Source organism: Buteo buteo, chromosome 22 (genome assembly GCF_964188355.1).
Source record: "Buteo buteo chromosome 22, bButBut1.hap1.1, whole genome shotgun sequence".
NCBI classification, from domain to species: domain Eukaryota; kingdom Metazoa; phylum Chordata; class Aves; order Accipitriformes; family Accipitridae; genus Buteo; species Buteo buteo.
In genome coordinates this window covers 23,686,294-23,757,479 of record NC_134192.1, presented here as the reverse complement: position 1 = coordinate 23,757,479, position 71,186 = coordinate 23,686,294, and the positions used below count along the sequence as shown (strand labels likewise).

General features: G+C 46.5%; 3 protein-coding genes across 5 annotated transcripts; all 3 read left to right on the top strand.

The window, feature by feature from the left end:
• The first annotated feature begins 24,249 nt into the window (after positions 1-24,249).
• Positions 24,250-33,861, top strand: LOC142043153 (putative P2Y purinoceptor 10). Its single transcript, XM_075053965.1, has 2 exons — positions 24,250-25,282; positions 30,669-33,861. Exon 2 carries the CDS (start codon positions 30,671-30,673, stop codon positions 31,691-31,693), a length of 1,023 nt encoding a protein of 340 aa, XP_074910066.1. The 5' UTR covers positions 24,250-25,282; positions 30,669-30,670; the 3' UTR covers positions 31,694-33,861.
• A 4,445-nt stretch (positions 33,862-38,306) lies between these two features.
• LOC142043031 (putative P2Y purinoceptor 10) lies at positions 38,307-44,299 on the top strand. 3 transcript variants are annotated; one of them, XM_075053690.1, is made up of 3 exons: positions 38,307-38,483; positions 41,044-41,234; positions 42,061-44,299. In XM_075053690.1, the coding sequence occupies exon 3, from the start codon at positions 42,111-42,113 to the stop codon at positions 43,224-43,226; it is 1,116 nt and encodes a 371-aa protein (XP_074909791.1). In that variant the 5' UTR covers positions 38,307-38,483; positions 41,044-41,234; positions 42,061-42,110; the 3' UTR covers positions 43,227-44,299. The 3 variants fall into 3 exon arrangements, with proteins under 3 accessions (XP_074909791.1, XP_074909792.1, XP_074909793.1); XM_075053692.1 differs by having other exon boundaries at positions 38,451-38,483; positions 41,108-41,234; XM_075053691.1 differs by lacking the exon at positions 41,044-41,234 and having other exon boundaries at positions 38,316-38,483.
• Positions 44,300-50,502: 6,203 nt separating this feature from the next.
• GPR174 (G protein-coupled receptor 174) lies at positions 50,503-59,989 on the top strand. Its single transcript, XM_075053725.1, has 3 exons — positions 50,503-50,562; positions 52,856-52,925; positions 57,109-59,989. The coding sequence occupies exon 3, from the start codon at positions 57,516-57,518 to the stop codon at positions 58,494-58,496; it is 981 nt and encodes a 326-aa protein (XP_074909826.1). The 5' UTR covers positions 50,503-50,562; positions 52,856-52,925; positions 57,109-57,515; the 3' UTR covers positions 58,497-59,989.
• Positions 59,990-71,186: the final 11,197 nt, after the last annotated feature.

Below are 71,186 nucleotides of genomic sequence, written 5' to 3'. Positions count from 1 at the left end.
ATTCTTCCAAAATCTCCACCTCCCCAGTCATTTTTGTAATGATGAAGCTCAGTGTCGCAGCTTTTCACACAATTTCAGACCTCAAGAAGCAACTGGCTAAGAAGTGATCACAGAGACTGCCAGGTCACTGCTTAATTTCTCAGGGAAAAAACCTGGTGATAGGTAGCAGGTTTCTGATTCATGCTCTTCTGTTCACACTGGGAACATGAAAAGCAAGTGAGGAAGGAAGCTCCATGCCCATATGGAAAACAATGTTTTAACTAAGGAAACACAGGATAAATTGAAATACAAAGGGATGCAGATAATTCAGAAGTTGAATGACTGTGTGTTAGCTAGCAAGCGCCAGTGGTATTTTGGAGGCAGTCCTAAAAAAGGCTATTTATTCCTAGCACCATAGCGACAAAAAATAGGTTCATGTTAGCTCCTCTTGTACTGCAGCCAGGCTTGCAGTCTTGTGTCTCCAGCAGGAAATCAGGGAAGGAATTTTGATTACAAATGATCACTGCTGAAGATGTGTATTCAGATAAAAAGACTTTTCATCCAGTTCCTTTTGTTTCTTGATTCATAGTCAAACTCTAATCCTATGCATATGGCCTGGCAAGTTTGAATTTCCATAGCAACTCTTTTTAAGCTAGCTTCAGGGTAGCAGAGAAAGCTGGCAAAGGGGAAAGGTCATTATTTAAATACCTTATTCCTATTACTTCTACAGGAAATCTGATGCCAAACACACAAGAACAACTGGGCTTATTTTTAAGCTTGATCTATTTAAAAGTAAAAACTCCTCCAATGTGAAAATCCTTCATTTTAGGATCTGCAAATTCTTGGTCTGCTCTCACTGTGTGGCCTATATATCCACACATCACTTAAACCACTCTGTTTCCTAATGGAAGAAGCAAGCTTTCTGGTGAAGGTGTAGGGCAAGAGAGCAAAGGAGGCTTTATTTTCAGGGCTGTATACTTTGGAGAACTGTGCAGAAACATTTTTAGTCTTCTCTGCTGTAGCCCCTAATGTTGAACCAGTTATCTTTTATTAGTCACACTGATCGACAGAGGAAGAGGCAGGACAGATTGCTGACATGGAAACTAATCTCCCTTTAAATAGTCCAGATTTTCTCCATTAGCTGAAGGACTGGCATTTATACTGTTTATTTAGAAATATACAGAGAAGAAAACCTGCCCAGCATGCTGCACTCCTTCATTTGTTTCTGAACAAGCACCCCCCATCAGTGTGTGCTCAGCTCAGACAGAGCTGAGACACAGGTAGGACTGATGCAGATCCCAAACATAACCTTCTGTGCAGACCTTCCTGAAGCCACCCCCCAAAACCAAAGTGGAAAAAATTGGCCTCAGAGCTCTCTGTTGAGCTGGCCCTGAGCTATTACAGACTTGGAAGAAGTGAGCCCTAGCTCAAGGGTCATGCCAAGATGCCTGTTCCCTGCACCCTATATTTCTGTATCAGAGTTGGACCTGTTTGTATAGAGTGTTTTTCCCTAACCATGGAACTGAGAAAGACAGTTTTGACTTGAACAACAACAACAAAAAACCCAGACCCTGAATTGTGCAGTCAGACCAACAAAACAAGGCTTAATGCCCAGAGTCTGCAAACTCCTGCAGTTTGGCCACCTGAAGCAGCAAACCACTGCCTGTACCAGCACTGGCGCTTCACACACAAGTGCTTCCATGGCCTCCACTTTCAGACCTGAGTGCTGACAACATAGTTCTTCCCCTCCAAAAACTCAACACTTAAGTGAAATCTCGTAGTGGGAAGGAGGCAGCTGGGCATTACTCCACTGTGAATATCCAGGTGTGCTGGGTTTCTCTTCAGGTGGCCAGTCATCCTACCATGGCCATCAGTGTGCCTGGCCACGTGATGCTAAACCACAGCTAACACATTCGATTTCATGTTACAGCTCTTGAGATAACAGCTGTGCAATTGTTTCAAAACATCAAGAATTCAGTTTATAGGTAATGTCAGCAGTTCCCTTTGGTCTTTGAAGCTCTGGTGTACATTTCAAGTGAGAACTGAGGTTAGGATACCTGGCTGGTACAGGGTCCAGGGCCATTTCTGAGTACGCTCCCAGCTGCCTTCCCCAGTTCTCCTAAGTTTCACTGGGATGGCTCATCAGACACCATGACAAACAAAACCACAGAGTATACCATCTCAAAGTAAAACTTTAGAACATCAAACATCTTTTTCTTTCAGCTTTCATGAGCAATAAAAACATGGGATACATTGGTTAGTTGGCTTGAATGCTTCTATTTAATTAAAAAGTAGAGGAGGTAGAGCTTGAAGTCATAGAATCATAGAATCATTTAGGTTGGAAAAGGCCTCCAAGGTCATCGAGTCCAACCATTAACCAAGCCCACTAAACCATGTCCTGAAGTACCCTGTCCACTTGCTTTTTGAATATCTCCAGGGATGGTGACTCAACCACTTCCCTGGGCAGCCCATTCCAATGTTTGACAACCCTCTCAGTAAAAAAATCTTTCCTAATATCTAACCTAAATCTCCCTTGCCTCAACTTGAGGCCATTCCCTCTTGTCCTATCTCCAGCCACCTGACAGAAGAGACCAACACCCACCTCACTACAACCCCCTTTCAGGTAGTTGTAGAGAGCGATAAGGTCTCCCCTCAGCCTCCTTTTTTCTAGACTAAATAGCCCCAGTTCCCTCAGCTGCTCCTCATAAGACTTGTGCTCCAGGCCCCTCACCAACTTGGTTACCCTCCTCTGAACATGCTCCAGCAACTCAATGTCTTTCCTGTAGTGAGGGGCCCAAAACTGAACACAGAACTCAACGTGTGGCCTCACCAGTGCCAAGTACAGGGGAACAACCACCTCCCTGCTCCTGCTGGCCACACTATTTCTGATACAGGCCAGGATGCGATTGGCCTTCTTGGCCACCTGGGCACACTGCTCCCATGACCCCAGGGGAATGGAGGATGCAAGGAACATCAGAGATGAAAAGGGGACATGCAGACAACTGGAAGAAGGACATGACGGGGCAAGATGGGCTTGGACAAATAAAAAGAGGTAAAGCAGAAAGAAAGCTGTAAGGACTAGAGGGAAGGCGAGAGGTAGCTAGAGAGCAGACATAATGGGGCAGAAAAGGGAGGTAATATAGGACAGATAGGAAAGAAAAACCCAGAATGTAAAGCATGAAATAGGAAGATAAGTTAAACCAGCATGAGTCACTTTTTTATGGCTCCCCATCTATCATGTGCTGAAACTGTCTCTCTCAGGCACTACAAAGAAAAGGGTAGAGACTCCTAAGTCGAGCATCACTGATGTCATCAACCCCTACACCAAAGTTTCCCAGCCCAAAAAGGATCCACACCACCAGCTCATCCTGTTTTTTCTACAGAAATGAGTGTGTTAGTGTAAGCAGTCAGGAAGAACAAACACATCATTGCTACTGCCAAGAAAGCCTGCAAGGTACAACTGCTCTTGAGACCCCCCCATGCCATGATACTTCTGGGCTAAGAGGGCATGCAATTGCCTCCTCACCACTATATGCACATAAACAATAATTCCTTAATAATTACCAGGCACAAGACAGTGAGATCCCTTAACAGCTTTCTGTTGAGCAGAATTTGTTATTACTACAAGTTGACTTTATAACACCCCTTCCCATCAAACTGATCAAGGCCTCAGACTCCTTGTGGTGGGTGCTCCACAGAGCTTACAGATTACTCTGGAAGGCAACTATTATTAATTTACTATATGAGTTGCTCAGAAATCACCCAGGACCAAGGCACCTTCTTTGCTCAGCACCTGACACCAGTTTCTGCAGAATGCCTTTTTCTGGAGACTTGCTGGAACCCCTTTGCTGTGCAGCAGCACAAGCCCTATCCTAACTGCAAACAGATCTCCATCCTGGACCTGTTAGGAGAGCTCCGATAACCAAAGATGGGTGGGTGACTTGACACCCCCACTCAAACTGCATCCTCCTTGCAGCTCTCCAAGATCTCTGAAGCACCCAGAGGGTTGTTTGTATAGCGGGAGGGCTGCTCCCTAGCACCCAGCTCCTGCCGGTCCCTATCTCCAAGGTTTTCTTGCTGCCTTCTGCTCAGCAAAACTTCAGTAGGTGACAAGTCATAATTTCACTGGTACTGTTGGAAGACAGACCAGATTCCAATTTCACAAATCCCTCCCCACTGTGTGTGCTGCAGTCTTCTGATGAGATGTGCACCAATCCTAGATTTGGAAAAATAGGGATTTTCAGGGATATGTCTTGTGTTTTACTGCAAATCACATAAGATCCTGTTCTGTGTCCACTGTCATATTTAATTTGCAAATTATATAGTTACATGAAAAATTAACATCAGGACTTAGAAATCAGGAGGACTGTTTCTGAGACCCCTTTTAGCAATGCCAATAAGAAGTTTTTGGCGAGTTTCAATTAATACTTCGTTCCCACCAATGAGACCTGGAAGTGGGCCAAAGCTACGTGGGAGCACTGATGCTTTGTATAGCTATGTGGGAGCACTGATGCTTTGTTTGTCTTAATTCCCAGAACGCACAAGTGACTTGTCTCCTCTCCCGATCATCCTGTGCAGGAACGCTGTGTCAATACTCTCCACAGGAAACGTCTGGGAATGACTTGTAGTTTTGCACTTACTGCCATTAGGACTAGGGCCTCTTCAGTTAACCTCTTCAGGGTTGAAACTGCTTTGATAAGACTTGCTTCCAACATTCTTGGGTCTTCAGGACTTGGGCTGCCTCTCCCAAAGACAGTATAGACCATACACAAATTCCTGCCTTTTTTTTTCCCAAAGCATAGCCCTCAGAACTCTGCTGGCCTGTCCCTTTAAGGTAGTCTTTGTAAAAGTCTGACCCTTGAAGGTGGTAAAGGATGCTTCTCAATTTTACACATCTAATTATTTGGGTGCTGTGTACAAGGAGAGCATTCTCCAATGACAAATGATTGCATCCACATTGCCAGTTCTTCTCTGGCACTTAGAAAAGTGAGAGTATACTTTTGTATTCTCTGCCTTTGCACATGAGCAGCTATCCAAGGCACAAGCCCTGTGCAATAGATGGGTTCCCTCTGCATCTCTTTGAGCTTCCCTAATCCACAGAAGACATCCACAAGCTTCCTTTTCATGAATGGGCTCTTAATTAGACTAGGGTTTTGACATATTTTAAATCCAGTAACAGTTTGTTTTCCCACACTTCTGCTAGAAAGCATTATTTATTCATACAGTTAGGTACATATATGTATTCAGCAAGAAAATTCTCACACTTTTAAGCCTTGAATTCCACATGCTTGCTGCCTTCTGCCTCTTATTTCAGTCATCTTCACTTCTAGCTCCACATCTGGCTTATGCATTTATATCTCTTTACAGTAAGCAAGTGTTCTTTGACTTTCCTGAGGGCAGCGCAGCCACACCTTTGGAGTGCAGTCCAGTACTGCTCAGTTTTGTGGCTTGCTCAAGTTAAATAAGAGACTAATGAAGCTATTAAAGAGAGCAAGGGCCTGTGGAAATAGCAAGTTTCTCAAAATTTTCTTGTCCCTGTTCTCCACTGGTTAGAAACAGACTAATCCACAATTTAAGCCATCTATGTTCCAGACAGCAGCTCCTTTTTCTTTTCAAAAATTAAAAGAAGCCTATTTACAGCAGGTCTGTGTTGCTCAGATGTCTCTGAGATAAGCAGCGCAACAGGCCTGTTCTGCTCCATGTCAGGCTTTTACCCAGTCTCCAGTTAAACTTGAACCTCAGGTCAGCCCAGCAGCCTGCTCCAGAGCATCTCTTACAGACCAGAGCAGCCCTTACAGACTGCCCACACCATTAGTAGTTCCAGAAAGCTTGAAAGAATAAATACAAGGTGCTCCCAAATTACTTAAGTTGATTGCCTGGCCTGCCAGACCAAAAAAGTTGTCCCACATAAGGGAATAGGCATAGATGGTTTTGATTGCTACAAAAATAGAGAAAAGAACTATTTCTTGTGTTTTTCCTATGTTAAGTTCTCCTTGTATCACAGACAAAACTGTTATATATGTCAAACATAACAAGAGAGATCAAATCAGATGGCGCATCAAGGACAGAGAGGTGCAGAAACTGTGAAGCATTTAGTGAAGAACACAAATATAGTTGTAAGAAATTACCTTTTAGGGAAAAAACATCTAACAAAATTAGGGTAGTGTCTAATTAGTGTCTGTATTAGAGGTTGTTAATTTAAGCCTGGTCCTAGATCATACCCTGAAATGCAATAATGGTAAAAGATAAGCAACATGAAACAATCAAGGCTACAAAGTCTGTATGCAAATCTGCTTAATGACAACCAGAAACCTGATCTGGGCCAGTCCCGTTACAGAGCCCCAGCAACACCGGAGGGCAGCAGTGGGACACAAAAGGGAGGTGTAATTAGAAGCTCACAAGAATCGGTAAAACACATCAGCACGAGAGTTGCCTTCCATAAATTCATCTACTGACAGAGAAAATTGAGGGCATCTTTGGAAGAAAAACATTGTTGCCACCCACATGACCCCCGTAAGTAGAGGAAAGATAAGGAAAGAAGAAATTCATAAGCACCCTTCAAAAACAGCTAAAAAAAAATCTAAAAGCTGCTTATCCAAGCTAGCCTGAGACACTCCAAATCCTCATGCCATATATTCACAGCAAGAATTTCTCCCCCTACAACTGCTTCTGAAGGTCATCTTCCTCTGAGCTGCCTTTTTTATTCTGACAGATTCCTTTGATGAAACGTTTGTTACTCCAATGCCAGAAATTTATTTTCCCATTGCACTGACCTGAGCTAGAGATTGACTGATCAGTAAAATCCCCAAACTTGTGTTATCTGCACAAGGGAAGCACCATCTTCCACAAACCCCATTGTGATTCAAAGGAATAGGACACAGCACCACTAGAAAATTCAGCAATATTAGGAATAAGGGCAGAACTGAAAGGGGAAGAAAAAGGAATGGAGTGCATTTTTATAAAGGAAAGGAAGATGAGATATTTAGGCTTGGGGGAAATAAACACTTCTTTCATCTCTTACAAGCTACTGTAAAGGAAAGGATTAGAAGTTTGTATTCAGTCATTTTCAAAATTAAATATTGTAACTAGTGCTTAAAGCATGTACTGCCATCACGCGTTCAGAAAGAAAAACACAAGGTAAGAGAAGGAACCGACCTAAGCAGCTTGAAGGGGGGGGGGGGGGGGGGGGGGGGGGGGGCAGAACACCACTGCTTTGCAAGCCATCATATAATAACATCAGCTACTCCTAGGCATTACTGTTCGGTTCCGATTTACTGCTCCAAGCAGCTTAGCTCAGTTGCCCAAATAAGCTCTAAAATACCCCTGCAGAAATAAGGTTTCTTCCTGACAACACTGCATATACTTTTTTTTCAGTGTACTTACTGGCATACAACAAAACAGTCCCCTCAGATAGGTACCAAGATAATCAGGCAAAAGGATGGTGAAAGTAGGAGAAAAAAACCCCCACCATCAAAACAGAGCTAATATAAATCAAACTATTCAACCAGCTCATCACACAAACCTGCCCTCTCCTGCCTTCCCCGTCCTGGCTGAGACCTGGGGACAAGGCTCAGGTGGGGAGCAAACCCCAGCTGTGTGTGTTTTCTAGCTTTCCTCCCACTGCCCCCACCTTCCATCCTTGCCATGAGAAATTGCCATGGATTATCAAATCACTCTCTGAACTGCAGTTCAGAGTCACCCATTGGCAATAACACTCCTCAGTATTGTGATGGCAGAGCCACCGTTCTGCAGGCAGTGGTACGCAAATGCTGGGAATTAGCAGTGTGAGACTCTTGCAATACAGGTACCAAGTAAACATTTTGATGACTTTCCTTACTAATCCTGATCCAGAGTGTTGTCACCCTCAGAGGGAACTTGGTCATTATGGCAGATTTTTCAAACAGTTCTAAAAGGTTTATTGCAACAAGATGGACAACAGAGTATCTGTTACCCAAGAAGGCCAAACTACTGATATCTTCATAATTGCATAGTTGATCAGGAATATTGCTAGCAGAGACAATCTGAAAGACCCTCACCTTCCCATGAAAAGCTGATGTGAAACTGGCCGACCTTCAAAGCAGACACAGATGAAGTGGTTAAAAAAAAAATCCACCTGCTAAAGTGTAAACCTAAGCCAAGTAATTTCTCCTTTGAGGTTTACAAGAACAAAGCCCTTCTTGCTCCCCACTTTCACACCTCTTAGAAAGTTATTTAATTCCAAATTGAAAGCACTGGTACTTTACTTGGACCCACCATAATGTCACTCTGCCAGATGGCAGGTTTTCTTTTTCCTTTTCTAATGAAGCACAGACACAGTCCTGAGCACCTCTGAGCACTGACCCAGCTCAGTTCCATCCTGTTGCTCTACTCATGCACATGTTCAAGTGCTTTTGCAGTTTACTGGAAACTTAAAGGACAATATCAGCTGGCATGGCTCTTTCCAGGGAAGCAGGAGCTACATGTCAGCAACCAAAAATCTTTTTTTGTAACGAAGCTGGATGTTCAAGATAGAAGTCTGGGAGATGACTTGTGACAATGATGTTTGGAGAGAGGTCAAGTATTTATTAACATCAACTAATTGTTAAGGATTCTTTTGAGAAGGTGTCTCCATTCCTTAAACAACCCAACAGAAAAAAGCTGAAGCATACGAAAATCCTAATGAAGAGATGGCCATTGTTTACTGCTTTCCACACACATTAGGGTGTTGAGTCATGAATTTCCAACAAGTTTCTTAAGTGATGTGACAGCTTTAGAAATATCAGATGATAGATACAATCTCTATGCTATCTCCTGTGATTAAAAAGGATCAAGTGCCAAGCTTGGAAAAGTAGAGTAAGGACTACACTGAACTGGAGCAGGCATCTGACTGTCCTGAGGTTGTAACTCAGACAAAGGGAGGTGGGCCAGAAGCACCCGAGAGGATCACTTTGCACAAAGATTTTTTATTTATGAGATTATCCAGAGATGAGGTGTAAAGGGAGAACAGAAGAGAACGAAAGACAGAGTCTGATAGGAAACCTAAAAAAAAAAAGTCAGGGAGGAAGATATATCCTGAAAAAAAAGGACTAGAGACCTATCAGGAAAACCAGGAAACTATGGAGTTCTCGACAACAGACAGAACTCTGGATTTAGGATTAACACAAAGAAGCAGAATTGCCAAGTACACCACCACAATTTCTGAGAAAGACATCACATGTGCACTGGAGAAAGGCAATGGCATTCTTGCCAGCTATACATGTAACCAGAGGAAGGGTGTGGGATGAAAGGCAGAGCCTGGAGTTGTCAGGCTGGACCATGCAACACAATGAAGGAGCAAAAATGCAAGATGAATCATTGAAGTCACGAAGGGCAAGAGGAGGAGACTGCAAAGAGAAGAAACATGAGCTGACATTGGAGAATTTGGCCAAGTGAAGATCCCCATCAACAAGGAGGAGGTGGAGAAGAGGAGAAAGGGAGTGGGGTGCACAGAGGTGTGTGAAAGTGGGGTGGGAGGCAGAAGCAAGGGAGGTGAAAATGGACACTGTCAAAGGCAGGAGCAGTGCCTGGAGGACCGACATCTGAGGAGGCTGTGAGGGATGAAGACTTTTCTAGAGACAGAAAAGGAAAAGCTAGAGGAGAAGTAATGAAAATGAAGCAGGAAATTAATTAAATGACAGCCAGGTTGGCAGAAATAGTAGTGGAAACAAGCATAGGAGATGTAAAGGTAAAGAAGGTGATCTGCCTGCATAAGAAAAAGTCTCCAGAACTGAGAAGGACAAGGAGACAAAAGTACTGGTGAGAAAGAGAAAGCAATGAGAACAGAGAGGGGATTTTATGAGTGTTGATGAAGGGACGATAGGAGAAAAAGCCAGATGAGAGGAGGAAAGCAGAAAGTCAGGACATCTTTACTGTCAGGAGAGATGCACAGAGGGAGAACAGAGGGCAGAAGCGATGCCCAGGGCGGTTAGGCTTGTGCGGACAGATAAAAATCAGAAGCGTTTCTGGGTTCAGTTAACGGAAACCAGCACAGACGCGACGAGGGGTGCCAGAAGGGACAGGACCACCAGCAGCCCTCACCACAGACACCCAGCTGCTTCCTCTCCACCACGGGGCTCTGCCAAGGTGACGGCGCTGGCTCTGCCCCGACAGAGCTCCCCTCACGGGAGCAGGGTCGCTGCCAGCTTATGGCAGCGTGAAGCCGAAACGCTCCGCGCTGGTGCGTACAGCACCTGCAGGGAAGCATGGCTGGCTGCGGCCGGAGGGGACATGGCGCCTGCTTGCCCACCCCCGGCACCTCAGGGAGGGCGAGCGACACAGCTCTGTGCTTCTCTTATCGCTTCTTTTGGTCCATCCTACACAGGAGAAAAAACACACACCAAAAAAAAAAAAAACCAACAAAAAACCAGCGTAAACACCCTGAGGAGGATATCTGATGAAGACCAAGCGCTTGCCACAGCACCCACTCTGTGAGGCAACAACCCATGGGTTCCCTCACACATCCTGCACGGCCTCAAGGCCCCGGTGCTGTCACAACTCCCAGGGCCAAGAGATGCCCGAGAGCAAACCCTCCCGGGATGGCGTCCTGCTCCTGGATGTGCGCAGAGAGCGACGGCGATTCACCTCTCGCTGCTGGAGGCAGCCCCTCTGCCGCCATTTCCTCCGTCTCCACAGCTAACGGCACCGCGGGGCCTTCCTTGGCCGCCATTTCCTGTCAGGCATCCTCAGGGACAGGGGGATGCGCTGCGCCAGCAACAGGCGAGATTTTTTGTTATTGGTGCCCATCTAGCTATATATATATTTTTTTTTTTTTAAAAGTAAAAAAACCAGCAGCTGCACAGAGTAAGAAACAAGGGGGGAATGAAGCAACAGGAAGATGAGGCGCTTGCTGAGGTGAATCTTTGCTTAAAGCCTTCAGGCGCGTTATTTACTGCTAAAATAAAGTTTGGTTTGATGGAAGTGTCTGTCAGAGCAGAAGTGGTTGAAGTGCTTTTTATCAAAACTTCGTAAGGTTCTTTGAAACAAAGAAATATCTTTTCCTCATTTCAATTTTTCTCAGTAACAGGGAAATAATCTTCTGCTTTCCCAACACCTACAGAGTTTTTTTTCACTCTTGTTTTCATTTCAGCCAGAAAACATTTAAAGCTCATTTTAAATTACCTTAAGTGTTTTTTAGAAGTCAACATTTTCTTGTATTGCTCCACATACATTGTATTTCCAACTCCATATCCCTAGACTTCTGCACAAACAATTCAAGACAGGGTCCAGCCTTTAATAACACCACATTTTCAATGTTTTATATGTACAAATTCCTTCATCTCATTGTGTTTCAGTAGTAGATACCTTACAGCCTGGGGCAAATAAATGCTTACAGAAATTTTACTATCTAAAGTGGAACTGAAGCTTATTGTTACAAACAGTCACATAATTAGGTTAAAAGGGACATAAATCTTCACAAAGTCAAGTTCCTTCCTGCTCTGAAGGCACATTTTCAGCAAGGCAAAGTAAATTTAGCCAGATCTTGAAGCTGAAAAATAAACTTAAAATAGCAAGTAAGCCCCAGAAGCTAATAAGTCATAGTTATAAAATCATTTACCCTGTAAATACGGTTGTCTGAAATTGAAATGAACTCCAAGCCATGTCTGCCAGAGAGCAAGAAATGGGTCACAGAGCCTGGCAGGGAAGAAGGGGGACTACAAGGCCCCATTACCAGTGGTTTCACAGTTGAAAGGAAGAAAAAGCATTTCAGCAGCTGGAAAGGCACTGGGTTGAAGGAAGAGGGGCCTCGGCTCCTGCTTTGACCTTTGTGCCAGGTGTGCCAGGCTAGATCCAAAAAGGATTTTGGTAGCTCACGTAAGTGACATTTAGGAGCTTAAATCCCAAGCTGACACCCTGCAGTTTCTCATACTTTTGTCTGAACTCTGTAGGGTACGTCTGATCTCAACCTCTTCATAGCTCCAGATACTGGGCATGGGACACAACTTGCATAATCTTAGATGCTAATTAGTCATCTTGACTTCCCTTTAGTCACTGGAGAAAAATAGGCACTTAAATGGCAACATTTAACTTCTCCTAGAATAGGTATCTAAAACAATCACACCCTAACCATACCCATTTCTTCTTGGTAAATAAAGGAGGAGCCCAGCAGGAGTAGCTCACAGCATAGTGGTCACTTGTGCCCCAGCGAGGTCCCTACAGACTCTCTGGAGAGGCTGAACCCAACAAGAGCTATCAGCTCTCCAACACAGGCAGCCTTTTCTTTAGGAATAAAAGCAAAAAACAGTCCCTGGGCTCAGTGCTCCTCATGAGCTCAGCTCAGGCTGCTGCAGATCTCACTTTAAGATGCTTCACTTTTCCCTGGGAACATATGGGAAGCACCAACACCTTATCAAGTTCCGCATTCATTCCAAACCCTAAAATTAGCCACTCTGACACTGACCTTAAAGCCTGCAAGCCCTTTATTTGTGAGGAAGCAGCTATTCAGGCATTCTCAGGAAGTTATGTACAACCTCAGGCTGAACAGTCAGGGAGCACGAGGGCAGCTGCTCCCTAAAGACAGGGACTTGGGAGCCAAGAGTGATCCCAGCACAGGCAGTGCCCTCACCCACCAGCTGCAGCCCACCCAGGAGCAGGCAGGCAGCTCATCCCACCAGCAGTCCCAGTCAGGTCCAGTGTCCATCCAAGCAGGACCAAAGGGAAACAGAGGCAGTGCTGGAGACCAGGCTGCAAACAGCTCCAAAGCCTCCCCTCCAAGAGCCAAAGCCCAGGCTGGAAACAAACTACAATGTGCACTCAGGGGTCCAGCCCAGAGATGAGTTACCTGCACGTCTGAGGTCCATCCCAGAGGCAGGAGCAGAGATAAGCACACCTGCACTGAGGCACCCCGAGCTTAAATGGTGCTGTGGGCAGGGGCAGAGGAGCCCCAGGTGAGGCTGCTCAGGGCCATTAGGAGGTATTGAGGCTAGCAAAGATTTAGTAGCTGGATGTAGCAGCTGCCTAACATCACTGCTATGAGATTGTTGTTTGTGGAGCCCTGCAGCCTTCCAGACTTTTCTGCAATAAGACACTGAGTCACTCTCCCACCAGCTTCCTTTCAGCAGTCCCCTAAAAAACCTTCTTCCTTCTCCAGTAAACCAATGCCCTGTCTGCACGGTAGAGGCCTCTTTCCTCTCTTCACCACCGCTGTAACTGCTGAACGCAGCGTGGGAATGTGCTCTCTTGAATCCAGGATTGATCTTTTCCCCTCGACAGGTCTCTGCTGGCCTCCTCCGAGCACAAAGACAGGACGTGCCTGGTGATGGTCTTCCCTTCCCATCCATCCTGCTCTGTTGTAGACCCTGCGTGCCCTGCCTGCCACACGGCTCCATGGGAGGGCCCTGCAGAAGCAGAGAGAGGCTGCGAGGAGCATGAATTGCCGCTGCAGAAGCCATCGGCCACGGCTTTGGCAGAGGCCCTAGGTGATGGGAGCAGCTTTGTCTGATGTGATAAAAGAAAACCAATACAGCTGTCAGGCAACATGCACCGAACAGGAACAGCCTCCTGCTGCACTGTACCCAGAGTGCTCGTTGCAATTCTAATCCATCTGCCTTTGCCCGCGTTACCCCTTTCAGAGTCTTTTCCAGGACTGCTTAGAAAAAAGATCTAGACAAAGTGCCACACCAGCAAGTAAATAGAAAGGATGGCACAACCTGAAAGCCAGCGCCAGTGACTGTGAAGTTTGGGTTAGCAAGCACAGAAATAAGGAGAGCTATCAGTACTGTGATGCGAGACGCATGTGCTAATGGCACAGCAGCTGCCTCCCTCTCTAGGTGGAACAGTGAAAGGATTGATGCTGCTGTTTCCAAAGGGAGTGAGTGATTTGAGACTGCTATGGTCTGCTGGATGCATTCTGGTCTTTAGGAAGGCTAAAAGGCCCTAAAATCTGTGAGGATCTTTTTGGAGGGCTGCGGGCTGGCCAGCTGGTTTGGCATGGTTGCATCCATTAGCAGAGCTGCAGTGCAAATGAGCCTCTGCACATGGAGATGTCTCATTAGGACAGGCAGCTATAAAGGCAGATGCAAATGAACACTGACGTGAAAGGTTCTGGATAAAGGGACCGAGACCAACATGAGAAGTCAGAAGCTTTTTGTCTTAGCCCTTGCTATTTCTTGGTCACCTTTCTGTGAAACAGAGCTAATACCACTGCCTTTACTAGTAGGCTGAACACATTAAAGGCCACAGGGCGCTCAAATAATTGACCAGGGAAGTTATACAAATACACAAACGTTTGTCTATGCTTCACCTCATAGCTTGGGGGCCTTCAGACCTGCTGACTGGGGAACTAATAACAGTTTGGCCACAGCTCTATGAAACAGTGTGGGCTATGAAGCTGCCCACAAGGCTGCATAAATACGCAGACAGCTCATGCAACGAACTGTGCTATTACAGCCACGCTGCTCAGTGCTGGAGCGAAACGGTCTGAGGATAAAGCATTCTGCAGCAACTGCAGCACAGGGAGACATGGGGATTTGTGCAACATGGGATTATCCAACAGGCCAGAGTTGGATTTGGATTCTGGTCAGGGCAGTCACACTTCAGTCAAACAAATCAGGACAAGCAGTGGGGAGTACAGGACGAATTTATACAAGAGGACAGACAGTTCCCAAGCATGCCACTCCAAAGTGAAAATTTCATGAATGAATGTGAAACCTCAGTGAATTCAGCCAGGTCAATGCTGCATGTCATGCAGCTGCATGGCCAGCGTTCCAGTATTAGCAGCCTTTTGCCCAAGTTTACTCTCTTGCTGAGAAAAGGGCTGCAAAAAAAGCATTTTTTCCTCAAAGCTTTCTTTGGTGACCTACCTGGGGAAATCTTTTGACTGTCTTCCCTGGTGATCAGCTTTCCATCAGCAAGCACACTCCCGAACACTCAAGCTGAGGTTGAACAAAGGACTTGGGATTCTTAAAAGTGGTTTTGGGAAGACAGAGGTACCAAAACTGCAGTCACAGGCAGCCAGCAGTGCCCTGGATGTGCCCAAGTGCTTCGGACACTTTGCATTTCCACTTGTGCTACAGAAGGTGCCTGGAATTGTGCCACATGCCTGGAGCTCTGCCATCCAGAGCTGTTCAACACTGAACTCCTGCCTCAAACTGGCATGAATCCAGGAAAAAGCTATTCCAACTCATGTCACCCAGTCCCTGTGCTCAAGGCACACTTACACTGACAGGATCAGACTCCTCACAAACTGCAGTTGCAGGGGTGCTTAAAATAAACAAACAGAAACCAAATGCCTGGCAGTTGCGGTGGTGCTACTACTGTCCTTTGTAATTTCCACGTGGCTGGAGGACCCGCTCGGCTCAGTGCTGGCATTCAAGGTGGGTTCCCACCCATGTCACACACCTCAAGGGAGACTGCCCTAACTACCGCACTTGTCAATTATTCCTTGTAAAAAGGAAGGGTGCCTCTCCACCCTTCCTTTCTCAGCTCTTCCATACGTACAGCCAAGAATTCAAGACTCACTGAGCCAAAAGAGGGGGGGAAAGGTCATGTACCCATCGGCTCAGCTCCTCCTCTGAGCTCCCTGCTTGCAGCACCCGCTATCCCTCTTGGAGCCCACCTCTCCCAGCGCTGGAGGAGAAACCCCTGAGCTGCATACAAGCCTCTGCAGTGGCTTAAGTGTCCAAACATCAGGCATGGGAGTGCTTATTGTTTAAGGATATGCAGATGCAGTGGGTCTAGCCCCAACATATATGAGCAGAAAGCAGCCACGTACTGCTCTGGGCCGGTTTCAGATGGAAGTTATATATAGCCTAGTCTGAAGAAGTAGCTATGAGATGAAAGGAAGCTGAGTTTGGGGCTTAAACACGTAATTTTAAAAATACAGCTGTAATGGAAGAGGCTGCTAAGCTATGTGCGATGAGTTCACACCTTAATGTGAAAACAGTCATGTTTAAACAGCATCATGATAGGATTTTAATGCCCTCTCTCCATCTTCTGGTAATCTTTTCTTAACGGACAGGATTGAATGAGGACAGAAGAACGACGAGTTTCCTCAGCTGCAGAGCTGCTCTTACTTCTGCAATGGCTCTAATCTATGTTTTAGGAAGCAAAAATATATTTTGTTGCCATCACTCATTCACTTCTCATGAGAACAGGATTAATTACTTTTACCAGTTTTAACAAGAAACCATATTGCCAGCAAATAATGAACATTTCCTGCTTGCACTTTTGGCCTGACTCCATGTGAAATCAGTTCTGTTTCTCTCTCGCTGCTCTGCAGCGCCTATTCTACGGTTCAAAGGTGTCTGTACCTGACACCACCTCAGTGCCAGACTGTATGTGGTCAGTCTCCCTTCCTCCTGCAAGGTAGTTCATGGACTGCTCAGGACATGCTTATCCCTTTCTGTTTCCTACCCCTCTCCCATGGCACCATCCCTCAGGGCACAGGCACTTCTTACTTGCCTGAGTTGTCTAAACACGCACCAGCCACAGCACAGCTGCAGTAAGAGTGGTTAAACACTGCTTAGCCCTCGCGATAGCCCTCACATGCTCTGGCTGGAATTTCCCTCCTGCTCTAATACACGCCGTCTCACTGCTGCACACACTGTGGAAGGCATCTCTCTCCTTCCTCCGAAGCATCTGTTGAGACTGCTGACGAAAGGCAGGATATTGCTCTGATGAAGTCTGATGTCTTTTGCTCTGCTGCAATCTAGTAAATACATGTTAATAGAGCTAACTTGAAATCCCTGATATGGTGACTGTTCAGTGCTTCTTCCAGACATTAGTTCTCTTTCCAGTTAGAAAGTAAGAAAGAAAAAAAAAGGCATCACCATAGCTGATCTTTGCACCTTAACACCATTATTCAATTGAGTAAAACTCTCACATCACTGTGCATGTCTTGACCACAAACCAGTGGCTTCTTTTTTTTTTTTTAACTGAACAATTGTTCTCAGAAAAAAATGATTGCGCCATGAATTTATGAGATGCAGCTATCCAAGATGATGTATTTTGTCATTTACTGTGGCTAAAAATGTTTTTTTTTATCTAGATGCAAAGATGCTGAGACGTCCTGGGAAAAGTAGAGATGGGGTTGACATCGATGTGGAAGAGGAACCTGAGAATTACTAACAGATCTGGGAAACATCTGTGTTCTGCTTAGCAAGAATAAACAGAAAAAAAAACCCCCACCAAAGTGTTTTATGAAAGCTCAGCAAGCCAAAAAAAAAAAAAAAAGAAAAAAAAACCAAACAAAAAAGCCCAAACCCAATAACCCAGCCTGAAATGAGAAAGTGTAGAGTCCAGTTCCAGTCCAAAGGCAGCTATAATTTCTCAGTCAGAGCGCAATGCAAACTGCAATTATCTATGGCTTGATTAGCTATGGCTTCATTCTTCCAGTGATTTCAGGGACGAGGGAAAATAAGGAACTTTGCTTTTAGTCTGAAATTAGACTTTTTAAGAAGCCGATTCAGAACTTTTTCTCTCTTTGACTATTCATTGGGATGTTCTACACTTGGAGCTCCCCAGACCATACTCTTCAGTTTCTCAACAGGTTTTAAAGACAGAGGCATTATCCCAATCTCAGCCCTAGAAATGATGTGGAAAGTTTGCATGGGATTTTGCCAGTTAAAGCTCAGATTTAAGCCCTAATAGGTAGGAGTCGTGGTACTGGTTCAAGGGCAGTGCAACTGCTGGTTGCGCTTTCCCTCTCCAAGTACAACTGTAATACAGGTGGAAAAATAAATTTAGACTGACTCAAAGGCAACAAATGTTCCTTCTTCTAGCTCATTAATCCTATATGTGATCATATATAGTTGGAAACATCAACTTAGAGTCAAATCCCTTAAGGCAACTGATACCCCAGCTTCAGAAATACCGTTTAAGTAATCGGTAGTTTGATACAATCCACATTATGGATAGAAAACAAAATAGGTGAGAAGCTAAAACAGTGAGAAAAAAAGGTAAGAAAAATAGGATGTAGCTTAACCATTGTGTCACCCCAGAATCTGAAGGATGCTTTCTGCTTGAAACATGGCAAAACCACAGAATGCTGCAGACGTAATTAAGATACTGTTGTGTTGCATTTCCTCCCCAGGTGTCAGAGGAAAACAGTGACTGACGAGTGAAAGACAAATTTGAAAGAGAAAATAGAAAAAAAAGGGACAACCTAAATACAGAGATGCTGGAGAAATCGTCAAAAGGAGAAGTAGTGACTGAAAAAATCAACAGGGCCAGTGAATTATCATTGCCAAGGAAATCTTGACTCCTCTGTCCAAATGAACTGCCTGTAATAGTAAAGACTTACTCATTCCTTCCAACACATAGCTAGTTTTAACAGTCCTCATGGGATGCAAGCAAGGGACAGCATTCTCCAAAATGGGAAGCAGGCCCCAGGTCCGACATGCAGTCCTGCTGGCTCCTGCTCTGCTCCCTCCTGCCAGTTGCAGAAGACCAAATCCACCTTCTTGTGGGATGCCACAGCTCGTTTCCATGCCTCTTCCCAGCTCTCCTTTGCCTATTTGCCTAGAACTTGCTGTACTGTAGGTCTTCAACTGTAGCTCTGTCCATACCCACAGGAAGGCACAAACTTGGCGTTCATAATTGGTTGTGTATCTTCAGTGGAGTCCTCTAAGCACAGTAAGGCACTTAGTGCAAGAATGATAGCTTACAAAAGTTCTTTATAAGCAAAAAAAACCCCAAACCCCCAAACAGATTATGCTTAGCTAATGTTTCTCAGGAAGGGCTGAGATAAAGCTGCTCTATCTTCATGTACATACATCCCTGAGACTCTACTTTTGGGCAGGGAAAATAAACCAGCTCCCAAGACTTTACCCTGCTCTGTTAGCATGGAAAGTAGTGATAGGAGCAAAACCTTCTCATGGCTGTTCATTATTCCAATCAACCAGTGAAATCCTTGTTGCAGATGCTTTGATTTGTAGGTGCTGCCAGTGCTGTTTCTGATCTTAATGAAATGATAAAATGATTGTTTCATGAGCCTGTTTTCTCCAATGAATCATTCTCCTTGTAGTCCTTTACCAGACAGGAGTCTTTTACCAGACAGGAGCTACCCAAAGTAGACCTGAAATACGACTTTTGCTGTTGATCTCTTTGTGGTAGTCATTGATGTCATCGAACTCATTTTTTGTCTCTGAACAGGTTTACATCTTGATACCTAGGCACATGCCTAGCCCTGTGTTCACGCTCCTAAGACACCTTGTTTGTCCTACACGGCACGTGACAGGCCTTTTACCGCACCAACCCATCATGATGTTGCCAGCTCTGCACAATTTCTGGGGATGCAGACACCTGCTAACCTCCCTTGGGAAATATCCCATTTGTAGCACAGTCTTGTCCTACAGAGCATACATAGAAGGTGTTTCCATTGCAGTCCCACTGTTCTCTGTTCCCGTATCTCTTAGCTCTTCTGCACCCTCTTGGCCTCTTAGTAAAGAGGTCTGGACACTGGGGATCACTTTCCAGCCTGGATTCCTGGCCTGCCAGCAGCACGTACAGCTGCTTGGGCCTCAGCCCACACACTGCTGGCTGCACGCACTTGATTATTACTTTGAAGAACGGCCAGTGAAGTTGTGAAGGATTTCATCTTCCTGCTGTAGTTGGCTTTGGTTTAGGGCAAAAGATATGAAAGGGGCTTACAGGGGATTAGCTTTAGTGCCAAGCCCCTACCAGTACTTCAGTATGTTGAGTTTAGTTGACTTGCTTTGACTTTTGCTCTTGTATAGTTCTATCTGTGCACCAGTCTCATTTGTATATGTTAGCAGTCTGACCTCATTCTTGTCAGGTTGTTCCTAGTTTTTAAATTTGATTAAGTTCTTGGTTTGCTGAAACCTTTGCTGCTGTCTACCCAGATGAAGTGAAAGAGGAAGCACAGCTTTATGAAGCAAATGTGATGAAGAACATGAGTGGAAGTTGCTCGTATTTATTAGGAGGGTGTTTTCCAGTCTTGGGAATCCCCCGTGGAGTGGATTTCATTGCTTTTTGTGTTCCAGTTCACATGAAAATGCTTGCCCTTCATTTTGCAGGCATCATGTGCAGAGTGCAGCAACCTGTAACATCACAGACGATATTTGAGACATTGGCACACCAATGGCTTTTGAAGGAGCCTCATGTTCCCTCTGGCCTTCCTGGTGGCCCCTTCTCTGCCCCTCCACATGTGTGCAATCACAATGTGCGCTCCTATGCTGATAAGCAATGTTGCATAACGGGTGGGAACTCCTTCAGTCTGCTGAGAGGAAGTACTGCAAACATGTAAATACCTGAACTCAGAACTGTGGATCTTCCCACACCAGTTTCATGAGCTTTCCCCTGCTGACCCAGGCACTACCGCACTTAACAGTTACCGTATCTGCTGGCTTAGGCAGGAGGGTGAGCTGAGTGCATGGGAGTGCCGCAAGGGTTCCGATACAGGTTGAAAATCTCATTTCCTGAAAGCCAGCTATTATATTTCAGGTAGGTTCCCAATGGCAACAGCCTGAGGATGTACAAGTTCACACCACTATCGCAGACTTTCATTACCCTTACTCTCATAATTGGCTTGCCAATACAAAAGGGGTTAGTCACCAGCATGTAAGAGTTGACATCACTCTGGCAGATAGTTTCTAAGCTGATTTTGGTTCCCTTAGTATGATGATCTGACACTAGAAGATCCTTACACGGAGAGCTCTAAAGGCTGTTAATTGTATAACCTTTACATTTAGTTGGATCTCACCAGATTGTGCCAGTCTTTCTCCTCCAGGAACACTACGTGTAAAGGATGTGCTTGATACGCTGTGCAGATAAGAAAAAGGAATCACTTGTGCGGGCTTGCAGCAGCTGCTACAGGGTTACTCACTGCCATATAGACCCCCTTGGAAAGAGAACTTTTGCAAGCCTCTTGGACAAACAGCAAAGAAATTAAAATCACCACCGACAAAAATAAGCGTGCATTCCCCCCCAGGTCCCTCCCCAACAAAATTTTCTTTTATCTGCTCCAAAAGGCCATAGATTACTGGATTCTGTGTGTCAAGGGATTCTGAACTGTAAAGAATGGCAAAGAAGTTTTAGCAAAGACAACCGATTAAGCTATTTTTAGTATTGGCTGCATGGAAAAGACTTCTCAGAGTCTATGGTGTGTTAAGAGTAGAAGACATATTTCCTCCTTTTTAGTTTCTGCTGAAAAACAGAACTTTGGAAGTAAATAACAATAACAAAAGAGCAACGGTTCTGATGGGTAAGTACTTGCGGCTGGTATTGGCAAGCCCCTAATCTCCCATGAGAAAATCTTCTCAGAGTTTCACCCAGTTCCAGAGATTCAAGGCGCTCAGCTGGTCTGAATAAAATCTGGGGTGAGCTTCCAAGGTTTTGGGTACCCCAGACTCCAAAACATTCTAAGATTTCCTTTCTCTTTCTGCTGTCAGAGAGGAATATTTTTATTACCGTAGAAACACTTGGATATGAATGTTTTCAGTTCATTATCTATTCACAGTTTCAAGAGCCCACGGAAGGGAGGGACTGTCGTGGGATGTAGTCAGTGATGAACTAAGACAGAACTAGCAGGGTTCTCTATTAGGAAATGCTCCTGTTTTGAATTAAAAACCTATCTATTTCAATCAGAATCTGCCTCTCTTTGGGGCAAAAGTAACATGTGTGTCTGTACTAGGACCAGAGGAAATTATTAACAACATGTTTTAACTATGCTATGTAACTGTAGCTCTGTAACAGCAAAAGAGTCACTAATGAGCAATAATATTTCAGTTGCCATAAAAATGCAGGCAGGTAATTAGAAATGATTTCTCACAGTACACCCAGGTTTTACCTTTTCAATATACCTGCTTTTTCTTTCTTTTTTTTTTTGCAAGGGAAAAAATGATTACCATCTGGAGGCCCAAATACATAGATAAAAGTACAGAATTCTGAAGTGTTTGCCATTCTGTGTTCCTTTTTTTGTTATGATTTATAGCATGTGAGAGGATTTTAGAATAAACAACACATTTATGTACTTTAATCTGCATATATGCTTTCCACTTTCTATCATAAGTCATTGTACTCCTTTAAATAAGCCCATCTAGTTCTCCATAAGAAGACAGACAATCAGGATACAAATATTTACTTTCTGTTTGTCATAGTACAACTTTTGACCAAACTCATATAACTTTTTGGCAGTATCTTTCACTGAATATCTGCTTTTCCGTACTATGAAGGCTTGGCTCGACAGCAAAATAAATTTGCTCTCCATGCTACGACATGAAATCTAACTCTAAATCTTTATTTCAGGCAAACATTAATAATTATATATTAGTGACACTAATAATTCAGACATGTAATTGTTTTTCCCCTGGTTCCTGCTAAGGGGCTGTAATTTGTTTCATTAGAGACTGATTTTTTTCTTCATGTGACTCCTTCCCTTGAACATGTGGAAAACACACATATCTGAAAGAACTGCTTCAAATATTCTGTGAGCTAAAAGGCATTGATGCTGTTACTGCCGGCAAGACACATAGTCGCAACCTAATTTTGGATTCTGGAGAAGAACTCAGAACGGAAACAGAAGCATGAAAAAGGCACAGTAACACGTTTCTACATGTGTTCATTCTCGCACGTTGAAACAAGCTTCCTAGCAGACAAACAGGCAAATTTGGACTTCTTTTTTTTTTTTTACATTAAAGCCACGAGAGCGTGTATTGCTCAATTATTCATTACATAACGGCGGCAGCGCTGGCACCGGCACGCCACGGCAGCTAACGTCAGGCTGCTGCTGCGGTCAAACCCCCGCGCTTCCCAAACCGGCAGGTAGGCTCTGCCGACGGCAGCAGCCTGGGACGTCCTCTTACCGGGGAGCTTGCTCCACACGGGTTTCTCACCTCTACCGTGGAGGACACAAAAGTCACGCTGCAGACCACCCCGGGCTGAACTCCACAAGTAACCAACCCAGAGCGACACAAATATAGCTGAGGTCAAGCCCCTTCTCTGAACGCCAGGAAATGCTGCCCATGCTGTTTTGCAGGAGCCAAGCTCTCCTCTAATATAGGTAATTATGGTAGCGAATATTTCTGGCAAGCTCATTATTCTGGTAAGCAAAAACGAAGAGTGGGAACAGTCTTTGGCATGCTATGCAAAAAAAAAGTTTTACCTACAGAATCCGGGCAAATAGATCTATAGGGAAAGTACATCTGTAACCAGTGTAACTGTCTGCAAAATCCCTAGAGTGAGTTCAGTTTTATCAGCAGAAAAAATCCACTTCCTCGCTCCCTGCCTGCAGGATAACTGATATGCAATACTGGCAAGCAAGGTTCAAATCCTCCAGACTGGCGATGCCAAAATCCTCTTCCAGTACCAAGGGTGCATGGTCCTGGACAGGTCACAGAAGTTTTTTGAATGTCTGTAATCTTCTAGCTGAGTCTCACGAAAGTCCAGACAGCAAACATCCACATTCAGACAGGAAAAATGTTATCCCCACTTTGCAACTGGGTAAATTGAAGCACAAAGAAATTCAGCAGAACTATTCTGCAGGTTTTATATGACTTGTGCCTTTAAATCTCTGTCTTGTTCCTACACTTCTTGTATAACAATCTGCCCTAAACCAGGCTGCCAGAACAATTTATGTGCATGAGTATAGAGCAGCAACAGTAGCTGCATCTTTTCTGTAAGTAGACCTGTTCTTAAGTATACAGTGTATTTTCACAAGCACCCTTTTTTACTGTTACAGTTTACTTTTGTAACTGCAATGCTTCACCTACCCACAGGTACAAGCGCAGCTATGATTAACTTCATCTCTCCTTTCTACAAGGATTGTGGCTTTTGCTCAAATCACTCAGGTCTATTAGTGACAACTGAGTGGGGATGAAAGCGTTACAGATGGAAGTTCATGCAGACAAGAGAGCATCTGCGGAAGAGTTGATAACGTTTGTTTTCCAGAAATGCTAGTCGGGTCAATCAGTGAACTGTTTCTGAATTGCTGTTTCCAAATGAAGCTCTGCTTAGCTTGCCAGGCTAGAGTATCGTGCTGTGATTTAATGTTAAAGACAACTTTGTGGTTGAATAAATTCCAGCAAGTATGTTCCCATTGCTGATGAACAACTTAAAAAATCAGCTAAACAGGATGTACTGATAAACACTGCAACATCAGCCAAAAGCTCACTATTGCTTTTCATGAAGCCCATATAAATAATTTTAAAATAAACATCTGACAGTCTCCCAACTTCTACCAATGTCCTTTGACAATTCATGGAAACAGGACTGTCTGTAAAGCACAGCGCTGCATTTTAGGGGGTGTTCATTGTGAGGCATTCTTATTTGAATCAGAGCCACTAGGTTTGGGTTTCTGAGGTTTCTGACCAGTCAGACATCAATGTCTACATTGTCTCCAAGACAGGAGTAGCTGCAGTGATGTTCTACTTCACACACTTGAACCACGACAGAGCAGAGAGTTAAACTGCTGAGCTACAGGGACAGTCGTGTGCTGCAAGCCAGAGGCCGACCCAGAAGAGGCAAAGCAGGGCAGATTCCTGGTGGCTTTCTGAAAATTCAGACAATTAGATCCCCTAAGAAGGTAAGGTCCTAGCCTCACTAATACATTTACCCCCTGGAATAAGGGTGAGGCTGGATTTCACCCCGTTGCTTGAAACAATTTAAGAAGTGCCACTGTTTGACATTGCTGGCAGGCAACTCCAGCAAGCGTAAACTGAGCTGCCTGCTTATTTAGTTCAAGAGAAATGTCAACCAAGGCTCAGGCGAGTGCTATAAAAAGCTGTTGGGAAGTTGGACTTCATCAGCAAGAGGACTTAGCACTAGGTGAAACAGAGCAACCACCAGCCAAGGCTCACGCATGGCTATGACCATCTACAGCCCCACCATCAGGAGGCAAGAGCAAAGCTGAACTTCGCAGGGAGGAGCAAGCAGAAACCTCAGGAGCGTTTCCATGGTCAGCTCGGAGCTCTGCTTGGAGAGGAGGAAGAGTGGGAGAGGAGGAAGGGCTGCCCTGCACGGAGCAGCACCCAGCTCCACTCGGGACCTTCTCCCACAGCAGCCCCGGGGGTGCCAAACCATCGCGTCGGGAGAGAAAACCACCGAGGACAAAGGCACGGGAACCCGATTTTGGGACAACCCCGCGTATGCCTGGCCGGGACTCAGCTCAGCAGGGCTGGGAACCCAGCGAGCGAGTCCCCCCGATGCAGGTGGGGGCTGCGAGCCAGCAGCAGCCGCAGCAGGGAGCCGCAGGCAAAGCAGCACCTTGCAGCACCCCGTGATGTCATCCAGGTCGCCGTGCACATGTAAACACGGCTGGCGCGGTGCAGCCAGGACACTCCACTTCCTCCCGCCAGCACAGTTGCGCTCAGCTGGGTTTCTGCCTGAAAAGGTAAGGCTGCTTTTAAGCTCTCTCTTTGCAAGCTAGAACCCTCGTTCGCGAGCCTATGCTGTTTCTTACAAAAAAAAGTTGAGCTCCTCTGGCTTTTTCTTAGGGGTTGGCTCTTGCCGGGAGGAGATTTGTGGCACTTTTGAGGCTTGAAAAAAACAGCAGCCCTCCTTGCACGCCAATCCTCTGTATGAACACATGGAGGAGTTGAAACAGCGGCTGCCTGAAGTTGCTGTTGCTAGAGAAAGCAAAATGCTAGAGCGTGGGCAATTAGCGGGTCTCCAACTGTTCTCCAGTGTCATTGCTAGGTACAATTTCCTTCTTTTGCCTGATTTCTCAGGGAATATCTTTTATTTTAAAATCATACTTGACAGTAAGGGAAACTTGCAAATCTGTTTTTTCTAACGGTGATTTATATTACCATAAAAAAAATCCACATGCTGCCTGTCTTTGTGGCATCCAACGCTCTTTGACTGAATTGCAACAGTAGGAAATTAATTAATATTAGTCAGTGGGACACAATATGGCAAAAATAGCAAGATTGCTTGGGCTTGTTTTTCTTAACGAGAACCCTGAGGCAGTTTTAATTCATAATTCAGACTGCAGTCACTGGTCTGGATTAACACTTAACTTACTTCAGGGACTGAAGCTTTTAAACCCTGCTTTGTAAAAGGTGGTTCACTGATGGGCTTGTATTCACTTGCACCGGCAGCTCGCCTCTGACGGGAGCACAGCAATATAGCACATGTGCAATTTGGCACTTACAGACAGGATTCATAGTGGGTGGCTCCTGAATCTGAAATTTCTTAAAGTAAATCAAAAGGGAACCGCACCAAAGGTGAGTCAAATCTGGCTTCCCGCACATTTATGTAGGAGAGGACTTCAGCAGCAGGCTGGAGCAGTAGGATGTGTGAAGTAAGAGTGTGATTTTTGTTCAAGGGCATGTTTTCTGGGTCAAGTGAAAGTGCTGGGAGCCTGGCTCCAGTGCGAACATCACCAGCCAGGGGAACTGTATCCATGATGGAAGTCCATCCGTGGGACAGCCCTCGCCAGCCTGGAGCAAGAGCTCCAAGAGGGCTGCCGGCATCCTGCTGCGTGTGCGTGTCCTGCTTCTTCAGCTGCCGGAGCTGCAGAAGTGAGAATTAGATTAGTGTTGCAAAACGAAAACATCTCATCACAACAGATCAAACAACCGAGATCTGCTCTTTTTTTGTGGAAGAAGAAAACCAGAAAAAGTACCCTTAACTGTAGAACTTTCCACTTCTGACTGCAGAGGTTTCACACTGAAGTGCGAGTGCAATAACGTGAGACATTCACGGCCACGCAATGAGGGCAGAGTGTAGAGGCATTTGTGTCTTAATCAAATCAATTAACCTGTCTGCTGATGGGCATGCCAGAAAGATCCAGGACTCTGGAACGATATTCCTGTGCTTCTCAGTCCCGTCAAGATGAACATCTTTTTCCTAGAAATGCCATGTTTAGCTTCCAAACATCCAGCTACAAGGAATAATGTGCACACTTCATTATGTCCTTACTGCAACAGCCTCAGAAATACAGACTCTATTTAAAATGTAAAAAACAGTAGTTAGATAAAAGTGTATTTATTTAGTACAATTTTTTTTTTGAAATTTCATATTCTGAAAACAATGTTGCAGTAGGAGCTGTCTCCCTGCAATACGCAAATAAGTGTCAATAAAATCTGATGGAGATTTTCAGCCTTCTACCTTTGCTGTACACACATCATGCAGCAAATGGCTCTGCTTTCTTTACAGCTTTGGAGACTAATTTCAGACATTCAATGGTATCTCTGTGTGTCTGCTTTTGTGCACAGGTGGGAAGATAAGGAGACAGTTTGGGATTAAGCTTCAATTTGAACAAGAGAAGTGGGAGGAAGGGCTGAAATGCAATCATTTTGTAGTCCCCTGTGCATATGCCTGGGTGCATTTTGTCCAAAGAGATGGTTTAATCTCATTATATTTTTATGACACTGTAATGAAGTCATTTATTCTCAGAAAGTGCCCTGTTCTCATGAGCCAGCAGACATCACCCATGTATGTGTTAATTGTATTAATGCTTTTGCACTGCCAGCCAGGTCATCCTGCTCAGTCCACTTCAATATAAATGGCCTGACCCCAAGTTCATTGAATGCAAAGGAGAGGCTTTTCCTGACTCCGCGGACCATACCTTTCCTGTTCGTCAATCACGGTGTAACGTTTGCTCAGGGTGGTGGGGATGGGACATCACCTGCATTTCCACAGGTTGGGAAATGGCTCCAAGGTTCAAAGCGGCTCTCTGGCCTCCATCAAAGTGCAGCTTTTCAGGTGTCTTCTGCCTGTAAATACCAGCAATATAAGGACTACTCCTGGGGGCATTTTTTTTTCCTAGTATCAGTTATTCAGCAACACGAGAGTTTTTCAATTTGGGATCACCCTAGAAGATAGCAACATGAACTCATGAGACCATAGTCACACCACCGCCTCTGCCTCCTGCCACTCAGACAGCCCTAGTCCCTTGGGGACAGAAAAATATCTTAAAGAGGAGGGCAAAGAAATGAAATCTTGATTAACTCTGACACCTTGTGGACAATTAGCAGATGAAGATGAAGGCTGCTGGGGGAAATCTCTCCTTGCTTTGGGCTCCACCAGGGTCTCAGGCATGCTGCAGCCTTTGCAGCCCAGCCCTGTGCTTGTCTGCGTGCCTGGGCACAGTTTGCTGCAATCAGAAAGTAAAGGCTGATTTCTGGTATTGAGCGTGTGCATTCAGTATCACCTTTGTGTTACAGCATACGCATCCTGGACACGTCGGTTTACCCTAAATGGCTCCATTCAGAAGCCAGTTTGAGTCAGCAGCCTGAACTTGACTATTCTGATTGCTGACATTGCGGTTCAGTCCTTAGCTGTCACATGAAATGTAAATAAGGGCTAACTGTATCTAGGGACCTCAGTAAGCAAACTGACTGTTATGACTCATTTGAACTGAAGAACACAGGTCCATTGGCCAGCATTTAAATATAAGTGTGTCCTTAAAATAGAACATTTTGCAAATGTACCTGATCCTCCATGATTTCAATGGCCATTTAGCACTTGTGTTTTGGAGGGGCACCAGGCAGTCAGCCTAACCTTGACATCCAAGGGAAACCAGGCAGCTAGTAACTTTGAAAGTGGCTCTTTAATGGCTTCTTGGGAAAGTGGGAGGTCACCTGAAGGGACAGAAATTGGGTGTAGTGAGTGGTGCTCTTACTGGAGGCAAGGGCAGCAGACAGCATGTCCAGCTAGAGCTGCAGATGAACCAGATGGAAAGGAAACACAAACCTCCAGAGCACCAGAAATTCACAGCCCTCTCAAGAAATGGGATGGAACCCCAATTTACCTCTCTGAGAAGCAATGCCCTGACCGAACACCCCAGTGCTCAGCTCCATGCCCTGACCACTCCCTGTCTCAGTGTCCTGAGGAGCACCAGAAAGGAGAGCAGGAGGCCTCCCATGTTGCTTCTCAGACCATTGCATTCAACGTTGCTTATCTCCTCTTCTCATGGAGATAAGGCCATGGGCCAGATGCGTCTTTCCCCCTTGTTTCCAGTACCCTTTGAGCCTCTTCCCTCCTCATGGGCACATTATGGCCTCGTGATAGGAGCAAGGCTGTGGTGTCCTGGGATGGGGACAGCTGGGGACACCCCACCACGGAGCACAGCATCTCGTCCCAGAGCTGCCCTGGGGCGAGGGTTACTGGGAGCGAACGGCAAGACTGGAGGGATTGTGCTGGAGGGAAAAAACCAGCCTGGGATGTGTGCTCCGAGGCACCTGGCCTCCATGTACTCGTGCCGTCTTGGTGAAGGAAGGGGATTAGAGAGAGGGTTTCTTGACTGCAGCACTTCTTTGATGTTTGGTGCAACTGAAGGATGTAGCCCAGCTGCTAAAGCGAGGGTGTTGCAGGAGATAAACATGCAGACCTTGCTCTTTGAAGACTGTGAGAAAATGAAAGACAAGTTTAAAATGAAAAGCAAGAAAGTTGGCGGCAGCATCTGTCTGGGGAGCCTGCAGGAGCAGTGGTTAGGTGGGGCTCCTCACCGTCAGCATCAGCCAGAGCCACTGCACCGCGGTGAGGGTGGCCCGTGTCCCGTGCTGGGACCTTGCCACATCTGGGCATTTCTGGGGCCTGAATTACAACCCTTCCATTGCAGCCTTGAACAGTGTCTGTATGAGCTGCCAAGTCCAAGTACCGCAACGATTAACAAGCTGAGAAAACAGCTATTTGTGTTCTTTGTCACTTGAGAGCTCTAAGTGCTACTCTTTTTTTGTAACATGAAGGAAAAAAACATTAGTAACAGGGTACGAGTTACTAATATCTACCTACAGAGACTTTTTCTGGCAAATGCCCCTTGCCAGTGGTGCAGGAAATGAGTCAGAAGGAATGAATCAGTGTCTGCAGTGCCACATGAAATAGGAAGCTGATATTCAATTTTAACTGTTACATTAGACAAGGAGGGAATTGCTGTAATGAGAATTATAATGTTATGGGGAAATACCTGATAAAACCAACTGGCCTTACTGAAGACAAGTCCCAGTTACAAAAGCTGACAAAAGAAAGATGGCCCAACAGTTCAACACGTGACATTTTGCCATCCCTACTCATCTGAATCAAAGGAGGGGCAGAAATTGGAAGTATCTAAAAATAAAATTATCTGATGGAAAAAAGTATTAAACTGAGGCTGCTGGGGTGATGAGAAATGGAAGTTGGTGATCTGATTAGGTCTCTGCTTGTTACATTAGCTTAAACACACAGCACCACTGGCTGCATTTACAACAGTCAAACTTTTCAAGCCCACTCCCTGCTACCCTTTTCCACATGGCCTGTCCCCATCATGCCAGAGAATGTGGGTACATGAGGTCCACCGATGGGGTCAGGAGACATGCCACCCGCCCAATGCCTAATGTATAACTTAACAGCAGGTATGATTCGGTGGTTGACACCCATGTTTTGATCGTTGAGCCATGTGGTTGCTCACACAGAGAAGCTGGGCTATGGCACATCTTTCTTCCATGTATTCCTCCCCTGCTACCCAGAGACCAAACCACAGATGATCTCAAGGAGATGGCCAAAAGGATAGGCAGCTTCTCCTGCTCCTCTATTAGCAGTATGGCACAGCTTCACCCGTGCTTATGGCACTTGGACAGCCCAGCAAGGGGACTGACACGACAGGAATGGTCCCTCACGCCTGCATGAATAGTCTCTGAAAGGGCAGCTTTGAAGAAGATAGCAGGATGTTTTATACAGAAGACATTTCCAAACCTCTACTTTGTACTGAATAGCCAAACAGGAAATGCAAATGTGAATATTGACAACTCTTGCAGTGCCTTTGCCTTTACAGCCCCTGTTTTTGTTCTCTACAGGAATGACCCACCCACCCTATACCACGACAGATGTCTCCAGCAGCCCAGTCATGATGCAGAGCAATCAGACCTGCTCCAGTCACAATATAACGTTCAAAAACAGCCTGTACGCAGCCACGTACACCATCATATTCATCCCCGGCCTCCTGGCAAACAGCGCTGCCTTATGGGTCTTGTGCCGCTTCATCAGCAAGAAGAACAAAGCCGTCATCTTCATGATCAACCTGGCCATGGCCGACCTGGCTCATGTCCTTGCGCTGCCACTGCGAATATACTATTATATTAACTCTACGTGGCCTTTTGGGAGATTCCTTTGCTTACTGTGTTTCTACCTGAAGTACCTCAACATGTATGCCAGCATTTGTTTCCTCACCTGCATTAGCATCCAGAGGTATTTTTTCCTGTATCAGCCGTTCAAAGCCAAGGACTGGAAGCGGCGGTACGACGTAGCCATCAGCACCGCGGTGTGGCTCTTCGTTGGGGTGGCATGCTTGCCGTTCCCCATCATGCGCAGCTACGGGCTGGCCAAAACCACGAATACCTGCTTTGCAGACCTTCAAGTCCGGCAGATCGACAGCAAGGTGGCTACTGTGCTGATGACAGGCACGGCAGAGCTCTTGGGGTTCATCATCCCACTCATCGTTATTTTATTCTGTACTTGGAAAACAAAAGACTCTCTTCGGGGCTTCCAGATACCTCTGCAAAATAGCAGCGAGAGGCAGAAGGCTTTAAGGATGGTTTCCATGTGTGCCATTGTGTTCTGCGTGTGTTTTGCACCATACCACATCAACTTCTTTTTCTACATGTTGGTGAAAGAAAATGTCATTACAGACTGCTTCCTGAGTACCATTACACTCTATACCCAACCCTTTTGCTTAAGTCTTGCGAGTCTGGACTGCTGTTTGGATCCAATCCTGTATTTCTTTATGACTTCAGAGTTTCAGGACCAGATATCAAGGCACAGCAGCATGGTCATCAGGAGTCGGCTCATGAGCAAAGAGAGTGCCTCATCAATTAAGGAATGACAAGAAAACCAGCTTAAAAGAATGAAGATACTTCATATGAAATCTGAAACTGTTCTGTGATACCCAGTTACCAACTCTGTTGTGGAAGATCCTGCGAGTTTATTCAGGGGAGTTTTGTGGCAGTGGAAATCTGTCAATATATAGAAGATAGAACTCTATTTAAGACCGATGTGTTGGAAGCTGATGAGCGACCCAACTGGCGTGACTACACCTACCGCTGTGCCACCCATGTCTGACCTAGCTGGACTAGAAAATTTACAGGAGGGAGTGACAAAGCTTTTGCTAGGAAATGGTGGAAACGTCCCAGGAGCTTTTCTTCTATTTTCCCACCTCCATGGCTCTATGACCAAACCAAAGACAATCCCACATCCATACACTGACATTCGCTGTAGTGTCTTCTCTGCTAAAAACAGACAACATATACAAGAACCTGAAAATGGCCAGTAACAATAAACGGCAGTTTTGGTCTCCGCACTCAGGGCTGCGGACACGTGAAGGTTGGCAGCTTGCTTCAGCACAGCAATCCCAGCTTGCCGCTGCCCACGCATCCCACTTGTCACCATGCTTTCCTCTACTTCACCTTTCCCACACTCCCCCTCCCACAGTTGATTATTTCCCCCTCACCCAGCCCTAAGTTTGCTCCTTAATTGCTGTCGCGTCCCGTAACTTGCACCTACAGCTGGTGCAAGACCCTCTGTAAGACAAATTCTCCCAATGGCTCCTCAAACATTCCCGAGAGTGGGACCTGCCCTTGGTGCAAGTGACTTTCTTCCCCTCCAAGCTGCCCCCGTTGGCACTGGGCGGGGGGCATCAGCACAGGGTCTTTGCCTTCAGACCCCGAGGGGAAGGACCACTGGGAGCGTGCTGCAGGCTGGGCACGGCCGGATTCGGCATCGGCGCGGGCGGATTTGTCGATGCTGGTGGTACTGTTCAGGTCCTCGCTCCCTTCTGCGTGTGGCTTCTTGGGCCCAGAGGTATCTGCAATGGATCTGCCCCACGAAACCTTGGCTCAACGGGTTCAACTGACACATCTTTTTTAAAAGAGAAGTGTCCTTGCCAAGGTGTTTTCACCTTATAATTGGCTATGAAGATATGAAAAGCAGGGACAAGAAAGGATGCCATTTACCCCTTATTTTAAATTAGTGACAGCTCTTCGGCCAAGTTCACCCACTTTGTGTAACTTCAAGTGTATCCTCATGATACCTGGGGAGTGTTTTGGTTGAACACAGGCACTGATTTATTGCCTTTGAAAACCTGTGTTTTTTCAAAAGGAATTCTCAGTAAGCACCAGCATCTTACATGTTGCTACAAAAATAGAAGAAATACCAGAAACATTTGCTAAGTGTATTTTAAATCTAACTACTCAATTCCACGTAATTACATTTTAACTCAGCCAAAAATTTTCTGCATATTATGTTTTCCTACTTGACTGTTTTACAATAAAATGGGAAAAAGCAAACAATAGCCAGGTTGAAATAACCATTGCGCTGGAGTTCCTCTAAAAGGCAGCAAAGACATACTGATTAAATAGAGTAAACTCTCGTAGTTCTCCTTCCATTTGTGAGAAGATGATTATGGGCCACAGTACGATGAACTTGATCTTACATATAGATAAGTGAAAATACCAAAATATGCCTATCTGAAGGAAGTAACTGTCACAGAGAGAGTATTACTGCAGGCTTCTCGTTTTCTGGTGAGTAAGCTGCAGAGTAGGCAAACAGTCCATCTCCCACTGAAGTCGACAGAAATGTTTTCTTAGATTAAACGAGCAGTTCATTATGCCAATGATATACATACATGTTTACACACTGCAAGGTGTCCCTCTAAAAATGTGAGCAGAGGTTGATGCTCAGGTACACAGTTAAGCACGCATAATGATTTTTTTTGTCAATTTAGCAGTTTTCTCATAAGCTAGACACTGTATAATATTGTCAGTGAAGGAGACTTTAGTTTCAATGGTTATTTTGAGGACCTTGACCTGCTAGCATGTGACTGGGAGCTGTTTACAGGGATTTCTTTCTCATACAACTCTTCATTTTTCAGGTGAAAACAAGTTGAAGGCGCTGTTATGGTAACTATGTAGCTTGTCCTACATTTTTCTTTAAAAAAACTGATGCTTAAAAAATAAACGCATTTTTGCAAACATAAGCTGAGTTTTATAGTTAACACTTATACCTAGAAAACTGAATGGGATCAGCTCCTCCTTGAATCAAAGAGTTCAAGTGATGGAGTGCATCAACTTTTATTATTCTTAAACAGATTGCTCGCTTGTCTACAGAAAGGTTTTCACCCCACTCTAATATGACTGCTGTTTATTTGTTATTATTTTTTTTTAAACTAAAACACTTATATTGGATTTAGAGGTATTTTGGGGAGAGAGAGGTCCTCCGTGGGAATAGCTGTGCTGCAGGCTGTGTGTGACAAGTGACTGCTTTCATCCTTACGTGCAGGCAGGACCGCAGAAACCATCTCTCTGTATCTCATCCAACAATCATTTTGCAGATCCAAATCTATTCAGCTTAAAAAAGCACTCACCATTTACAAGACAACTGGTAAAGCAGAAATTGGTAACTATACTATACCCTACGTACTGAAAGTTATAATGTGGACCTGGCAGGGGAATACCTGCTCCAGCATCTGAATGTCCGAAGAGTGATAGTGGCTCTCCCAACCTTAACATTAACAATTAATTTGGTGGATGCATGAGAGATAACATTCCCCGTCACCATGATGGCATCCCCAAGCACCTTGGCTGCTCACACTCTCCCTCCGTCTTCTTGCCTCACTTGCTCTTTGAACTCCCTTAGACTCCCCAAAACTGTCCTTTTTCTATACTGCAGCCCCAGCCTGTAAGGAAGTCACACACTCAACACTTTCAGCCTTTCAAGTCAAATCGCTTTGATGTGCAGGAGGTTAGACAGCTTGGTCTAATGGTCTCTTCTGGCATGTGGGAAAGCATACTGGTTTTGGCTGGAAGAGAGTTATATTGGCTGTATGGTGCTTAGTTGCCGGATGGGGTTAAACCATGACACAAAGTTCGCCGAGATGGTCATGATGGTGAGCTAGCCTAGAGAGCAACAATTCAAAGTAAAAAAAAAGATCAAGGAAAACTTGGAATTTTCTGAAAGCACGTAGAATGTCAAAGACCATCAGTTTGGCCTCCACAAACCCACACGTGAAACTCAAAACCTTTAGTTCGAGTCCTCCAAAACCTCAGCAGTGTATGTCAGGAGAAGAACAGATGAATGCAGTGTTACTGCCAAGGTGAACAGTATTTCAGCTGCCTTCATGGCTGGGAGATGCTGGATCTGACACAAGACCTGGGGCTGCAGGTGTTGGCTTTGCCTGCCAGCACTCTCACGCTTTCAAAGGCACAACGTGCCCAGCTCCAGTTCCTGTAAATCACCCCGTTTCCTGTGACCAATAAAGATGTTTATTATTTTGACAAGAGGAAATATAATGTCATGATACTGCTCCTGAATTATCTCTTGTGCTGGTCCCACTGCCCAGACTCACCAACTATAAAAAGAGGACATCTTCAACCTTCTTGGGCAGACTCAAAAAAATGTCTTTCAAGAGAGATGCCGCAGAAAGGCAGAAGTTAACCAAGTCAAGAGGCTGGGTACAGCTTTGCCGGTTTGTGAAGGATGGATCTGAAGGGCTCCACTGGCACCTGGTGCCGGAGTCACCCTGCGTCAAGCTTCACCCTGATGGGAACTGCTCAGGGTGGAAACATGGTGAGGTCTCCAAGCCACCTACACTGACGGCAGTGCACGTCCTCTGACGGCACGGCCCTGGGCAAAACCGCGGCGTGACATATTCTTCTCTAGCACGAGCCATTCTCCTGTTAGCAAAAGAAAATGTGTTTCTTTGCAGTGCCAGCAAAAAAACATTCCATCTTAACTAGTATCGGAGGTCTGGTAATTCCTCTCCTGCTTGAGAAAGGGCCCTCCTGCGCTTGACAGCGAACGCATTTGGAAAGAAACTCCATGGGATTTAATGTCTTTCTGCAGCCTCAGGTTCTGAGCTGCAGGATCTTGCAAGTACCTCAGCTTCATTTTCTTTCCTTAAATGAAATTACCAGCACTCTATGCAGAGAAAAAACAAGATATGCTGTAAATGCAGGATAACAGCTCAACAACTAGGAGACAGCTCAAAAATATGAAAACCCTTCATTGCATTTAACAGATTTCAGGGCTATGACTGGTGCATTTTGACCAAAAATGCTGGGTCTATGGATTACACAAGGGCTTAGCCTGAAAAGGTAGGGAGCAACCGACAATTATTTGCTGCAAAAATAAATCAAAGCTTCCTAAAAACGCTGCCCCTGTAGAGACTGTTGTGCAGTAGCAAGAAGAACTATGTGTCACAGGGCACCAGGGACTCTCCCAGCCCCACGGGCTGTAGCCGACAGCTCCGGTCAAGTCACAGCAAGTCTCTGCACAAGGGGGAGTTGCTTTGTGTGAATAAGGCCTCCTCCTCCTGAATGGCCCACTGTTTTTCATACATCCTTCAGGTGCATCCTGTCAGATATTTCTAAATGCTGAGTGCTTAAAGAGATGCTGATCATATACATTTGGCCTTCTGCCCACAGGATACCAGGCTAAAGGTGAAGGTGACCTTTATCTGGAGGCCTTAGATAAAGTCTCACAGTTATTTAAAAATTCCTTTGTGTCATCTGCCTTTGAAAGTATAACATTGCATAGAGTAAAATGCACGTTTAGTAGCCATAACGAGCCAGAAGAGTAGAAATGCTAAACAAAAATATGCATTCCATTGAAAGAAGAATGGAGAGGTTGATTAATATATGTTAAAGGAGAGGCTTGAGGCTTGTCAATCCACCAGCCTTTCATGACCAGGAGGGTTGTTATCTTCTGCAAAAGTGTTCCAAAATGTCAATGAGCAGAGGAAGGACTCGACGTGGTTATGAACCCCAAGGTGTGAGTCTGACCCTTGCTATGGTCTGACATCCACTGACCTCTCCTTCCCCAGCAGCCCTGCTATAAACACATACCTAAAAATAAGGCTCAGAGATGGCTGGATAGGGCGCTGGGTATGTGCTGTGGACACAGAAGTAGGATGTCCTAGGGAGGGTATCCTGATAAAACAGCCACTTCACTTTGGGGTAAACCTTTACCCTCTGGAGAGGGATGGGGCGCAGCGCCAGCCCCCCTTCTGCAAATTTGTAAATGTTTTGCAAATACATCAGCACTGTTCTCTCTTCCAAGGATCAGCATCAGCTACTGAAAAAGTTGCACAAGAAGAAAACCTGGAATGATAAGCAGCTCTCACCTTCCAAATCACTTTGCTCTCAGCTGAGATGAGAAGCATGGGGCTTCACAGGCACTTATTTGCTAGCAGGCTACGTTTACGTGATGGATAAGCAAGCGGTAATGAAGAAACCCATAGATATGTCTTTAAAGGCTGGTATATAAACTGTATATAAACTGGTCTTGCCTTTGCCTTCAGGAGGATGTTGACTAACAGATTTGAGTAACTGCATCTCCACTGACCACAGGACACTTCAGGTCAAGCTTCCTTTTCTCCATTCTCTACGCTACTGTGGTGAAGCATCACTTCACGGCACGGGGCGCACTCAGGACCCGTGGTCAGCATCGCTGCCAGCACGGAGAAACCCTGGCAATCGCCCAGCCGGTGGGCTCAGCTGCTGTGGGGAAAGGCACACACTTGATCCCAGATCCTGAGCTGGTCACTTACTCCACAATTAAAGGTTATAATAACTTCCTTCTTTCGTTTCTCTTCCACAGTCATGTTTCTGTTAATATAGCAGGGTCATAGGACCAATTACAGAAAATAGATGAGTAGAGCAACAATAGTTCTATTTATACATTACCTACAGTAGGAAAGGGAAAGATGCCAACAGCCATATTATCTTCGCAAGCCCTGGGCCACAAGATGTGACACCGTATATCAAGTAAAATTGTTCAGCTGGAAATGAGGCAGCTCATAATAAGTTACACTACAATATATGCCTGCCAGTTTTCAGCAGTTCAGAAAGAAGAAGGTCATGCTTAGCAAGCAGTAAAAGAACAAAAAATTATATATATGTGTGTATATATATATGCAAAAGGAATTAAAGGAGGCAAAAAGAAAAAAAAATAAATTGGGAACGATGCATATTATGGGTTTTTTAAACAATAGTATTTTGGGAAAATCTCCACCTTAAACCATCATATTTCACAAATAAAGTCCAAACCCTTAGCTTTAGCCTATAGCCTTGATAGTCTGAGGCTAACCAAGCTCCCAAGAAAATGAAGGAAAATTACTACCTTCCAATAGCTTACACTGGCAGTTTTCAGTTTTCCTTTAGCAAGCACTTACTGGAAGAGTTTTGCTTCTGTATTTTATAGTTTTTTAGCAAGCAAATGGCAAGTGACTGTGGATAAAAGCAGAAGCAGCTCAACTGAAGGACAGTGTCACCTAACACAACTTCTGTGCAGAAAGAAGGAAAGAAATCCGTATCCAAGGTCTTCATTGCATGGCAGTTGGATCTAACGACGTCATCGCCTTCCAGTTGTTTAACGTCATTAGCTGTACACGTTTTCTGTGGTGAAGAGAAACAAAATACAGGATTTCCTGTTCTGCAGCCACTGTACTGGGCTGCAGATGCCGGCAGGATTCCAGCTCTCCAAAAACATGTGGAAGTTTAACGAGGAGTCGCTGGGACTGGGATTGCTGCGAAAATCCGTAGGAAATAAAAGCAGAAAGCTCACTCCTCCTGCTCTCTAGCATGGATGTCACCCCCCCGAAGGATGGGAGTCATAGGAAGGTAAGCTTGATTTCTGCTGCGTGTTTTCTTCAGTAGATTGAAACTATCGCAGTTCTGAGCAGTGTTATCACTTTTTTTTTTTCAGTTGTTCTTCAAAAGATTTTATCAGGCAGGAGCTGGTGCACATCCTCAGCAGTTTCTGACTGTGCCCACATATTTCTGTCTCACTCAGCTCTGAGGGGTGGGTGAGCAGAGCTCTGTGCCTCGGAGCAGGCTGCTGTGTGTGGCAGTACACAGAGAAAGCCTGTTTTACCCCAAATACTTCAATTTTGCCGTGACTGACAGAAGCTGCCATAACTGACCAGCTCTGTTTACAGGTTTCCTATGAGTGCCTAGATTAAACAACCACAATTATTGCTTAAAACACAAGAGCTAGAAAGCCCCTGCTACTTCAAATCAGGAGTTTGCTTCAAGCCGAAAGTGGATTTTTTTTATTTTTTTTTTTTTTTTTTCCTAGACTGCTTTTCCCGCCAGCATCCCAGGCTTGAGCAGGGTTGAAGGGAGGCAGCTCTGTCCCAGTCCCCCAGCTCCGGGGCTCCCGAAGCCGGGGGCTCGCCCCAGCGGCGCCTGGAGGGCAGCTTTAGCCTGGTTTGTCCAACCAACCCATGGAAAAGATGAGGGCCAGTTTGCCAGTGAATCTGGGAGTAGTAAATGCAATACCGCAGCAATGTAGGGCTGGGTGGGGTGCACAGTGATTCAGAGTAGCCAGGCAATTTCCAATAACGACAGCCACATACGCCTCCAGGAACAGATACTGCTAACATTCTCAGAAAAAGAAACGCGGGTTGTTTAATAGCTGCCTTAACCTCCTAATTAATTGCAGAGTTACTTGATGTTTAATGAATTGCAGCATTACATCCACAACCAGTGGTCTTACTCCTTTGGCAGTGACACTGGTCACCCCTCTGTAATTCCAAGCATGCAACTGGGTAAAACTCAGCTTTGCCACTTAAAAAAAAGTGCGCGCGCCCCCCCCCCTCCCCCCGTGTATAAATCCACGCGTGGATGAAATAGGAAAACAATCAAGGAATGGCAGGGAGTATTTCATATAAGCTTTATAAAGTCACTGAACAAAGCCCACGGGAGAATCTCTGCCCTGACACTGGCAGCAAAACATGGGGGGAGCTGGAGGGGCTTGGGGCAAGGCGCAGGCGGGAGGGAAGGCGAAAACTGAAAAACAATAAATAAATACAAAATTTGACCCTTTCAGGAAGCGTTGTAGGGGATGAGCACTGGCCTGAACCCAGACCAGCGGGGAGCTCCCTGCTGCTTTCTTGCCAGGTGCCCTGACAAGCGCTGTCACCTCAAAACCAAAAGTGTCAGGCACCAGGAGTGACATCTGGCCCTCCCACTGAGAAATCTCCTAGGGAAAGCCAAAAAGTGGAGAAAACTGGCAAGGAGGGTCCCCACGGTCACGCCTGCAGGGACAAGGTTTAGGATTTGGACTGAGACGTGTGGCAGGGAGGAGAGGACGGGAGAGGGATACCGGGCACTCTATAATCCTTTTCACAAACCCAGAGCAGCAAGTGCCGCTGCTGTCACTGGAAGGCTGTGACAAGAGCTGGGAATAGCCGCATTCCCCATGCTCCCTGGCAGTTTTCCCTCCCCATTTTTTGCAGGGATGGGAAGACAAGGTGTTCTGCCACCGCTTTTCCAGGGTTGAACAGACTCAGCGCCAAGGGCATTGGCCAAGCACGAGCCCCTCATGGGTTTTCAGGCAGGTGAGGTGTACATGGGGATGCTGCGGGGACCAAAGTGTTTCATCTCCCACTGTCCCCTCATGACAGATGTCCCCTTTCCCCTGCTTTGTCCGGACTTGGTGGAAAAGTCAGAAACATCCAACCCAGGGCTGCTGGCTCAAGCCCGGTCAGCAGCCAAAAGGTGCACTAGCCCAGCAGCCTGCCTGCAGCCAGAGTTTCACTTCAGCCTTGGTTTTTTTTTTTTTGGTTCTTTATTTTTTTTTTTTTGCAGTCAAACTCTGGAGAAATAAGAAATGGGAAAAGGCAGTTTGGCAAGGGCTCAGTTCAGAAAGCAGGGCGTAAGCACTGCACGTGCGCAGAAATGGGGTAAATGCACTGGCCCTTCCTTCTCGCATCAGAGCTGTGGGCAGCCAGCCAAGAGGCTGCTGGGTCTATTTTATATATACAACTGTATATAGATGCGCTATACATGTTTATATAACCTTCCTTCTGAATCTGAAAACGTGGCAACCCCTCTGAAGAGCTGCCTAGGTGAGGAAGAACAGGGCAGAGGAGCCTTCACCCTGTGCCTCAAAGCAATGCCAGCCTCTGCGCAGAAATGCAGTCCCCGCTGCAAGCGATTAGCTTTTAGAAATCCATCCCTGTGGCAAATGCCAGGCTCAGGGCTGCGGGAAACAGCACCACTGGCTGCTTTTTAATTAAATACCACTGTTGAAGGGCTCAGTGGTAACAGCAAGAGGTGCTCGGGGCTCTGGCAAATCAGGCTCTGGTCTCCTGGAAGGGAAAAGCAGGCTGCCTGACACCTTCCAGGCAGCTACAGGCTCCATTTCCAAGGGGAAAATTGCACTGTTTTGTTGCAGATGATGCTACAGGCCCTTGGTTTGTAACCTGCTGCTGCTGAATTGCCTCTTCCCGAAAGAACAGACCGTTTCCTCAAGGGCTCTGCTCGCGAATGGCAAAATCCATCACCCCTCCGGAGAGCTGCACGAGTACCTGTGAACTCCCCGTGACCCACTAATATCCTCAGCGCTGGCTGGATGAGGTGAAATGGGTAAATGGATGAAAAAGGATTTCTACTCTAACTAAAAGACAGATGTATTCATCTTCTTTCATGTCCTGAACTGTTGCTGGAGGATAATTTCTGTTGCTACAACACGATGCCTGCACAATGTGCCATGAGTGCCGGAATTGAGTTAGCAGGACCGGCAGAGCAACTGGCATGTGTTCGGCCAGCTATTAGTTTATAAATCCAGCCTTAAATCTGGAGCCAGAGCTCTGATAGATCTGTCTGCACCTCTCCCACTGGCCTCTGCTCAGGTCGGCTGCCTGCCAGCACCATCATTTGCTGATGCTAATTATTGCCCTCACTGACGATTTGCATTGGATCTTTACATAGATCTGAAAAGACAGTGTCTAGATCCATTTAAAGTCCCTATTTATTTACAGTCTCACTGAAATTGCTTGTAGACATATCAGTGAGCACCAATGTGATGGGAGTTTGACAGAAAACTATATGCAAAAGTGGTTCCGAAAAACCCCAGGGAGCTGAAGAAGCTCTCTGGCATTAGCAATAAAGAGATTAATGCTAGAGAGCTCAACCGAAATGTCACTGTAATTGTGGCATCGCCTTAGGGGGTGGCAGAGTATGAAACCCTGCAGAGCACATCTGACAGGAGCTGCGTGGAAGATGCCCGGGATCGCTGCCTGTAAGCGGGGTCTGGCTCTGCACCCTTCCCAACACACAGACACCATCTTGCACATACACACTGTACACACACCTACACAGAACTTACTCTCTGTACTGAAGTGCATTTACTCCATGTGGAGAAATACTGGAGAGTTTTTGGCTTTACAGCATCTGTTCTTATTCCCTACAGAAACCCTCCATCCCCCTTAATCGCCCCATGAGCAAAGAGACTCAGGTGAGATGGAGAGCAACGTGTCCTCCGGGAACTGTACCGATCCCCAGATGTCCTTCCAGTCCACCCTGTACGCAACCACGTACACCATCATATTCATCCCCGGCCTCCTGGCAAACAGCGCTGCCTTATGGGTCTTGTGTCGCTTCATCAGCAAGAAGAGCAAAGCCGTCATCTTCATGATCAACCTGGCCGTGGCCGACCTGGCTCACGTCCTCTCGCTGCCCTTACGGATGTATTACTACATAAACCACACATGGCCGTTTGGAAGTTTTCTTTGCCAGGTTTGCTTCTACTTGAAGTATCTCAACATGTACGCCAGCATTTGCTTCCTCACCTGCATCAGCATCCAGCGGTACCTCTTCCTCCTCCATCCCTTCAAAGCCAACGACTGGAAGCAGCGGTACGACGCAGCCATCAGCGCTGCCGTCTGGCTTTTCGTCGGGGCAGCGTGCCTACCCCTGCTCATAGTGAGGAGCCCAGCCTTGTCCAACAGCACAAACACGTGCTTCTCAGACCTGGGGGTGAAGCAGCTGAGCCCAGGAGCCTCCATTGCGCTGGTGACGGTAGCGGAGCTGTTTGGGTTTGTCATCCCCTTCGGCATCATCGCCTGCTGCACTTGGAAGATGTGGCAGTCGCTGCGGGAGTGTCCAACGCAGCTGCAAAACACTAGCGAGAAGCAGAAGGCTTTGCGCATGGTCTTGATGTGCGCGGCCGTCTTCTTCATCTGCTTCACCCCCTACCACATCAACTTCCCGTTCTTCATGATGGTGATAGAGAACATCATCCAGGACTGTGCCGTTCACAGGAGCACACTCCGCTTCCACCCCATCTCCCTCTGCCTGGCGAGCCTCAACTGCTGCCTGGATCCGGTCCTCTACTACTTCATGACCTCCGAGTTCCAGGACCAGCTGCTGCACCACGGCTGTGCTGCCCTGCGGGGTTGGTTCACGCGCCGCGGGAACAGCCTCTCCATCACCGAAACCCGCCACGACATTCGTATGAAGAGGAGAAATCTTCCGCGCTTTAAGTTTTGGTCTCTTCCCAAGTTCTTCGGCCGAATAAACAGCATGGAAATCCCCCCCATGCCACCGGACGAGCTTCTGCTGGAGTCCATCTCTTGAAACATAAGCCATTTCTGTCCATGTACGTGCTTCTTATAGCTTGTGTGAAGATTGCGTTAGGTCTCCAGATAAGTCTTGAATTACCCTTGTGCGCCACAGATGCCAGGATCTGACCTAAAGGGACATTTTGATGCAAAAAGACTGGCTGGTTCCATTGTTGCTGCTGGGGTTTGTTTGCCTTACAGCGTTCTCCATCATGATGTTCTTAAAATACCCCAAACAGCTGTCACCGATGCCCGTACTTCTCCTGTGCTGAACCGTAGCCAGGTTCAGGTCCCTCTCATTCCTGTTGTTTCAGTACTTCTACATATTTGTCGTTTTTGAAAGTCCTTCTGAATCCTTAGGCATAAGCAGGCGGCTCACCTCAGCACAGCTCAGGCAGGCAGCACCAGGGGAGTTTCAGCCCCAGCCCCAGCTACCTGTGGCCCATGATGACTTACAGCCTCTGACACACTCATGTGAGGCTCTAGATCAGGACAGCTAGTTATCTCCATATAAACTGAACCTCTTTCCATCGCAAAAATCAATCATCTGGACCTAAGCTAGCCTAATCCAGACTGCAAGACTATAACTTTACCAACATATATCAAGCAAAAAGTATTAACCTATATCCACATCAGTATTAAAGGGAGTTTTCAAATGAACTGGGCTCAGCTCACGCTACTGAAAAAGGTACCCAGAGCTGAGCAAGGAGTCTGCCTGGCTCCTGGGAGCTGCGGGATGCTCAATTGATTATGAGGGGATGAACTCTTGGAAAACAGACTGTGACTGGATATGCCACAAGCAAAGAGGAAAGATGAAGGACATCTCCCAGGGCACATTTACTCGCAGAGACCTGGCACAAGCAGCAGAGGGGAGGACTAGTATTTGGCCTTGCCTTGTGTTATTAGGAGTCTTGTGTTATTTGGCATTTTGCCAAAGCCTGTGGTTGCAGATTAAGATGTTATCCAAGCCTCTCGGTTTTGCTTTAAAAAACAGAAGAGGTCCCAGCCCTCACTAGGTACCGAGAAAAGTTTACAAAACTGACCAAAGTGCATCCTTAAAGCTTCAAACTCGAGAGGAAATAAAATGATCTCAACACATATTTTAGTATCATGGGTATTATTTTAAGTGCTTGTAAATAGTCTCATTATGCACCGTGTCTGCTCGCAGAGCAACGGTAAAATCTGCAGAGGGGGGACCCCAGTTTGGGGCTCCGAGAGGTCCCATTGTCACCACAGCCCCTTGCACAGTGGCCAGCACACGGGCTGCGAGGTTTCCTCCTTGTGGGCTAACACATTGATAATGGCAACGCCAAAAAACCCTCAGGGAATTATATAAGTAAACGTAGGCAGAGGGGTTTGATAGAAAACAGCTTTGCTGATGATTGGATGCACATTTCCAAACCATGCAGCATTTCTGGGAAGCACAGAGAGGGCCGTGGTTTACCCTTGCGTTGCCAAGGCCACTCTTAGAAAGATTAGGGGAGATCCAGACAACCTGGAGGGATTTGCTTTGGTACATAGTGTGCCAGAGATGGGCAGAAAACATGCTGCCCTGCAGCTTGCTCTGTCCCAAATCTCCTCTTCCTCTCAAAAAAACCCAAACAAAAACCCAAAAACCCAACCAACAAAATGACATGTTTTCCTTGTTTGCTTGGGGGCAGGAGGGAAGGGAAAAAAAAAAGTTTTCAGGGCTGAAAAAAACTGGCACAAACCCAGCAACCCGTGCAGGCAAACAGGAAACCCAAGAAAAACTCACCGATGCCGTGGCTGGCAAGACCCAGTTCCAGGCAGCTGCCACAGACACAAGTCACACCACCAGCACCTTAACCAGGACTGTGGTTTTAGCGTGTAAGTGTCTTTCGGGAATGGTATAACCCTGAGTAGCTGGGATGGACATCCAGGTAGCCCTTAATAACCACAGCTAGATATTTATAAGTCCTGCTGACTGACTGCAAAGCCCGTAGTGTGGCTCTGACCTTACTGGCAGCACCAGCTCCAGGTTTCCCAGTAGTCTCAGTTACCACTGGGACTTTGCCAGCTTGTTTTCAGATTGCACAGCTTTTCTGAAGTGTGTGCAATGCAGCTTCCCCCTTCCAAAAAAAACCAGGAAAGAGAAAGCAAACCAAAAGCTCTCACTAATCCGTCACGTGAAAACACAACAGCAACCCTTACTCAGGCTGCCCCTACCACCCCTCGGGCTTGTCTGCACCACAGGTTGTGTTAGAAATACAGCAGAAAAATCCCTTTCTGGGTTAGATGCACTGGATAGCAAGGATTTTTGCTGGGGTTTATGCAAACCAGACCCTGAGGAAATATCCTTTTCCAGTGCAGACCGGTGCTTTTTGCCCTTCAGAGGCCACAAGACGCCTGCCAACCCTCCTGTTTTATCAGAGTCCACCAAGTTCCACTACTACAATCACCCTGGCTGGGCACTGGGACCCAAACTGCAGAGATTTAGGGTCAGCAGGAGCTCTGCCACCTGGATGCTTCATCAAGGGGGGGACAGACAGACAGGGATGCTGCTGGTCCCTGGTGCAGAGATGCAAGAGCTGGGGGGGATTATCGGGGTCAGCAGGTCAGAGCAGGCTGGGGGATGTCTGGCTCTACAGTGTCCCCAAGAAGATTTAGATAAAGAGCTGCTGCGTTGAGGATTTGTTTTGCTGAGGCCAAGGTGTGAGCTAACTTCTTACAAGGGAAAAGCTCAAGTTGAAGAGAAGGGAGAGGAAGGGACTGGGAGCTGACGTGTGGGGGGAAAAAAGGGCAGGGTAAATTAAGATTTAGAAATCCTGAAAAGGATTTCTTTCTCAAAGCCATTACCTGTGGGCATTAAACCTTTTATTCACATGGCAAAATCAGCCAGGAATAACCTCAGTGCGGTGCTTTAGCCTTGTTAATTTTCAGGTAAGGGAAATTTCCAGGTCATTCCAGAGCCTGGCCATGCTCTCGCGAGCATGTCCAGTGGCAATAGCACCAAGAACACATCCCTTACCCAGGGCACTCGTGGTCCCACGTACCACCCTCAGCTCTCCATATGGATAAATCCATGGCATGATGCTCTGGGATCAGTGTGCCAGGTGGCCTCAGCCAGTCCGAGAGCTTGGACCGATAAGCTGCTGATGACTATTTTGGCTGCGATAACTTCCTCCCCAGCAAGGCATGCTGGCAGGAGGTTCTGCTCCAGAACCACCCTCACGGGAAGGGTGAGATGCTGCAGCGGCAGGGAGAGCAAAGCAGGCAGCTCAGCCAGACCTCTGCCGGCACTGACGACGTCCACATATCCTGAGCTTTTCACATGCAATTAATTATTCTATATGGCTTAATCCTTTACAACTGGCTTTGACTAGAACTGCTTAGTTGCTTTTACATATGTGTGTCCATCCATGTACACATACACCCCTGCACACATACTACACTAAAATTATGCAGTACTTAAGAATATCCATTTAGACATCTCTTGTGCACAACACTTTCTAAGGCACTGCAAGGAAGGAGGGAAGGTTGCTTTTCTCTTTGCTAAAAATATCTCTTTCCTCCCTCTGTGACCACATGCTTCCAGTCCAGCCCCAGTAAAGTGACTTTGCCTCTGGAAAACCACTCAGCCTCAGCTCTCGGCAGAGCTAGCACCACCTACCCAGTAGCGAGACTCAGACTCTGATGATTTTTGGCACAGTGCTAATAGCCACCACTGCTGGCAACGAGCTGCTTCTCCATCCACCCACCTCACGCCGAAGAGAGGGGAAAGCACTGCCCCTGGCAAAGGAACAAACACAACAACTTCAACTCTGAGTGCAATCTAAACGTACAGAAAGCAAATATTGCTGCTTGAAACCAAGCTGAGCCAGGAAGCACTTTTCCAGACAGTCATGATTTCATCAGACCCAAGTCCAATTTTTTAGATCCACGGGCTCAGCCAGCAACACCCTGCAAAGCCCAAGTCACTGGTGTTCAACAGGACCGCACCACTTTAGAGACCCTGGGACGTCTGTCAGTCCCTCCTGCGCTGCAGGGTCCTGTTCATGGCACAAGGGAAAGGGGTTTGGGAACTCTGTGTCGATGCTGCGGCTGCATTCAACACCGTGTTAACTCTCCTCCAAGAAACAGGCAAAGCCTCTAACCTTGCAGCAGTCAGCAAGTCCTTTCCAGCAGGAATTGCCACACCAATCGCTCAGTCCTCCTCCTCTAAACAGGGGATTTTTTTTTTTTCATTTTTTAAAGAAAATTTCCCTGCTGTAGGCGGATAGGGCAGGCACCAAGGCTAGGGAGGAAAATCCAGAACTTTTTAGCCCCGGGCGCAGTGAAAGCAGCACAGCTGCATCCCTGGCTGCATGTGAGCCCTGCTGATGCTGGGAGCTGTGGGTGACACCCCAGCACACCCGTGGGCAGCGGGGCCAGGGTCCTGCGCCTGCTCCCCCTCTGCAAACACACTCCTGCCCACTGCCTGCCCTTTCCCGAACTCCTCCGGGATCATCACCGAGCAAAACATCACCAGCCACGCGCAGAGAAGAGACAGACATGCAACCTATTCTCAGGAATTATTTCTATTCTAGACTGTCAGTGCAGACCAGAAAGAGCTTAGCTGGTTTTTTTGAGGATCTCCTACAAGGTCATGAAGCACAAGCTTAGAGGAACTGAAAATTTCCAATTTTTATAAGGTAAAAAAGTATAAGATAAAATATAAGTAATGTAAGAGAAAAATATAAGCATTAGAAAAATTTTATCTTATACTGTAAAATAATTGCTTTGTGTTTTGGTGCCCAGCTCCAAGTTCTCCTGATTTTTGGTGGCTTCAACTACGGCAGGTTTGGGGAGGGTCCGGCCAGTGCTGCCACTCCGCACCCCGTGCCAGGGGACAGCACAACTCAGAGACTGGCATTTGGCTGCTGGAAAAGGCGAGCAGGGGAAGGGACCCGCGGGTTCCCACCCACGCACCACGAGAAGGGGCTGAGCCGGCGCTGCTGCACACAGAGCTCCTGGAGTGACGGGAAACGGGATGGATACCGGCTGCGTGCAGAGCACGGCACCAGCAAAACAGGATATGGTTATGCTCTGAAAGGTGTTTTTGAAACAAGAAGTCTATCCGTACAGTAAGTACACGCGCTGCCCCAAGCGCAGGCTATGCTTTCTTATAAATAGGCTGGCTTCTGCGGAAATGAAAGCGCAAAATTGAGCATCACGTTTGATTGGGAAAAGGAAAGGACGACATCTTCAGAGCCCAGGTGCTGTTCAGCCACTGGGGTTTGGTACGGCCCTTATTCATGGGACTGGCCTCAATTTTGCTGTCTATTAAGGGGGTGTCCAAACCGTCCCCCTCGGCCCCATGGTCCCTGTGGGAGTCAGGGGGGTGCCAGGGTCACACAGGGAAAGGCTGGCCAGGCAGGGGCAGAGCCTGGGGACTGCCAGATTTTCCATCATGTTTGGGGTTTGTTGGTTTTTTTTTTTAAATAAAAGGTTTTTCTTTAAATCACTACAGTGAAAATGCTTTATGAAGTGTGAGAGTGCACAGCACAGGCAGCTGCCAGGAGGCACTGGCAAGCACGGGGAAAGTTTTGCATCCCAGATCCCACTGCAGTTACAGAAACGCTCCAGGACTGATGCGAACTGAGCCAGCATCCTCCACCGAGGTCTCAGCACATCTCCCAGGAGACTCTGCAACAAGCCCCGCTTAAGCAATAAACCCCAAACCTCTGCTGCTTTTAGTCCAAAAGCATCAGCAGATTAATCCATCCCAAGGGGACAACTCTGCAGCAAAGATCCCACAGTGCTGAAAGCTCTAGCTCCCCCACAAGATTAATTAAGGCACATTAAGTAATCAGCAAGCTTCAAAAAAAGGCTAGAAGCTTTAACTAGTAGGAGTATTAGCTGCTGAAACAGGCAAGCACCCACATGTTTTGGGAGGTACAAGCTGCAAAGCCCCAGCAAGGAGCTGTGCCACCGCAGGGGTGACAAACCTGGCACACTCTATAAAAGCCCACGATGTGCCCAAGGAATTAATTTCCTATAAACCACAATGAAAAAGTAGATAGGGCTACAAAACCCTGCTATAAGCTGGAATTGTCATACGAGTAAATCAATAATGCTTTAAAGGAGTAGGTGTCCCCGAGACCCTGGTACCTGCTGCGAGCACAGGATGCTGCGGTGGGGACACCACAGTGGACTGCACTGCCTGGCCCCTGCAGCCCCTTCTGCAGAGCTGCAACCCTCTCCCCAAATCATCCTGCAAAATAAGTCCTGTTCTACTGAGCAGACACACCAGAAGAATGAATAAATGCAAATTTAAAAGTTGCAAATAATTTCAGATTTAATTGCTACAGAAATGGTTAAAAAAGTCACTTTTTCAAAATAGCCAATTGAATCAAGAATCCTCGATCCCTCTTGATCTTAAAAAAAATAATATTTTTTTAGTACTTCTTGAGCTAGAGGCCCCAGATGGATAACTACAGAAGTGCTACTTTTCAAAATCATAAAGTCACCGAGCATAAAGTCGCTGTGCCGTGGCCAGCACCGCCCTCTGCTGATAGCCATCGCCTGCTGAGCACCCACTGGGTGCCGAGCCCAGGAGCCGCCGCGGCTCGGGAACACGGTGATGGGTGACACCGCTTCGTGGCACAAGCATTCATTTGTAAGAGAAGAGTCCTCAGCTCTGGCCCTGGTTTGCTCCGCGTGAGCTGTGGAAATCCACTGAATAAGAAAATAATGACCGTGGAGAACCTCCTGGTTTTGGGGAAGCCCAAACCAGACCACGATCAGGTTCAGTGTGACTTTCTGAAGCCCCCCCAAAGTACCGGGTACAGGGACCACCAGCACAGGGGTAAAAACATCCTGATGAGAGCGAAGAACCTTTCCCAGAAAGCTGGAACAGGGAGAGGAAAATAATTCATCAGCCTCATTAGCTCGGTGTCCTTAGCAGAAGGGGACTCTACGAGCAGGCGCTTGCCCGTGGGACCCCGCACCACTTCAGCCGGGTGCTGCCGGGGTGTCGAGCCCCCCCGGACCCCCCAGCACCAGCAGTGGGTGAGGCTGCTGTCACCCCGGCAGCCTCGCGGCAAACAGCCATTGCCGTGCTACGCCGGCAGTTTCCAAAACACCCCGAAACCAACAGCGCCTTTACATATATAGAGAGATATATATAGAAGTATATATATAACCACAAAAAAAGAAAGAAAAAGGGTCAGGTCCAGCTCAGACCCAGGGGCGGGAGGAGCAGCAGGGCCGGGGAGGGCCCCGCTCCCCTCCTGCGCGGGCGCAGGCTGCTGCTCCCGGCAGTTGCACTTTTGCTTTGCACGTCGAGAGGGGTGGGAACCGCTGTCGGCACCCGCGGGGTCACACCGGAGCAGCCTGCCAAGACAGCAAAGGTAGGACCATTATTCTTTTATCCCCGGTTATTTTTGGTTCAGGGTAATGCGTTTAAATCGTCCTTTTTTTTATTATTGCTACATAGACTCGGTGCCTCTTCTTAGTTGCGCTGGGAGTGCCGAGAGGGGATGGGGACACCCGACCTAGAGGCAGGAGGGTGCAGTGTTAACGACCGACCCCTGTGAATCTCCAAAATTAAATGAGTAGAAGCAAAGAGATGCAGGCTAAGCCAGGTGTGGGTGAGGAGCCAGTATCTCCACTGATCAGAAGAGTGAGCTCCTATAAGTGGTCATGAGATGCTCTGTGTATCTGAGGGAGAGGAAGGGTACGGCTGAAGCCAAAACAGCCAGCCGTGAAGTTTCAAACCGTATTTCTATTATGGTTACATGAGTATCGAGAAGCTGCGTTTAAGAATAACGCCAATTGCAGCGGTTCTTAACCTTTGCAAAACCCACAGCTGCTTGTGAAGCAGACTTTTTGAGGCCATACAGCCCCATCTCCAGAAGCACAGGGATAACTCCTCCGATTTACTCATTACTCCAGGTCTCACTTGGGTTCATCTCGCTGTATTTGTCCAATGGATTTTCTTAAACGGTCTGTTCCTTACAAGAGGCAGTACGCTGACTTTCCACTGGCAATTTTCCACTCAACTGCAAGAACACGGGGAGGGAGGAAGAGGAGGAGGAGGCAGGGTCATCTGTGCCACCACCACCACTGCTCACAGCCCGGGGAGCGCAGGCACGTGGCTGCGCGTCCCTGGGGGGCATGCGCTGACCCTTTGGGTGGAAAATGGGCAGCTTTGGTGCTTGTAACCATGCACATCTACTAGGGACATCAGAGTGTGCCAGGAAGGGAGAAGAGGGGTGGGGGATTAGGCTAATACACAACACTGCTGCTCCGGGTTTATTTTCCCTTTTTAACCGGGATAAATATTAAGAAGGGAGGACAAGAGCTTTTGCAAAGGATTAAAAGGCAAAAGCAGCATATTTCACACGGCATTAAACTGGAGCATTTATTTTTTCCTGCATATTCTTGGAATTTACCCAGCCAAAATCCCCCTGGTGTCCCCAGCTGCCTGCTTGCCTGACTCACCGCACACCAGCACGCAGCCGGCCCCCCACCACCGCAGCCCAGCCCCTCTTCCCAGTGAGCTCCCCCAGGGCTCCAGCCCCACAGCCCCTTCCCAAAATTTCAGTGCCAGAGGAGAAGTCTCCCTCAAGCAGATGCTGGCAGCTCTGCCGCTCCTCCCAGCATGGACATGGGCAGAAAGGCAGGGAGCAAGGGCAAGGCAGAGGGTAGGCATCCCAGGGAAACACTCTGTTACCTTAATGATGAGCAAATGAGAAATTAATGAAAGAACAAATAGAAAGAAAGCTTTTCGTTCAGCTGTGCCAATGCCCCACAGTCCTAACCTGTAAAATCTTGGCTGTTTCGCTGCTTTTTCCCCTGGAACAAACATTCACTGCCTTTAGTGACTCACATTTCAGGTAACCACAGAAATTGGATGGGATGAACAGGCACTTGCTCTGGTACTCTGCAACTGAGTCAAAATGACAAAGCTGCTCTCATCCGTATTGCTTTGCGAGCACAGCATTAGCAAATATATTACAGCAACTCAGAGCATGCCTGGTGTGAGGTGCAGAACAGATGCTGGGTGAGGGGAGGGATGCTCTGCAGGCCGCTGGTACCCGGACTGGGGTAAGACAGGCAGGGGCTTAGGGTTCCCACGGGGTCAGGACAAGCACAGCAAAACACAGGAGGCCTTGAGGATGCCTAACAAAAAAACCTGTGGCCTCTGCGGGCAGATGCCACCACAGAGAAAATAAAAGAGAGAAATCTGCACAGTTAGCACAGCAAGAGGCAACATTGCTCCTATGGAAGAAGATATAAACCCCAAATATCTACCAGACAACTGCTGCAAGGGAGAAAAGCCTTTATCCTCCCCTGACATTTTTTAAAAGAGCTAAAAAGGAATCCTACACAATGGTCAGTTTATATTTCTATCATTTCTATTTTCAGTTAATACCTACTAATTACTACTAACAGTAGTTATCTCTGCCAAAATAGGACAGCAGCACTTCAGATGACAGACAAAACAAGTGGTTACTGGGAGAAGCCCAGGACACTGGTGCCCTGCTCCGGTCCCTGAGCCAGCTCCCATGTCCCCACATCCCCAGGGAACACCCTGGGACGGACAGAGCCACCACCACATCGCCTCCGCTTGAGCATGTTCAGCAGGAAACTAAATTTCTATTTGAAATTACCCCTGTACACATTCTCCTTTTATTTTAGGCCGCAAAGGAAGAAGAAAAATAGAAGAGAGGTCCTGGTCAGCAGCACAGCCAAACCTCCTCCCAAAAGGGTAAGTCAGCAGATGACACCAGGGTGCCCAGGGCAGCACCAGCTACTGCTCTGCCCACATCACCTCTGCCACAGGCTTTCTGTGTTTTTACGGCATAAATACCAGCCCCACACCAAACACAGGGTGCCTACACATCCACTGCTCACCTGGGCCAGCAGCGGTCCTTGCAAGAATGGTGCTTGGTGGCAGGATCCAGCCAGACTGATCTCATACCCTGGTTCTGGGAAGGAGCAGGAGGTGTTGGGCAGCATCCCAGATTCCCTAAGGACCTAAGCTCCAAGAAGGGCCCAGGCATGAAGCTGCAGCAGGGACAGCACCCACAAACAGTGCCTAGCCACAGGCTGCTTTCCCCTAAGCTGGTTTAAGAGCCTCTCCTCCTCTGAGCTGGGTTTTAAGAGCTGCTGTGGCTTTGCTTCCTGGGGTAAAACCCACAGGATTTGCTAACGAGGGTCCTGGGTTCACCCGGGCAGTTATAACCACCCTCAGGTGAGGGGCTTGATTACCCACGGAGGGTATGATGGGTGGAAGTGACTGCTCCTACATCCCCAGCTCCTGCACTTGTTCACATGGAGCATATGGATAGATGGCTGCCCTTCAGCATATGGAAAATACTTTACACAATACGTGCCCGGCTTTAACAAGCGTTAACAAGCCCTGGCTGTAAAGGCTGGCTACAAAACATACCTGGTGTTTCTGACTCACTAAGTACAAAGGAGAAATCTTCATGTAGTGCCCTGACGTGGCCGACTATGAGGTCTCCTTGGCAAAATAGGGGGAAAAAAACATTCAGGGGAAGAGGGAAGCTGTGCCTAGGGAGAGTCTCGCACCTACTGCCCCAGCCAGCCCCCTGTGCCGAGGGGAAGCGAGCGCAGAGCATGAGAAACAGAATTTCCTCTTTCTGGAGCTTTTTTTAGCATCCTGCTGTTTTTACATAGCACATTTGGCTGAACTTCACGATGTTACTGCTCGGGATTTCCAAAGTGCAGTTTCTCATATTGCAGCATTTTTACCCCCACTCCGAGGGTGGCCGGTCTCCCAGGGGTGTTTCTGGGGGCTCTGGGCAAGCACCCTCGCTGCTCCCTGGCTTTAGCTGGGCTTTCTGGGACCCCTCATGCTGTGGGTTCGGAGCCCCAGGGAGAGATGGAAGGTGCTGCAAGCGTTTCCCTGCGCCGGGGCTGGGCTGGAGGGAGCGGAGGATGGTGCTGCAGGAAAGTTGCTATGCGGTGGGGACGGGGAAATGTAGGCACTGGGGCGGGCAGCAGGAAAAATGCTGGTGTGCACGTGTGTGTGCATGTGTGTGCGCACTGGGCTGCAGACAGATGGGCTAGGACTGCACCTTTTCCTTCCCTTCGCATGTCTCGCGGCCCAGCGATGGAGGTGGGGTGGATTTACCCACCCTGGAATGCAGCCAGAGGGAAAGGAGCATGATTCAGCCTCCCTGGCCGGGTGATAGGAGCCCCTGGGCAAGAGATGAGAGGAAAGACAAGCTTGTTTAAAAAAAAATAAAATTTTAAAAAGTCACTGGAAAGAAGAGCTGGGTGATGCGAGTTTAGGGCTTTAATTTGCAAACGCCCCCGTAGATGCTCCCCAGCCTGGCGTAGCCCTGCCAGAGCAGCGTTCACAGCAGCGGTGCCAGCTGGGCACGTGTGCATCTGCAGGAGCGGGACATCGCGTGGGCAGAGAGCGATGGCACCGCGAAGTCACCCGAGCTCCTCGCTGCTGGCGCTTCAGAGCAAACTTTAGGCAAAGAAGTTGAGACGTTCTGGGTGAAAAGAAGTGAAAATTGACCCAAGGCAAAGCTGTGCAGCTCCTCACAAGCGACCCTTGCTCTGTCGGGCAGGCTGCTCACGTCCGAGGAGTCATTGTACCTGGGAAGCCAAGAGGAATAGAGGAGGTGTCCGGGAGTGAGAGGATGCACCCACTCACCAGTGTCCCGGTCCCTCTGCCTGGGCACAGCCCAGGGACCTACAACGCGGTTGTTTTGCTCGGACACCCCGGCAGGACCAGGACCTGGATGGGAAGCCCGGACACATCATGCTGAGGAGTTTGCTTTAACAGTAAAGACGGGCACATCTTCACAGGACCTCACCATCCCCATGGAAAACCAACATGAGAGCATCCCTCCCATCCTCTATAAGTCCCAGTCCCCACTAAGCAGCTCTGGCTGCTTTCTCGGTGCAGCCTGCTCTGCCTGTACCTATACTCAGCATTTTTTCAAGCCCAGCAAGGCAATTTCTGACCACTCGGGGAGGATGTACTGGTTTTGGCCACATGGTCTGGCTCCATCCCGGTACAGAGGAGAAGGGAGGAACCCATCCAAAGCAGACGCTGCTGTCAGGAAGCCCCAGAGGGGTTAACCAGCTGCCGAGGGCGAGTTCTGAAGTCCAGGGAACCCCAAAACATGACAGGTACTGCCAAAATCCAGATACATCCACAATTCCCTCCCAGTTACTCGTGCCAGTCAAGCGCCAGCAAATAGAAACCAAACCCCTTGGCCCAAGTTATCCACCAGTAACAAGTAGGTGAGCACCAATTAGTTTTCCTGCACGATGAAGAGATTACTTACACTTCTAGAATTAGTTGTGCAGGCTTGTGCATCGGAAGTTGGGCGGAGAATTAATAAAAGAATTGGAAAGTCTTTGAACAGAAGGCTAATTAACTCTATGGCTTATTAATCATCGCTGCTGAAGTTTAACAGGATTATTTCACAAGCCATTTTGCTCTACTGGTTGTGTTAGATGCTGGCTCCCTGGAAGAAAGGAAGACATCTCAGTCTCATTGGACTCGTTACTCAATGGTATGCAAGAGAAACTACACAAACAGATGCAGAAAAGCTGCCCCCCAAACTGTTTCCTTCTGCTGAAGATTTTCTGTTTCCACCCAAAGCTACTTCAAAGTTTTGGCGCAATCACACTGGCAAGTGTTGAACATTGGCTTCATTAATAAATGTTCACATTTTAATGCCTACACCTCAAAGTACAGGAAAAAGCATCAGAGATTACAGCAGGATATCATTTTGCCTTTATAAATGTGCCTTTGGCATCTTGGTTGGTACCTACAAAATTTTCCCACTTAGACCTGTAGGTTAATTCCTCATGCTGAAGCAAAAGGCAAACCTGAGAGAGTTTGGACAGAGATCTGAATTTCCTCTATATTTACCAGATCTGGTTGGGGTTTTTTTTTGTCTAACAGAGTCAGATAATATCAGCTGCTTGCCATGCGAATAGTTTTAAAATAAAGTCCACCTACTGTCACCTTAGTGACAATATCTAGTATTTCCAACAGCCACAGCAGTCACATGTGCAAGATGGGTAAAGGAAAGGCTTAGAAAAAGCAGTTCTAAGAAAGTAAAATTTAAAATCATGCATGTAGTTCTGCAGCAAAAAGTGTTTAATAAGTGGGTCAGTTGTCCCTGCTTGCATGCAAGTATGTTTTATATTCTATTTATGAAAGATAAATGAAAAAGTAGACCCCGGTTCAGTGAAAACGACTGACTTGGGACTTCCACTCCGTGCTGCAGCAGCAGCAGCTGCACCGGTTGAAAATGTTTATATCTCAAGTGTGTGTGTCAGGCTCATTTATATAAGGAGCAGATTTCGCCGCCATCTTCTTGGCTGTCTGGAGCCATGGGGCGGGTGGGAAGTTTCTGCAGGGCTTTCCTGGGAAGACCAGGAGAGTGTTAAACTCATGAGTGCTGTATGAGGTGAGAGTATCCCTCTGCCCGCGGCAGGGCAGCGAGGAGGGATGCAGGCACAGTGCTTGCCGGAGCATCTCTGCGCTGGCCGCACGCTTGGGCATGGGGCAACCAACGCAACCAGAGGCAAAGGGAGATTCGGATGGAAAAGCTGAAGCTGGGAAAGATGCAGCTGCAGAAACCTGGCAGCAAGTTAAACAGGCACTGCGATTGGGGGTGGCTTCTGCTTGCTGATACAGCACGGGAGGCTGCTTTGTAGCAGCAATTAAACATATTTTCTATTTATTCCTCAGTGGTTTTACACCTCCCTTCACTGGCTGAGGCATGGCACTTGCCAGGCAGGAGAAAAGCTGACCACCACAGATGCAACTGGCAATAGGTTTCTGCTAGAGAGATGCTCCTACCGCTCTTGCAAGCTTTCCTGTACGTTTTACTTTGTAAGACCCGTGTCTCCCCACGGTGTTCTAACTGCACCTTTCTGTCTTTCAGCTGCGGGGCCACGTCGGTTGTCAAACTCCTGCACTGAGAGAAGTGGCTGAAATGCCACCCAAAAGGTGACAGAGGTGCAGCTCCAGTGACAAACTCTCGACTGCTTTGGCACACGACGATGCATTTCTCGGTGTGGATGCCCTCCCTGTCAATCCTGCAAGCGACTAGAGAAAGGTCTGGTAACTTGACAAAGAGCATGAGCAAAGCACTCGACCAGGACTTTCATTAACTCACTCACCCCATAACCAAGCTCCTCCCCAGACTGGACACGATGATCTGGTAACCAAAGCCTCACACATGGATGCCAGGGCTGAACCTTTTTATTTAAGCACCGACAACCTGGTTGCAGGACACAAGTGAGGAACATGTTATCATGCCGGGGCTGAGCACGGATCTGGAGCACAACCATGACAAACGGTTCGACCTGCACCGAAACAGACCTCAAGCCCTACTATGCTATTACATACACTTTCATCCTGATCCCTGGACTGATAGGAAACACGTTAGCTTTGTGGGTCTTTTACGGGTACATGAAAGAGACTAAAAGGGCCGTAATATTTATGATCAATTTAGCCATTGCCGACCTATCGCAGGTTTTGTCCTTGCCCCTGAGGATTTTCTACTACTTGACCGGGACGTGGGAATTTGGAGGAGGTCTCTGCATGCTTTGCTTCTACCTGAAGTACGTCAATATGTATGCAAGCATCTACTTCTTGGTTTGCATCAGCGTAAGACGATATTTGTTTCTTATGCACCCATTCAAATTCAGTGACTGCAAACGCATCTGTGATGTGTATATCAGCATCGTTGGGTGGGTCGTGGTCTGCGTTGGCTGTTTGCCTTTCCCGCTTCTCAGACTTCACCAGGATGCTAAAAACACCTGTTTTGTGGACCTCCCCGTAAAGGAAGTTGACCTTCCCATCTCCATTGCAATGATGACGATAGGTGAATTGGTGGGGTTCGTAACACCCCTACTTATCATCCTATACTGCTCATGGAAGACTATCTTATCACTAAAAGAACAAAATTCTGCTTCACATGACCTCGGAGAGAAAAAAAAGGCTTTAAAGATGATTCTCACCTGCGCTCTGGTATTTCTGATTTGCTTTGCACCTTATCATATCAGCTTTCCACTAGATTTCTTTGTCAAAACCAAAAAGATTAAAAACGGGTGCGTCCAGAAGGTGATCTCGGTGTTTCATGTTGTAGCTTTGTGCCTTGCCAGCTTGAACTCCTGCGTGGACCCAGTCATCTACTACTTTACTACAGATGAGTTCAGGAGACGCCTTTCCAGGCAGGATTTGCAAGACAGCATTCAGCTCCACAACCTCAGTTACGTGAGGAAGCATTCCAGAGACGTGCTCAGGGAGGACGCCATGGACTACTAGCACTGGCCTTCCCCAAACGGTTGCCAGGACTTCAAATGTTCACTATATTTTGGGGTTTGGCCCAATTTTTTTTTCCGCAGGACACTGAGAGTGATGACTTAGACAAGCTGATTTCAGTGAGGGTTGGAAAAAAAAAAACCAACCCCCTCCAAAAACCCAAACCTGACCAAAAATATGTTGATTTAATACTTCAGTTGCAAATTTTCTCTGAATATAAATAACACCACGTAATCCCCAGAGGCCCTATTTCTAAGCTGAGCAGCCAGAAGCGGGTAGCTTTGGCAGTGGGAGGATGTGGACCTGTGGCGAGAGGTGATGCTGTGCCCCATTGTCACCGCTGGGGCCATTACCCAGCCGTGTCCTGGTCACGCACCCCGGCTTCAGCAAAAGACAGCAAAGATTTTGGGGTCTTGCTATTTTATTTCTGAAGCAAAAGACAATCCAGCTGTGACTAATTTCTACAGAGAGTGCCAAGAGCCTGCCTCAAGCCATGTTGACCACGGAGCAAGGAGCATAAGGTGGCCCCAAAGGACTTGTCATTTAAATAACTAACCAAGCCTCCATTTTGGGGTATAGCAAATGACATACCCCCAAATCACAAAGTCATTGAAGCGTCCAGACACTATTTTTCTACCATCAGTTCCCATTTCTGGCTTGAAAGCCTTATGGTTTGAAGCCATATGGCTGCCTTGGATTAGTTTTAACCACGGGGCCATGCTTCAAGGGTATTTATTCAGGCTAGACATCCACCAAGCCTTTCAGGTTCTCTTTTCACCAAAGATGGGGCAGATTATTTCCCTTTCACTGATAACTGACCCTGCGCCATCACATCTACTCTTTATTAACAGCCGCGTGATTAAAACACTGTCAGAAGAACCAAGCCTTTCTGAAGTTTACTGTAATGAGAACTCACTATAATAAGCAGAGGCAAAGTTGCCACCCAACAGGCTACAAGAGATTTTTAAGAAAGGCTCAAATGTGGATGCATTGTTAAGAATAATTTTTTTACAGTCAAACAACAGAAGCTTTGGGCTTTACTGGTATTTCATTTGCACCTTCTTGTAAAATTTATTTTTCTGTGAACATATGAAATGTTACATTTTGAAATGTAAGAATACTGTGATGGTATGAGGTTTTATTTAATGCAAATGTGGTTTTATAGATTTAATTTATAAAAAAAATATATATTTTGTAGAAAAATTATGTGAATGCCAGAGAGTGTTGGAACACAGAAAGACTTTTTTTTTTAAAAAAACTCTTCTATATAATAAAACAATACTCCACCACCTCATCCCTACAGGAGTCTGAGCCAATGTGTCTGTACCTGAGTGTTGTTGGCTGAGTAAGTACTGCTAATTCATGGAGACCACGAAGCACATTGTAATTTGTTCACAGCAATGAAAAAATATTTATTTTTTTATTTCCTATTGTATACAATAAAAAAATCACTTTTTAAAAAAAGTTTTAAATATAATTCTCTCCCCTCTGTAACTGCCTGCATCACCAATAAACGCTTACATGGACCAACGCATGGCAGCACTTGGATTGCTGACACCTCTCGAGCACCTGCAGAACATTTTAGATGCCTTTTCAAAACTATTTTAACCTCCTTCTTGCACTGGGGAGAAAAGCAAAATGCTGGCTTGCAAAGAGACAAAACACGCTGCTGCAAAGTGCAGCAGCGCATCTGCCCCCCCCATGAGAGGTTTACCAAGACAACGGGAATTCCTATAGCTGAAGGCCAGCACTGGCACAAGCCCATCACCGTCCTTTCTGGCCACTGTCCCCCATGCCCAGCTGTGTGGGAGGTGAGCAGGATGGCCCTGTACAATCCCCCAGAGCTACTTTTAGCTTCCGAGGGAAAAAGATGTTACACAAAATGGTGTCAGAAGTTCAGAAATTGTTCAATGAGAAAAACCTCAATAAGGTTTTTTTTCAAGTAGAAAATACTGTGGGTGCAACACGAGCCATTTCCCCTGCTGCCATAGCAATGTGGTTTATTCATATTAGTATTAACGGTCTCTTTTTACAGGAAGTTGTGTAATAGTCGTGGTAGCTCACATGAGCCGAATTCAGGAGAGACTTGCCTGCCCACCCCCTGCCATGGCACCTCTGCTCCAGGTGGGATTTGCTCGAGCCACGCTCTCCATGGCAGAGGTCTCACAAGCCCTTGGCTGATGTTGCCACGGACATCTGGAGAATCAAAGTATTACTTAAATTAACAGAAGGTGTATTTTCATGCCCTTTTGATGGCTCGGGACCGTGATACCAGCCCACGCTCCAGCCCTGGTGCAATCACACACCAGCAGAGAGATGCTCTGCTGCATTTCTGCCACCCAAGCAAACCTCAAGTGAGGATGGCACAAGGCACACAGGAGGTTTGGAGAAGATGAGGGATGCCCAGCCACTGCAGCAGCCTGGAGCAATTGCTGCCTGATCACTTTTCTGCCTGGCTTTGAGCTCTGTGCTAGGCAAGATCCAATTCTTCATCTGGACTTAGCTCAGCTCTGCCTGCAGTTCCCTGTTAGCCTGTTCAGAAGCTGATATTCCCATGGAAATCTTTTCTCCAGAAAGCCTTTTAAATAATAAATCCGGTCTGCAGCACTGGATTGGGAATCTGAATGAGAATCTAATAGAGAAAAAAAAACAAACCAAAATATCTCCTTTATTCTGCATGAAGTATTTCCTCTGGTCGCTCAAGAAGCACCTCTCCCCCAAGAGAGTTGTTACTGCCGAAAAGCAAGGCACTGAGGTCTCTGCCAACAATCTCACCAGGTGGAGTTTGTGCCAAAGTAACAAGTGGTTTTTCGACACAGAGTTAGGTTTAATTTGTGCTAGGCCAAAAGAAAAGGTATTGTGGCAACAGCGCAGACCCAGGGGAAGTCTCAGGGAATGCTTGGGCACTTTAAGCTGTTCAGAAGCAGCATCAAGTTTTTTGGGGAAGTCTTATTTATACACGAAACAAGGCGAACAAGGAGAGTTCTGGGTGGAAACAGAGCTCTCGGTGTGTTTCCGAATGCCACACATCGCAGCCCCCCCCGTTTCCATCGACTCCCACACAGCCACACGCCTCCAAACCCACACGCCGTGGAAAGTGCAAGCGCCGCCTGCAGCAGCTGCAGACGATTTCATCACACCTCAGGCTTCCTTTGTGTCACTGTCATCACGAGGAGAGACATGACGGGTTTTTTTGGTTTGTTTTTTTTGGTTGGTTTTTTTTTTTTTTTGCACTTTGAGACTTAGGCTGGTGTCAAAGTGGGAGAGCACGCGCCCACCCCTCTTCCTGTTCTCTTCTCTAGACCTTCACAAGATGGTCGCGTTGAGCCAGATCAGAGACGGCTGAAGCGGCTCATTTACTGCTGATGGTGGGCTTGGGGAGAGCATTGAAATGCCGGGCTGTGGGCAGCAATCCTGCCCAGGTAACAGCTGTCTTCACCCGCTGGTTGTGGGGCTTCCTGCAGCTGCACTGAAAGCATCACTCTCCAGAGCCATGAAAAGCTCTTTTCCAACCTGCTTGACCAACACACACCCGAACCCCCTAATCCCTTAAGTCCGGTGGCAATGAATTCCCCATTTTGGTCACGCGTACACTGCTTGGAAACATACTGCTGTTGCTTTGAGCTGGCCACCTGATAACATCGTTCGGTGTCCCTTCCTCTTGCATCACGAGCAGACGGTTCCCTTTTCACCTCCTCTGCACGACGCGTGCCCCGGCAGAGGTGAGGTCTTACCCACGCTCAGGACCCGCAGCCACCTCTTGCCCCCGCGGCTGCCACCCGGAGGTGGGAGCAGGATGATGTGCTGATGGCCACAGCACGGGTCCTCTGACATTTCCAATGTCGTCATCTCCTCTGCCATCACCAGCCACTGCCCGTGAGCTATCAGCATAACTCAAAAGATCTCCTTTCTGTGTGAAAAGGGCTGATTTGCAGCTCCTCTTGCCTAAGCAGAATTCTTCCCCCTTACATATCTTTTCTTTTATCAGCACTAGATTTTATTTGCTATTTTGTCATTTGGTTGCTCAGTGTCCTGAGAAGACTCCCCATTTCTCTGTAACCAGTGCTAGATTTTCCTGCTCCAGTTAAGGCTGCATGAGCAGCAAACTTTGACACTTTCTACTTCACTGTTTACTTCCTTTTTCACTTTGCTGTTAGAGGTTAAAAATTAGTATTGTCCCCAGTGTCACCAGAAAAGCTCACTGGCCATAAAGGTGCACAGAGCATCAAACTCAGCGCTGCTGGACATCACTCCTCAGACCTCAGTAACTAAAAAAAAAAAACCCCCTCAAAAACCTTGACACCCCCCCCCCAAAATAAAACAAAAAACCACAGTGAGTGATCCAGATACAAGTCAGCCCCATCCAGTACAAAAACAAAAAGACAAAAACTTGTCGGAGATGGTTTGACAAATGCCCTGACAAAAAGAGAGCAGATAAGCTGGGGCTGTCTGGACAGTGCCCGGTTCACACTGCCAGTGAAAAGGAGCTTCAGCATTTGGGCTGATAAACTGAGCTTTATGTAAGTGCAATCTATATGATATACATTAGCGGCCAACAGATCTGATTTTGAAAAGACATCCATTTACTTAAAACCATCAAGAACAAAATAATAGTAATAAAATCCCAGAACACATCTGCAGCAGCTGTTTTGGTACCACCACTTGCCACTGTAATGAGTTTGTTGGGACCAGCAACTACCATCAGATTAACCTGCTTCAGTCACCTTTCTCTCTAACACAGTGATTTGCACTTCAGGATTTAACTGCATGGGTAACACGGCAGAAATAAATAGAGAGAAAGACTCTCTGAATTTCTCAAAATTAAAAGAAAAACATGCCACAAAGAAGAATATTTGGGAAACTTGGGGTGAAAACATGACATTCCAGTTGAAACAAGCAGTCAGAGGTACAGGGATCTTTGTTTTGCTTATCATCGGTTCTTTCCTCCAGTGTTTCTTTAATGTTTTCTGCTCTGTTAAATACGCATCCATAGTCTCTCAATACTGACAAATTACTCCCAACACCTTTTTATTTTTCTCCTACTTTTTACATTGTTCCTTACCTCCTGAGATTAAACTCCATGCAAAGACTCCAGCTGACACCAGCAGGCTCATTAATTTCCATTAATAAAAACACTGTCCTTCCCAGGAGGAAACAGGGATGGACACCATCCTATTTTTGGATTAGCTCAGCTGATGCGAGGGGGTGGCCTTGGTACACTCTCCTGAAGGCTCAACTCTTGCCCAAGGGTCTGTTCCACCAGAGCCAGTGCAACCACAAGAAAGAAGCAAGAGAAATGTCCTTTCTCATCGTGCTTCCAGTAGCTACAAGGGGAACAACTGCATGGCTTGTTGGCCTGACAGGCTCCTAAGCCTTGCACTGCATTTAGGAATAATCTCTGGCTGTAACAGAGACTGCTTTTGGGCATCAATATATCTTCTTTCAGGATTGTCATCATCCTTCTCGTCCTCAGAGAGTAACCTTGAGCCAACAGAAGGAGGTGCCTGATCCAGGGTCAGGCACATCCATCCGATACACTAAAGGCTAGATTTAATGTAGGACTAGGGTTTCTAACAATTCAGCATCGCTTCAATCTCTCTGGGAGAAGTCTGCCCTGGTCCTAAAACATGGGGAAGGGGTAAGGCTGTCACTGCACCTTCCTATAAGTATAGTCCTTGCCTAAGAAGGAAGGAAAATGGTTAAAAACTCTCCTTAATTTAAGAGGGGATTTGAATCCCCGTTTCCTCTACTAGGAAAATGCCCTTGGCTAGTCTGTACGAGGATAGTCTCTGCTCCTCCATCAAAGCAGTGGGAGAAAAATAGAAGAGATTGGAACCCAGTAGGCGGGTCCTGGGTATGAGGAACAGACACGAACATGACTTATGGTGGTTAGTGCCGTCTCCTCAAAGGGGAAGACCTGGGTGCTTGTTCCTGCTTCGAGCTCTATTTCTGTATCTTGCGTCAAACCAAGGTGGGATACACTCCATAAACATCCCAGCTGCTGGTAGGGCTTAGGTGGAGTTTTTCTGGTGGCATTTAGCACTCCACTTCAAGAGATCTCCATCTTGTCCATGTGTGGGTGACGATTGAGCAACGGCTACCTCTGAGAAAGCGAGTCCAGCAACATGGCCAGATGTCCCCAAAGCCTGTTTCAGCATGAGTTAGACCTCAAAAAGAATCCTCATCCCACTCAGAGCCAGTGCTCTGTCTGGGCATACACAGAGGTGCCAACATAAAGTTAAAAAGAGGGGAAAAAACAAAGCCTCTTGGAGGTTAGGTCAGCAAGTGGTTGAGCTACAATTGACAAGATTATAATTTTTGATGCCAGTCTGCTGAAGTTGCCTTCCACACTCACTTTTTTCCCCCCTAAACGTAGAATTCGGGGGAGGGGGGGGAAACCAAACAAAAAAAAACCCCAGAACAACCAACAAAGATAGGATGAACACAAATGACATAACCGATTGTCATAACATATTGCAAGAATTAACAAACCTCTTTAACTGACCTGCCTACCTATTTTCCCAGCGGGCTCAACAGTGATGTAAGAAGAGAGTATCTTGGCGGGGCTCCAGCTAAGTGAAGGTCATGGCTTTTACCAACTGCAATGTGCAGCTGCCAGCAGTCTGCTCTGAGCACCCCACAGCCAGCTTCACCTCCCTGCTCGCCCTCCCACGTGTTCCAAGGGAAAAAACTCTTTTTTAAAGTTGCAAATCCACCCAAACTCTTGTCTTGGCTACTAGTTTTTCTAATCTGCTGTCAGCATGTTTATCAGTCCTGTGATTCAGGGCCATTATCTTGCACAAACTCCACTATTACGTGACATTGTCGATATTTAAAGAAACGGTAACTCCTTGTGGTCTGACAGAGGTCTGTGCAGCTAGAGAGAAAGTTCCCAGGAGACCTATGTAAAACAGAAGCTAAAACTCATACAGCTTTGAGTTTCTAGTTTAATGACAGGTTTCTTATTTAAGTGAATTAATGCTAACCATCAAAGCCCCACATCCCAGGCTGTTCCAGTTGGCTAACACTCCATAAAACCCAGAGCAGCACCATCACAAGCCCAAAGACAACAGCAGCACCACTGCCCACGCTTGTATGGTGCTGTTCCTGTGAGTTTCTTCACCCAAAGTTTCTCCCTCTGGGCTTCTTTGCCCCCGGCTGGCCCAGCCCCGGCATCTCCCAGGGGACATCAAGCCCCTGGTGGCATCTAGCTCAAAAGTTCTTTTGCTGCTTCCTGGTTCAGTGGGATCTTCTACAGCAGCCACCAGCTTGGGACAGGGCCATGTTCTCCCTTTAGGGCAGCAAAGGAGGTATTTACCCTCCAGCCCCCCATCATGTTATTATACTTAAAGAAAGCCATGGTCTATGACAGGCTACGGGGTCAAGCTGGCCACAGGACAGGGGCGTCCTTAAAAATATTGCCACAAATTCTAGGAAATCTCTTACAACCAAGCAAGTCGATCAGTTCCCTTTTACCAGTAAAAGGGATGTGGCATAGTCCCCCCTGGGAGCAGATCACCCCTGCGTGCCTCGGCCCCTGGGTGCTCTCCCCACCGGGGCCAGCCGCACCACGCTGAGCTTCTGCCCATCACACGGGAAGGATGCAACTGCTGGAGCTGCCATGGATGGGGAAGCAGGATGGTTTGGTGTGGGGCAAATAATCCCACTACTCACTGGGATACAAGACAGTGCCGAACAACCGCCTCGCTTCCCATGGGTGCACAACCCTCTGCAGCCACGTAATGTGGGCAATGCTCCAGAGCACTTATTTTTAAGATCTTCTCCCATTACCCAAAAGCACTTTGGCAATTGGTCAAAACCCCCAAGCTCAGCATAAGGGAAGATTGTTTCTCAACATCAAAATCCCTTTGGAGATACACCTGCTGCTCAGGCAGCACTGCCAGCACCCAACAGCATGTCACTAAAGCCAACTTGACACCAAATTGGTCAGATATTTAGAAGTTGAAAAGAAATAAAAAACCTGACTGTAAACTATAGAAATAAGCGGGCTGAATATGGTACACAAGCACTGAACTAAACACAGAAGAAATCCCAGATTCAAGCCCCACTGATGACTTTGTTACTGATGGGTTTTGCCCTCGGGTATTTGTTGCACTACAGCACATCCATGCATTTCTGAAGCTCACACTGAATCGTATTTGGCAACTAGAAGGTATTCCTATACTGGCTCAACACCAGGTCCAAGACCAGTGTTGGGCCAAAACACACACAGCTCAGTGCCGAGCCCTCAGGTACTGGCGGTTAGCATTTGCAAAGGGCCTCACGAGGGTGAGTTTACCTCCATTTGCATCAAACAAAGTAAGTAGCCCTTGGTAGAAATACCAGATGGGGGATCACAACACTGTCTGCTCAAAGGCAAAAGGACGAATGCAAAAGCAACACTGCAAGGCTGAGATTTTACGCCTTCAAAGAACACATCCATGCTCCTCAGGGCAACAGCCACAACCAGCATCACCTCTTCTATGTGGAATGGTGTGTGAGAGCAATGGGGCAAACCAGGTCCCCTCCAACCACCTCCCCTATGAAGGGGTGATGCTTTTCTGTAGGAGATAGGGGCCCAGCCTCAGAGCACAGGCACCAACTCACCCAGACATTAGTGTTCTGTTGTAGATCCCAGCTTTGCAGCAAGGACCCATCTTTCCTTTGTAGCACTAGAGGTTTTTTGGCAAGTAGTTTTTGTTTGGTTGTTTTTAAAAAACAGTAAATGAAAACACAGAAGAGGAAGAAAATCAAATTATGCTGAGAAATAAAAAGAAGAGTTTTGTAGAGAGAAACCATTAGCTCCATTAAGAAATGACAAATACCGCGAGTCTGCAAAAAGATAAATGCACATACCCAGTATATCTGCAAATAGGGTATTTATAGAAGAAATACAAAAGTTGTTGAGATCTGGAGCTCAATTCCTTCTCCTACACTCAAGGCACTCGGCCAAAAACTCTGTCTTCCCTCTAGTTAATGTGAGTCATTTCCCTACTGAAAATCAAGGGTCTTAATCTATGGTGAAAATTGGGCCTCTGAAGTACACCAGCAGTCAGCAATTCTAGGTACAAGCTCCCCTCAAGCCATATACACATCTACTTCCTAGCCACCTCCACCCATGCAAACCTTTACCAATACAAAACACTTTCAGACAGATAGTAATGTAAGGAGACTGTGTCTTTGGAACATCATTCCCGCTTCTCAGCCATCCAGATACCCACCTGATTGAGTGGTGGTTTGTGACCTGTCAAGAGCAGTAACACTGAAGCTTTGACAAGACCAGAAAGAACTCAGACATCAAGGAAAGCAGCTTATACTGCAGCACAGATGTACCAGATAAGCAAATGCTTTCATTTCTTTTCAGACTACAAACTTATGTGAAAAGCCAGCAGTTACAGCTCAGCTCACAACCACAGAAGTGCTATCGTTTACTTTGTGTCAAAGTCTGATTCCCAACCAGCTTTTTTTTTTTTTTTTTTTTTTTTTTTTTTACCATGATGTGAGAAGGCAAACCTTTAACTGCTTCCAACTTCACACTGGGCGATGAGGCACACTGGTAAGGGTAGGGTAGCCTGAATGGTGGCTTCTACGTCCCTTTTCTTTTTCTAAGCATTAAGGATTAACAACTGAAAGTGGTTGAGAATGTGAGATGACAAAGAAGCTACGAGCACAAGTGCAGAGAAACCAAAGTACTGAATTGCTTACCGTCCGATGAGAGTGCATGGTTACCACTGGTATCGCCATCCCACAGAATCAAAACCCCCTACACATCCCTTTCCTCCCCAGGGATTTTTGATCATCAAGTGGAAACTGTAGGTTTACCTGTCCACGGATCTATTCCTGATGAATCCCACATGCTGGCACTCTCACTCCAGAATACAAGCACTCCAACAAAGGATTACTTAACCCAGAACAGCTTTAACCATCAACAAGCCCTAAACTGGAACAGCTCATGAGAACCTGAATGCTTCTGTAACAGACACACACCTCTACATCCACAGTCAGAATGACTTTTAAGACAGTAAATTCACTTTCACATTTGTTAATGAAGAACTTGGAGGTGTCACAGGACAGAGAAAAAATAAGCTTAAGTAAACAAAATAGTTGAACTATAAGAAATAATTTCCTTTGGAGGTGGAGTGCTAGGTGGAGAATCTTTAATTATTCTCAAGGTAGGAAATACACCCATTCATATTGCCTACATAATATCACAAATATATACACATAATGAAGAAATAATTCTAATGAAATAATGTGACTGTAATTATATATATAATAATTATTTTGGTTGCAGTCTTGAAGCTTCAATCAGTGCTAGCATTTGGGCTCTGTGCCATAGCTGGCAGCCAAGCCATCCCCCATACGGCTTAAAATTAGGACAGTCAAAGCAGCTTTAATCCTTCCAAGCCCAACCTCGAGCTCAGACTTCCCAGAGCGGTAATTCAGCCGCATGGCTAGCTACTGTGCCACTGCAGAGGCTTTGTGGACTGCCTTTTTCTGGCACTACAAACATTCTCTTCTGTTCTAGGCTTTGTGTTTTTTTTTAGCTTAAGGCATGTTAGGAGAATGCAAGATGAAATGCAGCAGATCGGGGAAGTGGTAGGGTGGAAGAGGCTGTCTTTAGTTAAACATCATAATGTTTTTCTTTCTAGCCTTCCTGAGTAGTTCAGAGAAGACCAAGAAACAAAAGCATCAACCTACAAAATCTAAAGCTGACAGCTGCTCGATCATTAACAAGGGGACTGCCCAATTCAGCCCACCCTGCTGCAAGCAGAGCTGAAGCAGTTGGGGAAGAACAAATCCCACACATAGAAGGATGATTTAAAAATAGTAAACCAGAATTTTTCTCAGGGAAATTCAGAGCCAATTTCAGCGCTCTGACATTTCTGCCATCATTCACCATAAACTCTGCTGAGCACATCTGTATTTTTGGTGGCTTTCCCTGTAATGCCAGGAACTAATGAAGTCCACAGAAGTCAGTCCAGTCTTGCTGAAGTCCTAGCAGGCTCTTTATCTTCCATGCATCTGCATATATACACTGCAACTTTTGCTGTGGGTGTGAGGTGAGAGTTTTTCACTACCCTACTAAGCATGGCTGCGCCGCAACAGTCCACAGTACAGAGTTGAGCTTATTGTGAAAAATGTCTCACTTTTAGACAACCAGTTTATCAAGTCTGAGGTGCTAAAGCTCTATTTCATACCAGGTTGAGGCCTCGGTATGTCTTTCAAAGGTCTCCACACTGTCCCCATTTTTTCTTCCCCGGATCTTCACTTCCACACTGTCCCCATTTTTTCTTCCCTGGATCTTCATCTCAAGGTATTCATATATGCAAATAACAGTTTAATTCCTATGAATTTTTACAAAGTCAGACTGGTGGAAACTCTGAAGTTCCAGTGTAGACTAGCATCTACTCTAATGGAAGTTTCTGTCACATACACACCACCATCAGCAGCCCACATCTTACCAGTCACTCAGACAGAAAGCCATCAGGCTTTTGCAAAGGTCAACAGCATCTCCTCCAAGCAACAAATTCAAGTTTGTTCTTAACTGTGATTTTTCTCATGTGTCTTTCCAATTAGAGTATTTAAACTTGAAAAAACCTCACATGTAATGCTGGAAGAAGAATCATCTAAAGTGCTGGACTGTCAGCTTAACATTCATAAAGGTATTTAAAACTTATATCTAAAATATACTGTGTCAGAAAAATAACCTGCAAGCTAGCATAAAGATAATTTGTCAATAAGCAAGTGCACAGATACCGCTGATTGTCCTGTGTACACCAGTTCCTTTTTCAGTAAGCACACCTGTAAACAGAAGCTACTACAGCAAATAAGGTCGCATTTACATCTTGGTAGTGTTATCCCTTCAGTTACCACACCCATGTTTGAAGCACAGTCTTACTCAGATATCTAATAGGGTTTTACACAGGTTACAGTTGTATTACAAAAATGTTCTTTACTATAGATAAAAACTAAGCAAAGACACTGAACACCACCTAGAGGAAGCTTTCCTCAAACCATTTTTAGGTTTAATTTTGGCAAAATACCTGAAAACCTGTATGTTAGAATAAATACACCAAGTTTTTATCAGTTACACATACTTTACACCCAAGTGCTTGCTGCCTGTGCCACCTACTGGTGCAAAGGACTCCTCTGGCTCACGCCCTCTTCTGCTTCCTATAGACCAGCTGAACACAGGAGCTACTCAAACTGAGAGACAGCATTAGAAGATCCCAGGAGCACTAGCTGTTTTCAAAGAAGCAACCTTAAAACTGCAGTCCTTTGACCCGAATGCCCGCCCCCAGCATAAAATGATTAGGGACAGATAATAAGCCTAGCACGCCACACACATGACCGAAACTTCAGCTACTTTCTCAATGCAACAGCACCAAGCAGGTAAGAACAATCTGTTCCTTTGAACAGATCCTGGCTTATTGCCTAGAACATCTAATAAGCTCTTAAGGAACTGACTTCATTTCTTCTAAAATCTTTACCAGACAAAGGTAAAAGGCTGAAACAGTTTCAATCTGGAAGCATGTCTAGCATTCCTGTTACATGTCTTAAGGCAGCCAGCAGGTTAAAGGCTTGTACAGCGAGAGCCATCCACTGCACAGTCACTCAGAGCTGGAAGGAAGAATTCATATTTTTTGTTTTCAGGAAAGTCAAACCTCAACACTGCAAGCAGATGCTTCT

What these genes read in the sequence shown, in the direction of transcription:
- GPR174 (XM_075053725.1), top strand. Translation starts at nt 57,516, where the DNA reads ATGACAAACGGTTCGACCTGCACCGAAACAGACCTCAAGCCCTACTAT.
- LOC142043031 (XM_075053690.1), top strand. Translation starts at nt 42,111, where the DNA reads ATGGAGAGCAACGTGTCCTCCGGGAACTGTACCGATCCCCAGATGTCC.
- LOC142043153 (XM_075053965.1), top strand. Translation starts at nt 30,671, where the DNA reads ATGACCCACCCACCCTATACCACGACAGATGTCTCCAGCAGCCCAGTC.